Genomic DNA, 72,089 nt, shown 5'->3' on the forward strand with positions numbered 1-72,089 from the left:
TTGTTGAGCTTTCAGTAAGTCCTTGAGTTCGTGAACTTCATCTTTAATTTGAATGGTTGAGACCATTTGTATGGGAACTATGTCATAACCATCCTCATTGCAAAATTGAGTAGGCATACACGTATTCACACACACATCCATTGTTGCCAAAATTTGAGTCTATTCAAATGGCTTAAGCAAATGCTCCAGAAAGGGTTCATGTATATATGCATAATCTGTGCAATCTCTTTCTAAGATACATTCTTCTCGTTTAAACTCCCGTTTTTTGAAGCTCCACACATCCAAATAGGTGTGTCTTTGTTTAGCCAAGATAGAAGCTTTGATTGAGCTGAAGAGACTGAGTCAAATTCTTGAATGGGTGTTTTCATTACATCTCTATAAGTGTGATCTTTCAAATTAACCTTTGTGATTGATCCCACTTGCTTTAAGTACAAGTAATTGTTCCCCCAATCTTGAATGAGCTGTACTTGCCGCATGAATGGCCTTCCCAAGATTATTTCATAATTAAGTTTCTTTCCAAAGTCCACTATTGCAAAAGTATATTGATAATCAATTCCAAAGGAATTAACTATCACTTTTTTAAGCAGTCCTAGGGGTTTTTCTATGTGTCCATCAGCCAATTGTCATTTCATTCGAGTTTGTCTAATGGTTGGTTTTCCCCATAATTAGACTGATTTTTCCCATATTTCTCATATTGCTTTTGTGGCTATGGCTATGCCTACCCTATTGTCCAGTATTGCCATGGTTTCTACATCATTATATCTCACCGGAAGGGTTGTATTTCCTTCTTCACCGCCGTAGTATTCTCCAGCTTTGTTCACAGGGACGGATCTAATCTCCTTGTTATTCAATTCATGTTTCAATTTACCCAATTTTTTTGCAATTAGCCCTGTTATCCCCACTTTCTCTAGAGGTTTTTGTAAATCATTCCATAAAAATGGTCTAATTTTTAACAGTTCTCTCAAGGTAAGAGTACGTTGAATGGGTGTCGATATGATTGAATGGATGTTCTCTACCTCTAGATTTGTTTTGCTCTTTTTACCCTAGTGGTTTTGCACACTATGGACTCTTCTTCGTTGTCTCCTAAATAAGAGGCTAGTGTTTTTAGAGTCAATGACTTAGACATTCCTGATGCTTCAGAACCAAAATCCCTGTATAAGAATTGTATATCCATATCCATATCAGGAGGTGAATTGTCTAACCAAACTTCCTCTATAGAAGCTAATTTCAAAGTTATGCTCCCATCATTAACCTCTCTCGCTTTTTTCCATAAATGTCCTGGCTAGTTTGCTTCCACAAATGGAACTCCATCTAAAGTATCTTCATTGTCAGGCACTATGAGTTTTTGCTCTTTAGTTTCAAGGTGGGGTTCTACCACCACTTTGGATTTCTCTTTATTTGTTTCTACCACAAGCTCCTTTGGTTTTGATATACTCTCTAGCTTGGGTTTTCGTTTTTCCTGCATTTCTCGAGTAATTCTTACCAAATTTTGATAAGCTTCAAGCTTAGCTACTTCCATATGTGGAGAAGGATAGTTTTTCCATATTTTGGCATGCTTTAGGCTCGCCTTGGAAATCTCCCAAGGCTACATTGATTGGCTCAATAATTTTGTCTACCAAAATTGATCCTCCAGATTTTATTGGGGTTTCCTTGATTTCACTCTCAGTTTCTTCCACTTTTTCCTAGAATAGCATTTTGGCTTTTTCCTTAATTTCTTTCGTCTGTTCTGTTTTCTCATCTCATATCTTTGACGTCTTCTTTTCTTGATCTTTTGCGAGGAATTTTTAGTATTCTCTGATTCATCAAAGGAGTTATGTTCTTTTTCTTAGCTTGGGCTCTAGTGATTACCTTGACTGGAACAAAAGGTTCAATTTCCAGCTACTAGGTATCACTTGGAGTACATTCACCACTGATTTTCCTTTGTTTAACGGATTCTTTGGACATTCTTCAGAGAAGTGTCCACCCTTCTTACAACATTGTGTACAAAAATCTTCAAATGGCTTAATGTTCTTGTCAGGTTCTGTGCGTTCATTTTTTCAATGATCAACTACAACACAATTATGGCCATTTCTAGTCTTTGGCTTAATCATGGGTCTTACACTTAGAGGTCTAACACCTTGATTAGTTACAAAGTACATCGATGTAAGCTCTTGTTGCATAAGTTACAGGCTCTTCCAGTGAAGGTGGATGTGAATTATGTTATGGAGCCTGATTTATCCCTTGTAATTTTTTGTATTAAAACCGCACATTTGTAAGGCTTTCGTTATGAGAAGAAGCCATCGTGCATGAAGAAAAATCACTCGTAGGAAACCAAAATTCTCATGGCCATTCTCGAGTCACCGGAATATTATGGACGACGGTTGGAAAGTGGTCGAAAAATGTCCGGTGGTTTGGCCGGTTTGCCGATGGCTGGTAGTCGATGGTCGGTGGTCGGAAGTTAATCGCCGGTGGCCGATTTCAAAGGCGGACTTGTCTTCTCAAGGGGAGCCACACATGGATGGATTGGAGGGTCCGATTTGGACTTGTCTACACAAGGGCTGCTACACATGGTTGCCTCTCATGAGAGAGGGCAACCCTTTTGGCCTATAAAAGGAGACCATTTCTACACACATTTTAGTGTGTGAAGTTGACGAAACAAGGTGGGTGTGAGGTGGTGAGAGTGAAGCAAGGTGGGAGATCCAAAAGGGTATAATCCCTTTGTAATCTACTTCTTGTTTTAAAGTACTAAAGCCATTTCGTGGCTGCTTTCTCGTGGACGTAGCCCACATTGGGTGAACCACGTATATTGTGTGATCTCTCTCTCTCTCTCTAATCTAAAATCTCTTGTGTTAAAATTATCTCTCTCCATTAAGTAATCTACTCAATTATCTACTAAGCTACACCCTATTTCCTAACAACTGGTGAGAGCGGATTTTTTGAGATGGGGCTCAACTCAAGGCTCCCACCAGACAACCACTCCGTGAGACCCTACACACGCATATTTCTTAGGGGCACCACCCTCTTTTATGGAGAAAGAAGGAAACCAAAACAAACCATATACAACACACACACACACACACACTCACACCTTCCTTATGTGCTTCAACACAAAATGCCCTTCAACCATTCAACACACACTCCTTAAGCAATCCCTTTGAACACTGCACAAACTCACATGCAAAGATTGACCTTCACCATATTAGTGCTCATATACTTCTAAGAAAAGCAAGTACAAAACCTCAAAACTCAAAACACCATAATGCACAAATACTTGACAACTCCTTTCCTTTCCCAAAAGAAGAGACTACTTACACACATAAGGCGGCATGCATAGAGAGCTCTTCTCCATCTATACAGCCCCAAGACTTACTTACACACAACATAAGGAGAGAAGCCAAGCAAATAGACACCATGGTGCACAAAAACTCTCTCAACAAACAAGCAACCCAATGAGCACAAAATATGAGAAGCTGCCAAGATAGGCTTACCAATTTTACATGCGTTTAGAGCAAAAGTGTGACAACGACACCCCAATTGCAACAATTTGTTGATCAAACCATGAGATAGATCATTGAACTTGATATCCTTGCTCTCATATAGAATCTACAATCCTTATTTAGGGATGCGTATGATAAGAAAAATGTTTGCAAGAGAATGGTAGCAATAGCATATTGATGCTCTCTCTATGGTGCCGCTTATGATAGCGAGCTTAGGAAATGGATAGGGAGACAAGAGGAGAGAGAGATTAGGGCTTCCCTAACCTTAAAGGAGCTTATTTGCAGCAATGGAGTAGGTGTGTGTATTTTTGTGCTTGCCAAAGGGCTTTTTTATAGTTGTACAAGACCTTGGGTTAGGTTAAACTTGACTAGGGTAGGTAATTAACCATAGTTAGGTTCCCTTTTGACCATTCCTTCAATTATGCAAATAAGGGATTTAATTTTTTCATTAAAAATAGCCTTTTAGGTCGTGGAGGCTCCATAAGGGTTGATAATGTATGTGGGCCCCACCATGATGTCCCTCCAGTGGCTCCTGCAGAGTGTTCCCATCCTGTTTGTTGTGTCTCTGGAAGCATCTTGAGCCGACCCCTCCACATGCAAGTGGTTTTTAACTCTCCATTGGTATTTTAGAATGTTGGAGAAGTCAAGAAAACTTTTCACCTTTGTGGTTTACCTGATTGTAACTTTGACCTGCAGTAACAGTGTCCGCAGCACCTTGTTTTCACCATAACTTTCAGCCTGTAACTCAGAATTGGGTGCTGTAAAAGGCAAAGTTGACCTTCTCAAAGTGTTTAAGCTGATTTTGGAGTGTTTCTCAAGTGTACCCACGAGCTAAGGCGTTCAAGATGCATCCAAAACACCTTTTGAACCAAGTCTCCTTGTAGGGGGCCCTTTAGCATGCATCCAAGGTGTAGCATGCTTTTTCAAAAGAGAATCCACCTTAAACAAATGAGGTAGGCTCCAATAAAGTTTGATTTATTGGGGATATACATTATATTTAAGATTTGTTGACCAACACAAGTAAATGATCCAAAACTTGGGTCACATAGTGGTGGGGAAGGGAAGGCCTACAAGGTTAACCCTACCCTTGAGAGAAGATGGGTAAGATAAGTGCCCATAAATTATTTATTTACAAATTATGGAATGTAGATAGCTATTTAAATTAGTAAAGGTAATTAGTTAAAAGAATGTGCAGTAAAAAAACTAGGAGAGTAGAATTAAGTTTACTATTTACATTTAGCATGAAGAGAGAAATATGATGTAAATGCATAAAGATCTAAGAGGGGTAAGGTGTTTGTATGGAAAAAGGCTATTACGGAAAGAGAGAATGAACACTAGGTTAAAACTTTGATAAAAAATATATACATTTAAGTAGAAATGTAGTGCAAATGCAAGGTTACCATTTAACGCTACTCACTGGTATTAGAGAAAGGTTTGCTCGTAGCTAAAGTATCTCAAGGAAAGGATTCCTTGAATTGAGTGGGAGTAATGGCGGAGGAAGAAAATCTCAAGATCGTGAAGTTTAACGGCAAGAAATACCAACACTGGAAGATGCAGATTGAAGACTATCTCTACCAGAAGGACCTTTATTTTGCACTAGGCGGTCTTGCAAAGAAGCCTGCAACGATGGCAGATGAAGCATGGATTGTCCTTGACCAATTTGTCCTTGACCAAAAGACACTGGGAACAATTTTGTTAAGCTTGGTGTCAACGATGGCCTTCAATGTTTTGTAGATGAAGACCACGGAGGACTTGATGAAGTCACTTGACGGCCTGTACGAGAAACCATCAGCATCGAATAAGGTATTTCTCATGAAATGCTTGTTCAATCTAAAGATGGCAGAGAAGGATTCAGTTGCAGAACACTTAAATGACTTTAACACCAACATAAGTCAATTTTGATCGGTGAAAATCAATTTCGATGATGAAGTGCGAGCTCTCCTTATACTATCATCTCTACCGGATAGTTGGGACAACCTTGTGATGGCTGTAAGTAATTCTATCTCTGGCACAAATTCTCTTAAGTTTGATGATGTTGTGGGTGTTCTCCTAAGCGAGGAAATGCGAAGGAGAAGCACAAGTGACTCATGAAGTGATGCACTGTTAGTCGAAACAAGAGAAAGGCCTAAGGAGAGGTTCAAAAACCAAAAGGGTCGTGATCGCTCAAAGTGGAGCAAAGTCATGCACAAAATCAGTTCTTGAATGTTGGAACTGCAGCAAGAAGGGCCACGTGAAGAAGGATTGTTGGTCCAAGAAGAAGAAGGACTTGGAGTCTCAAGACAACAAGCCAACATCAGAGGCCAATGTGGCAGGTAAAGTAGAGCAAGATGCTCTAATTCTCTCATTAGACAATGTGTCTAATTCCTGGATAGTAGATTCTGGGGCTTCATTCCATGCAACACTACAAAGGTAATTTTGGGTATGTATACTTGGGAGATGATGAAGCTTGTGAAATTGTCGACAAAGGTACAATTTAATTGTGTCAAAACTACTAACAAAAATGAATGGAAGCTCAAAGATGTTAGGCATGTTCCTTCTCTTCGCAAAAATTTGATCTCTACAGGACAATTGGATGATGAAGGTCACAACATTGCATTCAGAAACAAATGGTGGGAGATCTCAAAGAAAGCTTTGGTGGTTGCCAAGGGAGAAAAATTTGGTACACTTTACTTGTGTATTATCAGCTCGCAATCTTCAGCTTGTGCAACAACTACAGAAGTCGACAGTGAGGTGTGGCACTACCGGTTTGGACATATGAGTGCCAAAGGAATGCAAATCCTTCAAACAAAGAAGCTTCTACCAGGTTAGAAAGAAGCGGACTTAGAGTTTTGTGAAGATTGTGTTTATGGTAAACAAAAGAGGGTAAAATTTCAAAATTCAGGAAATGAAAGAAAAAATAAAAGACTTGAGATGGTTCATTCTGATGTCTGGGGTCCTCCAAGTACACCATCACTTGGTGGCTCATTGTACTAGTAACATTCATAGACAATGGGACTAGGAAAACATGGGTTTATGTAATGAAGAATAAATCCGATGTGTTTTCTATATTTCAAAGGTGGAAAGCCTTTGTGGAGAATGAAGCAAGTACCAAGGTTAAATGCCTCAGATCCGACAATGGAGGTGAATATTGCAGCCAAAGATTTTGAAAGCTTTTGTGCTAGCAATGGAATTTGGAGGTAAAGGACAACCTCAAGGACACCTCAACAAAATGGGATTTTGGAATGGATGAACAAAACAATCATGGAGCAAGCACAAAGAATGCGGCTACATGCAAGCCTACCGCTTGAGCTTTGGACAGAAGCAGTAAGTACGTCTGTGTATTTGATCAACTGATCACCCTCAACGACATTGGATGGGGGAGTTCCAGAGGAGGCATGGACATGTAAACCGGTGAATTATTCATTTCTCAAAGTGTTTGGATGTGAGGATTTCATGCACATAGATAGAAGCCTAAGATCAAAGCTAGATGAAAAGTCCAAAAAGTGTTTCTTCATTGGCTATGGAGAAGGTGACTTTGGGTATCGCCTATGGAATCCTGAACATGGTAAAATCATTAGAAGTAGGGATGCAATTTTCAATGAACAAAATATGTACAAAGACTACTTGGAAAGAAAACTAACAAAATAAATAGATGACGAGTACATGGAGCTCAGAATGGTGAAGACTCAAGGAGTGCAAATGGTGACAACGTACAACAACATCAACCAAATGAGGAGCCTCAACCTATTCCTCGAAGATCTACAAGAGAAAGTAGACCTCCAAAAAGGTTTAATCCTTCCTTCAACCATCTCTTGGTCTCAGATTCTGGAGAGCCGAAATCATATGAGGAAGCTATGAAACATGAATCCAAAGAAGAATGGATAAAGAGCATGCAAATGGAGATGGACTCATTACATCGCAAACAAACATGGGAGTTGGTTGAGTTGCCCAAAGGTAAGCAGGTCATTTAGAATAAATGGGTGTATAAGCTGAAGGAAGAAGAAGGTGGGAAGAAAAGGTACAAGTCTAGGCTTGTGGTAAAAGGGTTTTCTGAAAAAAAAGGTATTGACTTCAATGAAATATTTTCTCCTGTTGTAAACATGAACTCGATTAGGGTTGTCTTAAGCCTTGTGGCTGCTCGTGATTTAAATATTTAGCAAATGGATGTAAATACGGCATTCCCTCATCACGGTGACTTAGAGGAGGAAATTTACATGATTCAACCAAAGAGGTATGAAGTAAAAGGTAAGGAGAAAATGGTTTGTAGATTAAAGAAGAACTTGTATGGTTTAAAGCAAGCATCAAGACAGTGGTACTTGAAGTTCGATCGATGGATATTGGATCATGGATTTACAAGATGCAACTCAAATCATTGCATCTACACAAAGAATTTGGGAGATGGGAAGTTCAGCATCCTAATGTTGTATGTTGATGACATGCTGATTGCAAGTGCTAACATGCAGGATATCAAAGACCTAAAAGAGGAGCTGTCTAAATATTTTTCAATGAAAGATTTAGGTGCTGCAAAGAGGATACTTGGTATGAAGATATCAAGGGACTGCATAACTTTGGGTAGTTGCAGTTGAAAAGGTGTTAAGTGGTTGGGGGAAGCAGAGGGAGAGAGAAAGAGAGAAAGAAAGAAATAAATGGGCTATCGACTACTTGCTAGCTGTCATGCGACCACATCTGAAACATTGCATGGAAGCTGATGGAGGAGAATGTGAGAACAAAAAAGAGAGAAGGTGAGAAGTTGGCATGTGGGTGGTCGAGACACTACGAGTACATGCAGGGCCTGCTCCAGAATTGGTGAAGTTCTTAGGCGACTCCAACCCTGCATGGAGAGTGGGTGGTTAGCAGGCGGTCGAGGGGTTGAGAGGGGTAGCTATGTAGAGAGAGAAAGAGAGTTGTAGGGTGGCCAACACAACTAACACACGGATTGGTTGTTGGCCCTGGTAAGAGAGAGATGTAGTGGACCTGGCGTCAGCAAAAGAGAGTTAGAGAGAGATCGAGGGCGGTTGGTCGCCAGAGAGAGACAGAGAAAGAGAGAGAAAAATTGGGTGGTTGTGGAGCCGCTACATGGGCATCAAGAGGGATACTAGAAGAGAAAGAGAGAGAGAATTGTGATTGTAGAGAGAGAAAGAGCGAAGGAGACTGTGTCGTGCCCAGCTCCGCTACACCGCACGCACCATGGGAGATTAATAGTGGATTGGAAATATGCATTCGTTGCAACCAGTGAGAATTGTTGAAGGCATCAACTACATTATTATTATATATAAACAATTATGTTTTATGCAATAGGTAGTTCTCACGAGGAAAAAACTCGGTACGCCTGCGATTTGTAATTTTGTGGGTGAGCGCAGTTTTGAGTGGGCTGATCCTTGCTCTGAAGACATCCTCTAAAGTTGAAGGTCGATGGATTGCTTTTAGTCACAGAATGGGACCCAGTGCAGAGCAGTGGGTAAATAAGAAAGTAAAAGAGCACGGCTCTTTTATTACTTCGATCCGCACTTCTTCAATACTATTAATCATCTAACTATGCACGTGAGCAAGTGTTAATGATATTAGCAGTTATAATTCTTCCTGATCACTTCATTAATCCTTTTTAATCCCTCTCTTCTATTTATTCTTTTGTAATATCCTATCTAAGGCCGTATGCTAATCCCTTCTTATTATTGAGTATTTGCATTAAGTTTAATTTGTTCAATTACGATGTTTAATTATCATAATTTCACTAGTAATAACTATATCATAACAATAAAGAGAAAATTATCTTTAATTTCAAAGATGACTAACTATATTACACAATCAACACTAATTACTACAAGTTGAAGCAACTAACAACACTTACAAGCATGAGAGAACAAAATACTTAGCTGATGCTTGTCGAAATCCTTAATCTTGGAGCGTAGCCTATGCTCTAATACCACAGTTGCAAACGGAGGTGCGGAAGGCCCTGCAAATACCAACAATAATGTACTACATACCATAAAATAGACTAATCAACATATCTGGCAATCCCATAAGCGCATAATCGCATGATACACAAATAGAGAGATAGAGAGCGAGATAGACCACGTGCAGGTGCACCCCCTAGAGCGGAGTGCTACGCTGGAACGTCAAGAGAGAAGAGAGGAAAGGAGAGTAAATATACATATCCCTTATCCATAACAGGTCTCACTAGGAGGCCTCACATGAATTTTCTCTTCTTGGACACTTGGTGAAACTTGAACTTGAAGGGCTTGAATTTGGTTTTGAACCTCCACTTGCAAAATAAGGTTTTCCATTGCTTCTTTTAACTTGTCAACAAGGAAGTTGCCAACTTTGCAACCATCATCAAATGAAATACCACGGGGAAAATCTAAGTTGTCAATATAAATTACATTTTCTTGATTATGTTGGGCCATGATTGAATTTCCTTGTATATGCTAGCTCTCTCCTTGGCACATCCAAATACTTTGGCTACTACTCCTCTTATCCCTAAAAAACGAGCACTCGAGTAACTACACCCGTGGTTTAGAATATTGTTAATTGAAAAGATTACTGGAGTGGGTTTAATAGTGCCAGGCTAAAATCAGTTCCTATCTGAGCGGCTAATAGCTCAATAATGGTTAAGCCATAGGCAAGTCCCAAAAAACTCCATTATTAAGACCATAGATCCCGATGGTGTTCCCTGTACCTTGTAAAAAAAGTATACCAAACAAGTTAATAAATCCAAGGACCTCTCCTCTTAGGGAAGAGAAGTGAAACCTCAACTTTGATACCAATGTCATAGAATCTAATACTTAATTTTAGATTCAATAAATTTAACCATGAAAGGAGAAAGTTTCCCTTAAGAGAAAGATATCAAGGAGATTATACGTTATGTCTAGCTGATTTTTTAACACAATTACACATTAAAAAAACTATAATCATGCACATAATACCCAATTAAGATTGAAAACTCAATGAGGACCGGATTTGCTTGGAGTCAATCTCCCCTTCGAAAGGACTTGTATTATAATCCTATTGAATGAGAGCTTTGTTACAATACATGTTTGTGCTCTTGCGGAGCCTTTCTAGAATCAAGAAGATGGTGTTCTTTAAGATTCCATGGTACAACTCTCCTTCCCACACCTTGAACACCCCAACAGGGAGAAAGGAACTGCGGGGAAAGATGAAGATGAGGGTGAAAAGAAGTATTTTTCAAGCAAGAGAATTGATACTCCATATTCGCTTACTCATGGGCAAGCTCTTAGTATAGCTTAGTAGTAAAACAATAGAGATGGAGAAGAAAAAACTTTCACTGGCTTGGATTTGTATCCATAACCAAGAGCTTGAGCATAGAGTTTGTCTCTAGAGCTCCCATATGAGAGAGAGAGAGAGAGAGAGAGAGAGAGAGAGAGAGAGAGAGAGAGAGAGCTTTTGAAACTTGGACACTAGAGCGAGTGTATGAGAGAAGCAAGAGGGAAACAATCTCAACAAGCCCCTCCTTATATACTTGTGCAAGTATGCAACTAGACTTCACTTAGAATGCTTAACACTTGGTCAAAAGGTGGGAACACCCCATAGTGAAACTCATGCTTATTCCACACTTTTCCTAGATTCTTTGCATGAACCCCCTCCCTCCCCCCTCCTTCTTGGGTCTCTTCTTGGCAAGTGGAGACACCACACACACTTGTTAAGTTTACACAAAGCAAGTGTGTGCTACTTTAGACATGTGACCTAGCCAAGCTTAGTAAACAAAGACTAGAATCAACTTACTAAATGAGGAAGGGCTAAAATAACCTTAGTCTTTAGCTTTTTGTTTTTATTTATTGAAAAACCATAAACCCGCTTGTTTATTAATTAGCTCAGGTGCAAGAGCTTTGCACAAACCTTGGAGGCTTATGAAGCTGACTCGGGGCTACATCCTACCTGCTAATTTAGGACCTACCAAATTATGATAAAATTTGTAAAAATAAAACTTACCCTTTTGGGTTTAAAACTTTCATCTCTTGTGCGAAACCTTAACGTAGTGCTTTGGAGGTGCTGCCAAGCTAACTACTCTCAAAACTTGCTAAATTTAGACAATTTGTGGCAAATTAGAATTTTACTCTAAGGCTTCCCACAATTCATACTTACAATGTAAAGAGTTATTCTAATGACTTGAGCTTAGCACAATCACTTTCTATTTTTATAATCTTATAATTGCTCATGGTCATAGATTTTGTCTTATACCTTTGATCAAGGTTGCTTCCGGATAAATTCATCCTTCCTTGACTTGTATCTATGACTGAGATAACTAGTTAGCAATTATCCTTGCTCTTTTATGGACTTTTCTCCTTTTGGTCCTAAGCCTTGATGTGTTGGTCCATTAGCACTTAATCAATTTCACTTGTTCTATTTTTATTTTTCCTAGAGTTCACTGGTCAATTTAAGTTGGAAAATACTTTTAGAAGATTAGAAATTAATATTCAAGACATGATCTATGTACCACAATGGTAGAATGTGATGAAACTTTACACATAGCTTACCCTTGGTGCCTTGACACTAGCTAATTGCTTTTGGTATGATTTGGACTTGTTTAGGTTAGTTAAAAGTAGAACCCTAGGTCTAACCTTGTGGTTTTTCACCTTGAAGTGTTTTTGGCCCTTTTGATGAGCTTTTTGGATTTTTTTTTTTACAGTCTTGCTTTGGAAAGTATTGTTTCTAACGGTCTCCTAATGGTCTCTACTACAGACTAGAGAAGTCTCTGTCCAAAATCTTAGATGAGGACAGGGATTGCGATCCATGTTCCATCACTTCTAGGCTTAAGATTTGGTGAGCTAATAGGTAAGAATACTTATAGCCTATCCCCAAAAAAAATAAATGAATTTGGATTAACTTTGGTAAGCCAAAAGTGAATCTGGCGTTTTTTGACTATCTTTTATGTTTGGCCTTTTTGCTTACTTTTTTCAACTCTTTTTACAAATGTATCTTTGTAAAATGTGTTTTATGACTCTCAACAACTCACCGTTCAATTTTCAACAAAGATGTCTAACGAGGTACATGGATCACGATCCATGTTCCACCTCCTTTTGACATGAAACTTTGTCAACTTATAGTCTCTTCTATTTAGAAGGTATTTCCAAACTCTTTTTGGATTTAAATCACAAAAAGTTGGAATCCTGTAAATTTTAGTTAGATAGACCAACTTTAGGTAATTTTTCATAATTTTCTTGATTTGAGTGTAATTTTGATTTCAATTTGATCCCAAACTTTGGTTTTAGCTGTTTGAAAGCAATATCTTTCATCTGGTCTCAATCTTGCTTCAAAATGTCTCTGGGAGACACGGATCATGATCCATTTTTCACCACAAGATCTGTTGAAACTTATCAATTTGCTTTTGGTGAATTTTGTGAGGCTCTTGGGCATCAACTTTTTGAGTTTGAATCAACTTTTAGGTCTCTACCATCAATTTTTAAGAATTTCAAAGTTATGGTCTTTTTTGTCCAAATATGGTTTTTAACTCTTTTTTCCCTTGTCATTTCAACCGAGTTTGATGAAGATGGTTTCTACTTATCCTACTCCTATGTGCTGAAAAGAAACTTGAAACAGAAAGGATCAAAACAATGCAAATTAAAATCATAAAGAAAAAAGCCATAGAGAAATTTGAAGAATGAAGTACTTTTTGTATCTCACTCTTTGCCCCTCAAGGATAGATATAGCTGATCCATCAATTCTAGGCTCTATCAAGCACTAAGCCCACATCTAGCTTCTTTACTACTAAATGGAATGGATGACGAATCTTTAAAAAGGAGCGCTCTAAATATGCACTAGGTCACTCACCACCTAAGGATCATTCCCCAACAATGACGCCAATATTAGCGGGTTGCTGCGACGAACGTCTGTATCATAGCTATCTAGCTCTAACATACTAATGTCAATACTCATGGAAGTGACTCGCATGGGGCACAAAGGCTCTTTGAGGTTGTCAGTCCTCAAGAAGTGAACAAATTAAATAAACATATCAACTCATCAAGTTAATCACCACTCCCAGATCAAAATTTCTACCTATGTCCTGTCACATCGCTCCAGGTCATCACGCCATTTTGATGACTAAACGAACTTGAATCGTCAAGAAACTTTAAGAGAAGCTATATTAGGCCTAAGGGGACAATTTTACAAAGTCTAGTGGCCATATGACGAGGTACCAAAATCATGATCTATCATGTACCAGGTCATAAAAAGTGCACGGAACTACATAAACAGGTCTCCCTAAGGTCTAATAACACTCTCCTACGGTCAAAATGAAAAAAATCAGTGATTTGCGCACTCAAAATTGAAGATGAGACTTGTAAATTTGTAGTCGCAAATCACAAAACAACTTGAAATGCTTACACTTAAATGAAAGAGCAAGAGACAAGGCGCACAATGCAATTCTCGGAATTGAATTTGGATAACCCAATCATGAGAAAAATGGATTACAATTTTGAGCAGAGAGGCCGCTTGCAAACCAAAGCTCTTCTTCTTTCCAAAAGATAAGTCAATAATGATGTTCAAACTAAGGATTTCTTATCTTTATACCTAGGGCTTTCAAAAATGACCAATGGCTGACTACTTGGGCATTGCATACATGATCAAATGTTACATCTCAAAGTTTTACAGCTTTTAGATCATAGTACATGGCTCATTTACATGGTCTCCCGAAAAAATAAGATACAACATATTAAAAATATGGCTTCGACAAGGTGTGTCCGACTAGGAGGGTGCACGTCAACTGCATCGGCTAAACAATCCTGTATATTTAGTTTAGATCACCACCCCCACATATCTGATTGTTGAAAATACTTGATCAAGAACATGTCTAGCCAAGTTTATTTCTTTTTTGAATGTTGTTGTGTAGCTCTTGATATAAAACCTATCATTGCGAGTTATTCTTCATGTGGATGAGGCAAAGAACTTATAGGTTGTCATAACATAGTATGATACATCTTAATATTTATAGTAGTGTCAATATTCAAGGTTCATGTCTAGGATTTTGCATCTTATACTTAAATTACTACAAGGTATATTTCACATGGGAAGGGCAAAGAACTTCTATATTGTTTTTGGGGGCCTCTCTCTAAATACTCGCTTGAGACTTGGAGGCATACAACACTATGCAAGATCCTCACACAAACAAATTGGCGTTATTTTTAAAAAGAAATTCCTTTGACTTGTCTACAATATGGCATGAATATCGTCATTAGCAATGGTCTTTCTCCAAAAATATAAGACATAGAATTCTAATTTCTTTCTTACATGAATAAACTTTTGGACATTCAAATGTGAAAAGTTATTAATACTCTTGCTACATTCGCTAACAGTGAGGCTATGTGAAAGGTTTCATAATTATGTTACTAACTACAATGAAGCACGCATGATCATGAGGTTAGTACAAACTATCACTTTGCCCTCATAAAATCAGCAAGCGATGAACGAACACACTAGAATAGTGCCCAACATGGGCATTGTAGAAAATTATGTTGAGTTTGGTAGTGCCCAACATGGGCATTGTGGAAAATGATGTTGAGCTTGGTATTGCTTTGGTCGACCTATATGCCAAATGTGGTAGTTTATTGAAAACACCAAAGGTGCTTGATGAAGTCCTTGACTTGAATGGCATTTCTTTGTGCATTGAGTGCGGGATATGCCCAACAAGAGCGAGGGTAGGAAGTTGTGGGCCCCTTCTCTCCTGATGCAATCACCTTCACTAGAACCTTGAATGGATTCCACATTATAGTAGAGTTGACGTTGGTGAAAATACTCATAATGAGATTTTTATTCAAAGGCTTTCAAAAGATGTAATCAATGATGTTTCTTTGGTTGACACGAAAAGCAAAAGTGTTGCCCTTGTAAAGGCAAACGATTTTCTTGAGAAGCCTCATGTCCTTACTAGAATGTACTGATTGTTTTGTATGCACAACGTGGGTAGCACTTTTAAGCTCATGAAAAGATAATTCCAAATTTAATCTATGGAATGGATTTTTTTGGGCGATATATGCATCAATGACAAATCATGCCAGGCAATGCTTAGGGCAACATGAATGCCAATTGTGGTGCATTTGTTGTGCGCAATGCGCTCTCTTGGAAATGCATGGATCATGGAATATTTTGTCGTGTTGGCAATGCTTTGGCCAACATATACATACAATGTAGTCTACTTTTGAAAGCATACAAAATTTCAAAATATCTTTCTATCTTTGATGTTTTTTCTTAAGCTACATCCATTGTAAGATATGGCTAAAAGAGTTCTCATTCGATGGGATCGGTGATAGTTTCATTTAGAATACATTTGTCTTTATGCAACAAGTTGGGCAAACAAAGTTATTACTTGATTATTAGTTTCTTTTGAGAGATGTCATAATGCTTAGCAATACTTTGATTAACAAACACCAAGTGTGATGTTCATGGTGTCTTTGCTCAAGGGAATGACATCATTGAAAAATATGCCAAGACATGCCCACACCACAACGTTTCGACGTTTGGTGAATATAAAGCAAGGGTTTCTTCTTAGGTCTAGCCTCTTCAACCACGCTTCTAGCGAAGAATGCCAAGCCCTAATAGTTGATCTTTTTGGGCATTCCATGTGAAGGCTACACATGATGGAAAGACAAGGGGCCTTACAAAGACAATTTAACAAAGCTAGAGTACAACATATTACAAGTGTGGTAGCTCATGTCCAAAGTGTTAGCAGAAAAATACACTTGCGATCAATGAGGAAAATTCTCTCTAAAATTTAAGGTAGTCACTTCTTATTGAATCCCTTGAATCCCAAAAAAGTGACCCTCTAATATTGGAGGAGTAGAATATGATGACCCTCCAATGTCGGAGGAGGAGCATATCATTGCCCTTCAACACTTGAGGAGAAAACAAGTATACATAAGAAGGACATGTTCCCTACGATTTATAAACATTGGTGAGGATGGTGTCACCTCATTGCCATATGTATGTTTGGGTTTTTTTTGAAAGCACACCAATGTGAGCACATAATGCATTTCTCATTATAGAAAGAAAACCTATACAAATTTTTATTGCTATCGATCTTTGCTAGCTCTTAATTTCTCCATTCTTGCAAGTTTTGGACAATAAAAAACGTTGTCAAAATGCTTGGGATAACCCTACAACACTTATTTATAGTAGCAACTCTTGCCAGTGATTACAACAATCTCGATTTCCTCACAACCTTCATGAGTAAGAAGAAGAAGAGAAGAGACAAAGAAGAAGAGAAGAAGATCAAATTCAACAAGGTATTCCCATCTGTCTTATTTTTCTTTAAAATTTCTTTTCTTAGTTAAAGTTCAAGGTGGTTTGATATATATTGAAATAGGCTTTGTTAGGCTACATCCTGCAACTTCTAAGGCTCTTTTTGCTTTTCATCTACATGATATAACAGTTTGAAAACTTGAAGTCCCATGTTTTCTTGTAAGCTATAATAGCACCATATTATTTATGGTTGCCAAGAATGTACTCTAGATAAGAGGAAATAAAAAAGGAGAAAGCAATCAACTGCTGGGCCATCCAGGAACACCACTTAGATGCCCATAGCAAGAGAAAGAAGGTGCTAGGAAAGAAATTAGTATTCTATGGAGAAGGAAGTAATGGTTTTAGTGGCATCCTCAGCATTGTGGACAGAGAATTGGAGCCAAAGTTGGTTCTTAACCACCCATCCGGCAGAATCCTAGGGATTAGAATCAAATGGGCAGGACATCCTTACACCATTGTGAATGTGTATGGCCCCTGCAATGCAAAAGATAGAGCCAAACTATGGATGCATCTTAGAGATACTCCTGTTGAAGGTGAGTGGTTGTTGGTTGGCGACTTCAATATGGTAGAAAAGAGCAGGGATAGAACAGGATCCTCCAGTATGCTGGCTGGCTCAAAAAGGTCTTAATGGAAAAGTTTGTGCAAAGAATGGGCGATGATCGACTTATGGGAAATCGGCCCATGGAACAGCACGCCTGGGTTCACCTACACAAGCCTCCAGTATGCCTGCACTGCCTTCAGGCTGGACATATGCTATTTCTCACACCAAGCTGACTGGATACCGTCATTGATGGAGATGAAGGTAGTCCCAACAAAAAGCCTTTCGGATCACATACCTCTGCACATACATTCTTTGAAGAATACAGGGGAGGAGCAGACCCAAAGAGGTGGAAAAAAAGTGTTAGTAACAGGGGCACACCTATTCAAAGACCCTCTTTTCAGGAATCTAACCAAGAAAGCACTAGGTAAGCTCAGAAAAGATGTCAACCTCAACAAACACAATGCGTGGGACCTCTTTGCTCAGAGCATCCAGAAAGCAATCAAAACCTCGGGCCCTCGAATCAAGAAAGTTAGGGAGGTACACCTTTTGCATCTTACAGCGGAGGTACAATTTCTTACCTCCAAAAAAGCCAATGGGCTTGCTACTACTGAGGATGAGCACAAATGATGGCTCGAAGCCAAATCTAACCTTGCTAATGAGAAGTTAGAAGATATAAAAAAGGCAAGGCTTCTCTCCAAGGAGACTACCCTTCAACCTGAAGCCTCTAATCAAGCTCATTTTTTTAGGGCTTTAAAAATCAAGAAGAGCCGAGGCCACGTCCGCTTGCTCGATGATGAGAAAGGGACATCAGTTCATAACCAGGATGAGATGGCTGGTCTGATGCTGAGCTATCTTAGTCAAATCATTGGACGGCCAGAGATCCAGTCCCAAGAAGTGGAAGAAGCCAAAGGGTCCTTACTTCAAAGTGTCAAGAAGAAGATCCCCCACTCAGAAGCTAATTTCTTGGAAAGGGAATTTTCTGAAGATGAAGGTTCACTAGCATTGCAAGCCCTTGGCAAGGAAAAGTCCCCTGGTTGGGATGGGATGACGGTGGAATTCTATAGAGAATTTTGGGATGATTTCAAGGTCCCAATCACAAGGTTGGCCAATAAAGCCATTGTCGAAGGGTCGTTGGAGATAAGTGTAAAGAGAGGGCTTATCAAATCCATCCCCAAATAGATTTGTTGTTATCAACCGAAACACTGGTGCCCTATAACGATGATGTCACTTGCCTACAAAATTATTACTAAAGTTGTTGCCCTCAGACTAGCCCCCTTACTAACCAAGATCATCTCTCCCTATCAACATGGGTTAATCAAAGGAAGGTCCATTTACGATAACATCTTGGCAGCAATGGTGGGCATCAAGTAAGCAACTGTCACAAAGCAAGAGTGTGTACTGCTACAGGACATGGATAAGGCTTATGACATAATAACATGTATATATATAGAAGCCGTCATGGAAGCTCTGGGATTTGGGCCACGCCTATGTCATCTGGTAAGTGTACTGGGAGTTGGAAGCCAGTCAGAGCTCCTATTCAACGATAGAATTGTGGGCTCTTTTGAGGTCAAAAGTTCTATTAAGCAGGGATGCCCTCTGCCCCCTTTCTTTTTGCCATAGGATCACATCCTTTAATCACGACGCTCGAAGCTAGTGTGGAACGAGGGGAGTGGCAAGGCTTGGCGTTGCCAAGAAATAGCCAACTCCTAGCAAAACTTTTTGCAGACGACTCTCTCTCTTCTTGAAGGTGTGCCCCTAGGTCATCAGGAAAGCTGTGGAGATTGTACAAATATTCTCAGTAGCTTCGGGGTCCCATTGTAATATAGAGAAGTCAAGGCTGATCTCCCTATCGGAAAATGACTCATTTGATCCTTTTGACTGGTTGGGGGAGATTGTCACAAAAGGGAATATTTTCAGACATCTGAGGGCCCCCTTGGGGGTGGACGTAACTCACAAGCAAAGATTTGAGTGGGTGCTTGAAAAAATCAAAACAAAAATAAGTAGGTGGGAGTATGCTCTTCTCCCATTCCCAAGTCGGATAAAAGTGATAAATGCCTTTATGATTCCTTATATTGCCTTCACTAGCCCACTTCTCAAGATGGCTAAGTGTCACTGGAAAGAGTTCTTAAAACCAGTGAAAAGGTTTTTATGGAAAAACAACACAAAATCCTCCAGGCCATGGCAATGGGCCTGTTGGGAATAAGTTGCTCGGCCAGGGAATCAAGGAGTACTTGGAATTCTGAACCCCGTGGCCCATGCAGAAGCTTGTTGCACCAAATTTGTTGTTTTCTTGGCTAAACAGGATCAAGTTTGGGCTGTCATGATCAAAGATATGATAGAAGAAGCTAAACTTGGCTCGAAATGTGGAAAGTGGAGAGGGGTGGAGGTTCATGACAAGTTGTTAGCCCCGACGTGGACTACCCTAAGATTGAGGGGCAGCTCAGGAGAATTGGTAAGAAAGTGCAATAGAGCAGCAGGAGTCTTAAAGTGGGGGGGAAAAACCAGATACTTCAAGAACTCCATCTTGCATTGGTCCCACTGGCTTTCCAAAGTTGTAAATACGCCACAAATTCCCTATTGGATAGAGACAGTCAGGAAGATGAATAATAAGGGTCTGAATTGATTGGGGGCACTTCTGGGACAGTGACAACAAGAGTTGGAAAACCGTTGACCTTCTGGTTACCCAGTACCAACTGAATAGCTTAGAGGTCTTGGTGGTCCACAAAGTGAGGAAAGAGCTTGACAATATAGTGATGCCTATCTGTGATTCGGAGTTTGACTGGAATGCCTCGAAATGTCCCGGAAGCAGTCTCTTATGGAAACCCCATCCTAAAGACATTTACCATACAATGATGCATAAGAAGAATTGGTCTAGCCCCCTTAACAAGATATGGAAAAAACAATGGCTGGAGGAAAGGTGGGAGCAAGTAATGGAGAAAATCTGGAAGCCAAAGGTTCCGCAACACATGAAGGTATTTTTATGGAAGGTAATTTGGGGTTCTCTACCGACGGGGGTGAAGATTCAGGAAAGAGGGATTGGGTCAGATCGATGCTTGGGGTGCAGGTTGGCTAGTGAAGATCTGGCCCACCTCTTCATGGAATGCCCAACTATCAAAGGCCTCGCAGGGAAAATATGCAAGTGGGTCCAAAGAACATGGAAAATTGGTTTTTACAAGACTAATCTATTCCTTGGAGGGAAGAATAGGTGGTCATGCCATCCTCATCATCACTCAAATCGTCAGGTACTTCTTCTTACATAATGTATGGCAGACAAGGAACTGCCATGTGTTTGAAGGAGGTCTTGAGGTGGCAAGCTTCGCAGAAATTATACAAGAAAGCAAAGTGCTAATGTGGACGCTCGGGCGCAAGCAACACTCGGAGGATTGGTCTAGGACTAACTGGTGCCTTGTTGTCAGCAGAGGGTATGCCTAAGACGGGGGAAAATCTTGGCTATCGGTAATTAAAAGATCTCAGAAGAACATGGTAATGGACCTTATGTATCAAGGATAAGGGGGCAAGTTGGTTGGGATGGTTGCCCTAATAGCCGATGTAATTATGGTCCCTGGATGATGTCAGGGCTCAACACGAGCATGACAAGACCTTGTAACTATTTGGGTTGATTAATATAATTCACTCACAACTGTGAGTTTTGATTTTTTTTTAAAAAGAGAGGAAACAACTAAAAAAAGTACTAAAGTTTGGATGTCATACAGACAACAATAATAATATAGTTCACGTGTTGATGATCAGTTACATTTGTAACCCTTCTTAAAGAATATTAATAACTTATGCGGTCCACGTCACTGTCTCTAAAGTAAATGTACTTCTCTCATTAACTTATCAGAGTTGCATAATGACTTTTAAGTACCAACATATGAGTAGATTTGTATAGGCAATTTTTACTCTAGATGCTCGTCAACAAATTTGGCGCATATAATTAAAATAGCATATGACATCTCCATGCATGAAAGCTACAGATGTTGGGAATGGGCTTCGTCCTATGATCCTAAACTTCTTTGTGAGCCTCTCCTTGGGAGCGTGATGAATTTCACCCATATGATGTACCTCTTGTCTATTAGGTAGTCTAGGTGGCAAAAACCATGTGATAGCATGAGAAAAGGGTGCCCTAGGGGTATATGGACCCATGAGGGGAACTTCTAGGTCATGAGCATTCCCCTAGAGATAGCATAGACCACCCAAAACCCTCTAAAAGTGTGGATATGAGTTTGCAACGTGTCTTGGTGGATTTGGAAGCTTTGTATGAAGTCATTATTGATGTTCGAGAAGATGCCTTGGCTAGCTCTATATAAAGAGCCCTCTTGTAGTTGTTTTGAAGCAAGCAATGAAGCAATCAAATAAGCATTTTGTGTCTATACTCCACTCCAACTCTATTGTGAAATCATTGTGTGCTTAAGTGTCAATTAGCATGCCATTACCATGAATGCTTCTCTCTCGTATCTTCCCTAATTCCATCAAGTGGTATCAGAGCCTATGATTACTCCTATGCCATTAGTAAATCAACACCTCCCATGCCTAATTAGTGATCCATTAGCTAGATTGAGCATGTTCTTGGGTTAGAGTCCTTTGAGCTACTACTCAATAGCTAATTGGATGCCTAGTTAACATCAAGGATAATTAGAATGCAATTTAGAACTTGCATTAGCACTTGGCCTTTCATAAGTAGTAATTAATTAATCACTGGCTTAACCTTTTAGCTTGCCTTTTTGTGTTTTAGTTGTTTGAATAATAGCCTCATTTTGATTGAGTGACTGGATGCTCTCATAGTCTCTCTTGCAAGCTTTTAATGAGCCTTTGATCTCGTTATTTGGAGTTCATTTGCCCTTTCAAATCTCTCCTCCAAAGTCGGGCCTGCAGACTGTGTGTGTAGCTCTGTTGGACTGAGCTTATGTTGGCTATTTTTTGGAGATTCCATGTGTAAGCCCTTTGGCTTTAGTGGTTAGCTCACTTATTGTAGTGTGCTGGCCCATGGAGTTTTGAGCTCCAATCCCATGCTCCTAGTTTAGAGTGTAGCTCACGGGAAGACTCCAAATTGTATTGCAATCGTCAGGCAGGTCCGCTACCGGCACACTTGTTTGCAGCATGACCAAATGCCAAAGCCACTAAATACCAATATTCAAGTTGTTGGCTCTGCAAGGGATCAGTCTCGAACTGCTCTTCGTTCGAGGCTCTCACCCAAGCTTTTCTTTCATTAGCGAGCCTTCCCATGCTAGAGGGAGCCTTGCCTTCAAGCTACAAGACTCCAAGCACACTCATAAGGGGCAGTTCCCACAAGGTAGAAGCTAAATCCCTTTTTTGTGCAAAGACCTTACAAAGAGCATTCATGGAAGAATTAAGCAAGCTCAAAATCACTTACGGTGAAGAGGTGCTTCACATAAGGAAATTCTCTCAAGCTTGCAAAAGGATTTTAAGGCTTCAAAATCTTCAAAAGCATTCAAGAAGATTTCACATGACGATGATGGAGACTGAGCATTGTGAGTGGAACTTCAATCACATACAAGAATTCATCGACAACTTGAAGGAGCATAATAGGGATAAGATAATGAAGACCATAAAGGCTATTGACATGAAGATAAGGAGAATGAAGACATCAACAACCATGAAGCTAACATGAAGATCAACCACGACAATGACTATGAAGATGACGGCAAAAGCACCTGTTCAAGGGGAGGATACAAAGATGAATTTTGTTTGACGGGAGGATACCAAAATGAAGATAATGTAGTAGAGGGATGAAGATGAACGATCCACTACTCTACCCCAACTCTATTGTGCAATCATTGTGTGCTTAAGTGTCAATTAGCATGTCATTAACATGAATGCTTCTCTCTTATCCTCCCTTATCCCATCAACAAATTTTTAGAAGGTAGGGGTAGAAGAGGGAGATTCCCAACTCTGCCAATTTTGGCAGACTGAGTGCAGCGTTTGCTTACTCAAGCGGGTGGGGCAAAAAACCCTACCCATGTGAAAGTGTTGTAGCATAGCTTGTATAGCATGAGTGTCTGTGACTTGAATTGAATCGAAGTTGTATATCATGTGTGTCTGTAACTTGAAGTGAATTGAACCGTTCCTCCATAGTAATGTAACAATCATACTACCTGGAACATGGGACTTGAGTTGCCTTGAGCGTTTGGATGATGTGGTGAGACACGATTCACTTAAAAAATGCTCTACATAGTTTGGACCCACCAACAAGAGGGGACGAAACGAGATCCATGTGCTTTGCATCGAAATTTGCAATGCACGTCGATCCTTCGACCTTGCATGGATAGCACCAATAGGGTAACTAGTTGGCTACGGAGCAGAAAAAAAGCGGGCAGGAGGGGGATGTGTGTGTCAAGGAATCTTTCAACTATTGGTTTTTCTTTTAAGTTGCCAGTATGATACAAAAGCACAGCCAAAGAAATGTAGACGATCGTGTCATATTGGAGACCAGCAGAGGAAATGGTGAGAAGCTATTTCTGTATTTATGAGGAGAGAGAGAGAGAGAGAGAGAGAGAGAGAGAGAGAGAGAGAGAGAGAGAGAGAGAGAGAGCCTCCCCCAATGCACCTGGGCCTTTGCACCTCTAGTCGACCAAAACAGTGCCAAGATGACATTAAAGCTCTCACCCTTGCCAACGCCTTGCATAGATAAGCGTGGGCAAAATGATCGGTGATGCTGACAGGATATTCATCAACCACAAAAATTGAGAAAGAGTATTAATGTGTGCCAGAAATTGAAAGAGAGAGAGAGAGAGAGAGAGAGAGAGAGAGAGAGAGAGAGAAGAAGAAGAAGAGAATTTTACGTCGTAGGAAGGTATCCACAGATAGAGAGAGAGAGAAGAAGAAGAAGAAGAAGAAGAAGAAGAAGATTGTTTTAACATCATAGGAAACTATCCCAAGAGACCTTGAGGATCTATCCAACGAGGAGAGTTGAACTCAAGACCTGTTATTCAAGAGGGAAATGACATAACCAATCTACCACTTGGGTGATAGAAAGGTTATACCATTTTCCTCTTTTTATTAGCACCCACACCCACACCCACACCCACACACACACACACACACCCGAGAAGAAGATTAATTGTTTTAATGTTGTAGGAAACTATCCCAAGAGACCTTGAAGATCTATCCGACGAGTAGAGTTGAAAGAGAGAGAGAGAGAGAGAGAGAGAGAGAGAATCTCCCTAGATTCTCCTTTTCCCACTTGATTTAGAATTACTCGCTGCTATTTGATATATGAATGTACAGCAAAGGATCGGTACTCTGATCAGTTGTCATCACCTACCCGTGACGTTCAGATTGGATGAAAAATTAATACCACCTTAGGACGGCAGGCCTCTTGTACTCTTCGCATGGCATGTCTCAACACAGAAGAAGGTGATGACACCCTCCTTCACAACAACACGTGCCTTACAGTCATGGCGAAACCCTTTCTCCGGCTCCTGCCATTCTGCTTTCTGCTCGTTTTGCCTGCCGAAACTACTTTTTCGTCCTTTTTCCACGAGCCTTCTTCAGCACCAGTACTGATCCCCTTGCAGGGTTTGGTATTCATGGCAGGTGCCGCAGCTGTAGAGGATATTGTGGTTGCCAAGGATGAGAAATCTTCCCTGCAGCATACAAACATGCACGCACATGAACGCCCATCTGAGGCATACTCCAGTTGTAAAGAGTGCGATGGCCGTCGACAAGCTGCGGAGTTGGACTCTTTGATCTCTGTGGAGGCTTCATCAGCTCATACCTTTCATAATGTGAAAACCTTAGCTATGGAGGAGGTGAAAGGAAGTGACCAACACCACCAACACCTGCACCCTCAGACTTTCTTTGAGGTAAGTGCTCCTCTTGACCCTCCTCCTCACTCTCCCTGTGCTTCTCTTCAGGTTTTTAGTCATTCTTTTGCAAGTAGCTATGGCCTGCCCCCTGCAATGGCAGACTATACCCCACCTTCGGAGCATGAATGCAACAATCCTTCTCACTGGAGCCTCATTGTTCTCACATGGAGTGGGTCGTCGGTTGGGCGGCAGTTCGATCGCATTGCTGCTGTTTGGTTCGGAGGCGTGGAGTTTTTGCGCACATGCACAGCAGAACCAACCAAGCAAGGTATTATCTGGGAAGTTAAGAAGGACGTGACAAAATATGCATCTGTTCTTGCTAAGCCGCAGACCATCAGTGTTGAACTAGACAATCTTGTGACCGACAAATTTACAGGTGTTTTCGACATCAAACTCACCCTCCATTTTTTTTCTGGACATTCAAAATCCAGAGACCCACCTGCAGATTTAGTGCTACCCATGTCGTCACCATCCCCTCTACCCAATGGCCACTGGTTCCACATCACAAATGACTCTTACTCACCCAGCAAAAGCTTTTCTGTACCGGCCAATGTGCACAAAGCGGTGCTAGAAGTTTATGTATCTTTTCATGGCGATGATGAATTTTGGTATACGAATCCATCCAATGAGTATATCAGGAGAAACAACCTTACTGGGGTTGCTGGAAATGGGCCTTTTCGAGAAGTCCAAGCTCATCTGGATGGCCATCTTGTTGCCGCTATTTGGCCTTTCCCTGTTGTGTACACAGGAGGAGTCATCAATCTGTATTGGCGCCCTGCAGCAGCAATTGGAGCTTTCAACTTGCCCACTTATGAGTTTGACCTGACCCCTTTTGTAGGATCCCTTGTGAATCGGGAACAGCACACTGTCGATTTTAGAGTGGAAAATGCAATAGGTGAATGGCTCATTGATGGGTCCCTTCATCTCTGGTTGGATGAAAATGCGACACAAACCAGCGGTAGGTTAGTCAGTTACTCGGCACCCTCTTACACAATTTCTTCAAGATCGGACTTTGCAGGGCTAAATGGGTCATTGTATACAACGGCCAGCAGAAGTCTTTCATACTCGGGTGTCGTGCTTTCCTCAGCTGGAAATCGTTCTGTGTCATCTTCATATGCTCTTGAGTACAAAAATATCCAAGTCTATTCGAATAGTTCAGCTTTGCAAACAACGAGCCAAACAATTGGTACGAAGGGCGAAATCAAGGTGGAAGCTCCATCGAAGATGGTCGTCCTTCACAATTCATTTTACACATTTCCCCTTGATTTGTCATGCCTCTATTATGAGGGAGCTAATAGCTCTTTGGTATTTAACTGCAACTTCAGTCATGCATTCAACAAGCAGATATCAATTTTTACCAATGCCGGCAGCTCTTTCTCCCTTCTGAATAACAGCCAGCAAGGTCAGGGTGAGATAGTTGTTGTAAACAGCACTGTTGTGGCAGGGCTTGGGGCATTGCAGCAACAATATCATGCTGAGGGCAGCTATGGATGCTACAAAAGAATTATAAGGACTCGAAATTCCACGCTCTTGTATGATGACTCTAGCAAGTTATGCTCTGTATAAGTCTAGCAGCTAAAAATTTCAATCTGTTCTATGTTAAGTTTGTGCAGCAGTGCCAAAGGCAGCCATAACTGACATGCCAATTCTTACAAGTCGTGGCCTGTCTCCTCATGGCCGACATGATGCACATAGGTTTTGGACCGCAAAGAGATTTTCTATCATGTTTCCGATTTGTGAAGAGTAATTTCCTATGTGAATTTTTGTTTCCAGATTTTGGAGAAGTTAACCGCTTACGTTCTGGTTTTTATTTTGATTTCAAGAAGTCAAAAAAAAATCAGCTTCGCTTTTGGGATTTGTAGCAATGGCGTGTTTTTAATCCTGGGCTTTTGCATCTGTGCTTCCTTTTGCGTCTTTGCCCTTCTTGATTACCCTGAATCCAACCTAGAATTTTAGTTTGTGGTTCTCAATGGCGGAATGGTTGCAGCCATGCTTCCATAGCCTATGAGGGTTGAGATTATCGTCATCATCACTATCATCATGATGTTCTTCTTCCTCCATGTTCATTTGCAGGCCTTGATCTACAATTCCTCTTGATTGTGGCTCCCATATGGTTTATCACTATTCCTGGTAAACATTTACCTCTGCTTTCTTTGCGGAGTGTACCGTCCTATGTCATAAGCTTGTTATCCATCTTCTTTCAATTTCACAGAGTTTGTAATGTGATCAATGTATTCGCCCCTCATATTGCTCAGATACATGCTTCATTTTCACAGGTGATTAAAGGTAGTATGAAGCAGCTCTATAGAATCTATGGTGGCAATTAGTCACAACTTTGCACCAAGTCATTTTGTTATGTCAAGTCAAGGCTCTCTCCTCTGTCAAATTGGCTCGTAAAGCATGGATCCTTTTGGTCGCTGTGATCGCAAAACTGGATAATTGGTTGCTATACATGACGAGAACGTGTTTTGAGCTAGTGGTAAGCAATCTAGTGTGAGACTCTTTACATTGTTCTACCCTTTGTATTTGACAAGCACTTTACTAACTAAGCTAATTGCACTTTTTAAAGCTAATTGAACAAAGGTGGATAGATTTATCCATCTCGCTTTTGTGCCTGAGAGAGTGACGGGTGCAGTGAAGATCGCGGTGGTGTAATTACCTGCAGATGGTTGACAAGTGGGAGGGACATATTGTTCCTGTTTATGGTAAGGAAGTTGCTGGTTAAGAGCTCCACAAATTTGAGAATTTCTATTACCAGCCTTTGATTTGCTATTCTTCGACCGTTTTTTACGTGATAACACTGGTAGGTACAGTGCTGTCGACTTTTGTAGACATTTTCAAAGCTTCTTTGATTTGTGTTTTATCATGTTATCTTTTCTCAACTGATGCATGCAATTGCTTTATTCAGCCATGACACCATTCAAGGTATTTCTGGGGTTCATTGTACAAGTAAAAGCCCGAAGGGTTGTTTGGTGAGGCTTTACATTTTATGAAGGTTTGACATTAGAGTAGTAGACTCAAGAACACAATTTTTTGCTGGTGACTGCAGTGTTAATCGAATGGATACAATCGTATCTAGCTTAAGATATGATGATTTTGAAGTTCTTCCAATCCAAAGCAACCTTTAAACAGAATTGCTCAAAGCTGCGTGAACTTTATAGGACGAGGACAGTCTTCACCTAGCTGATGAGTATGGGAAATGCTCTAATTTATGTGTATGCCTTTTAAGAAGCTTACGTTCTCTGCCACAATTAGAGTTCTGTGGAGAGCTTATATAGCTTTGTCAGCAGACGGTTTGAGCGCGCGCACACACACACACACACACACACACACACACACACACACACACACACACAGAGCTTTCATCGTCTCAGGTAGTGGCCATGAGACGCATAGTTATCAAGTACTTTTTGAAATAACTGTCTCATGAATGGTCACACCGTGCACTGGTTATTTGTCTTATATGCAACTATACAAGGTCTTTGATAACTATGCCTATTTTGGCATAGTTGCATCAGTAAGATTTTATTGTGATAACTATGCTGGAGTGACCTCATCCTTGATGATTCAAGTATGTGTGTAGTTATCAGCCATGGGAGAGATTATTGAGGGCTTTTCCAAGGAATACACTTAGCTATACTAGAAGGCTTTCATGATTGATACGCGTCGATGGATTCCCTATCATCCTTCATCTTCATACTTAAAACTCCTTGTATCGATCATTCTTAGCGTTGGCCTTCATTGTGAGGGTACGACTCTCGCTTTGGATTTGGCTTCATTCACGGTGCACATGCTCCATATTTCAAGGATTGGAGCTGTTTGATAGGTTGTGTGTTCTTTCAACACTTTTAATCGCTTTCCATAACTCATTTGGCCAGTGCTCTTCTACCTTTGGGATAGGTGCTATTGGATACAATCTGTTCTGATCTTTGGTATTTGCAACCACACGTTCGTCAATTTGAGTTTTCGATCCAATCGCGGTTTGTGGTTGTTCGCTAAGTTATATATTCAACTCGTTAATTTTTGTGGTTGAGTTTCTATCCCCATGTTTCTTTGTGGATCCGATTCCATTTCCGTTTTGAGGGGTTATTTCATAGGTTTTGTCCTTTGGCACTTCAAAATCAACTATTCGTCTTTTTATTCTATTGTGAGGGTTGGCATGACATCATTACGGCTTGCGTTGTTTCTATGAGATTTTTGCACATTTTCCACTTCTGTTCCTCAACTTTTGCACATGGATAAATCATCCATCTTTCCTCGTGTCTGGTTGGATTTGAGTTTAACCTCATAGAGCCTTTAGAATAGCATTTAATGGTTCGATGACTTTGTCTACAAGTATTGATTTTCTTGAGCTGATTAAAGGGGGTTTGTTTTGTTGTACTATGGAAGCTCTTTTTTTCTTATGTTCTTTGAGTTGCTCTCGAGCTTGAAAAAGCTTTGCTCCAATGATTTTTTGTTTGCGCTTTTGTTTGGCTTTCAACTCGTTCCTTTTAGCTCTCTAAAACTTATGCTGACTTCTAATGAATTTGGCATCAATTTTGAAACGCAGTTTGTCTCTCTTGATTACTCTTTTCATTCATGACTTCTTGAACTACTTGAGCTCTTGTTACCACGTTGATTGGAGCAACTTTTTTGGGTATTTGATCCACTTCAACTAAGTAGAATTTCTATCATGTTCATTGGTGTCATCCTCCCTCTATCAAGATTTATAGGGCAATCCTAAATGAGATGTGTCATGGAAAACTTTGGACAAAATCCAAACATTGTCATTGTTTTTTTAACGGACAATTTATAGGCCAATGATTACATGCACACAACTTGTTCCTTTTTGTTGCGGTTACGGTGGTGCTTGATTAGTTGGAGGTGGGTTATACGGCCACTCTTTGATATGGTCACGGTTGTTGTCACACTCATTTGTCTCATGGTTTATCGATTTTTGTATCTCAGTTATTGTGGCACATTTGTATTTAATGGATGTGGTTGACTATATCTAATATCAATTGTACTTTGATATGGGATGGAAGTTGGAGATAATATACCTGGTCATTGGTAATAAAAGAGGGTCCATAATATTTGCCACTTAACTTCTTATACCTCCCACCAATGGATAGTTGACCAAACTTTGGCTTCACTCAAAGAGATACCATATCTCCTTTCTGAGTCTCTAGCTCCAGTTCAAGCCTATGGAGCTCTTTTGTCGGTCTTGAGTTGCTTTGATGTTCAGGCCTATGAGAACAGTCTATTGTTGTATCTCTTCAAGAATCTCCTTTGGGGCTTAAAATCTGAAAGGGGGACATGAACTTAATGATTCTCACCCATAAATAGCTTAAAAAGTGGCATACCTATGGTGCATTGACGAGAGGCATTATATGCAAACTCCATGAAGCAAAGGTATTGTCTTGACTTGGAAGGTTGGTGCACGCAATACGTTTGTAAGATGTCCTCTATTACTTACGTAGTTAGTTCATCTAACCTTCCAATTGAGGGTAAAGCAGTGCTAAAAGACAAATTGATCCTAGTTGATATATGATCCATTGAAAATTAGGTATAAGTTTAGCATCACGATCTTCAATGATTTGTTGAGGTAAATTATGATACATGAAAACGTCTCTCATGAGAACATAGGCTTTATCTCTTGCCATGTAGGTTGTTTTTGGTGAGAATAGGTGACCAGCTTTTGTAAGCATGTTCATCTATTACCATATAAATAGAATCATGTCCAAGAGACGTCGATAGTGTAAAGCCTTGGGTGACTAGACCTTAGGATCTTCTTTCCAACCTCCCAACATAAAGGCAGGCTCCTAGCCTCTTGCCCTAGACGGATTCCCTTGTCCACATTGCTTAGTTTGGCCTCTGGCCCAGTCCGTGACTCCTTGGCCTTGCCCTTGTCCTAACATTACTCCTCCCTTAAGGAAGAGTTTTCGTCCTCGAAAACAAAAGTGGAAAACTTCTTCTTAAGAGCACTAATATTTCCCCAAGTGGCACCTTCCTCAGGACGATCGTTCCACTTGATTAAAGCTTGTCAATGTACCTGATGACGCATACGTAAATCATGATAGTCAAGAATTCGTTCAGGTTTATGCGGTAGGGTAGGAGGTTCAACGAAATCGACAAGAATCTGTTGGTCAATGACATGGTCGTCCCCATATAATCTCTTACGTAAACGACTTACATGAAACACCGGATGGATACGAGAATGTGTAGGTAACGATAGTTTATAGGCACAATCACCAACTCGTTTGAGCATTTTGAAAGGCCCACAATATCTTGGAGATAATTTAGGTGTTGGCCTAGTTTTCAGACTTTTTGAATGCTCTGGCACACGTAAAAATACTTCCTCCCCTTTCTCAAAGGTAACTTGCCGACGTTTCTCATCAGCGTACTTCTTATACCGATCCTGTGCTTGTTGGACGTTCTGACGAGCGAGTTTCAGCATATCCATATGGTCTTGGAAAAAATCCTTAGCCTGTTGGAGTTTTTCAGTTGCCAACCCCACCGTAACAGGTGACCTAGGTTAAAAACCATACATGAGCATGGAAGGACTAAATCTAGTCGTGACATGTTTAGCACTGTTGTAAGCAAACTCAAGAAGAGGTAGATATTCTTGCCTGACTGTTTGTTTCTTGCTAACGTATGCGCGTAGCATATCCTCTAACACTTGGTTAACTCGTTCAATTTGACCATTCGTCTCTAGATGATCGGCTGTACTGAGGTTGAGTTGTGTACCCAATCGTTTAAACACAGCCCTCCAAAAATGACTGTTAAACTTGGGATCACGATCACTCACAATGTTACTTGGCAAGTCATACAACTTGTATAGATTTTCCACAGATAACTAGGCTAATTTTGGAGTCTTAATCGTTGATTTGGTTGGAATAAACTTACATAGTTTAGTCAACCGGTCTACGACCACCCATACTGAATCATGACCTCGTACAGTGGTTGGTAAACCCACAATAAAATCCATAGAGATACTTTCCCATTTCTCATCGGGAATCTCCAAAGGATGTAAGTGTCCACCTACCTTCAGGCGCTCTGCTTTGTTAACTTGACATTTTTGGCAAAGCAAGACATAATCTTGAACAAAGCCATGTAAATGTGGCTAGTAAAACTGTCGTCGTACCAGAGCATAAGTCTTTTTAATACCCGGGTGTCCTGCACTTGGACTGTCATGACATTCATAAAGAATTTGGCGTCGAATTTCTGTGTCCGTCGGTACACAAACTCTCCCCTTATGGAGTAGGTACCCATTGCCGATGGTAAAATTCTTCCATCGCTGTAGTTCATCACTCGACAGAGGAGAACTGTGTGTGGAGGTTAAATGATACACTACCAACATTGGAGTGAGAAGGATCCCTCATTTGCACATGGCTCCACACTTTGGAATATGCATCATCCTGCTCATATTTGTCCTTTAGAGAATCCAAAAATTCACTGCGAAGTTCCGTGAACAAGAGAGAATTGATCTCAGGCATACGACTAAGAGCATCAGCCACCACATTGTATCGTCCTTTACGATACCGGAGCTTTGCGTCATATTCTTGAAGAATCTCAGTCCACCTGGCTTTTCGACCCTTTAAGTCAGTTTGTTGTGTAAACCATTTAATGCTTTCATGGTCAAACACAATCTCAAATTGAGCGCCATACAAATAATATCTCCATGTTTTCAAGGCAGACACTATGCATAGAGTTTGCGTTCATAAGCAGAATAATTATGTTGTGTTGAATCAAGCTTCTTGCTTTCAAATGCAATTGGTCGCCCTTCTTGTAGCAGGATTGCTCCAATAGCACGGTCACTAGCATCCGTTTCCAAAACGAATGGTTTCAAAGGATATACAATAGCTAGAATTGGAGCTGTAGCTAATGCATCCTTGAGCGTATCAAAACTATGCTGCTGAGCGGGTCCCCACTGAAAGGTCTTGCCTTTGCCTTTCAATTGGTCCGTCATGGAAACAACAATATTAGCATAGTTTTTAACGAACCTTCGATAAAAACCTGCAAATCATAAAAAAATATGTAACTCTTTCAGATTTTTAGGAGAAGGCCACTGCTGAATGGTATCCACTTTGGATTGATCCATGTGTAGCCCAATAGCTGAAATAACATGCCTAAGATAGTGAATTTCCTCCTTCAGAAAATCGCACTTGGATTCCTTGGCATATAATTGATTTGTTCGTAATAATTCGAACACTTGCCTCAGATGTTGCAAGTGTTTTTTCTCAAAAGCACTATATACTAAAATGTCATCGAGAAAAACGATGACAAATTTGTCCAAGTACGGTTTCATGACACTATTCATAAGTGTCATCAATGTTGCGGGCGCATTGGTTAACCCAAAAGGCATAACTAAAAACTCGTAGTGTCCAAACCTTGTCCGGAATGCAGTTTTGGGTATATCAGCAAGTCGAATATGTACTTGGTGATAACCCGATCGCAAGTCTATTTTCGTAAAAATACGAGCATGAGTGAGCTTGTCGAACAACTCATCCACACGTGGCAATGGGTATTTGTTCTTAATAGTAACCGCATTTAAGCCACGGTAGTCTACGCACATGCGCATACTATCATCTTTTTTCTTCACTAATAAGATAGGAGAAGTCCATAGTGAAGAACTGGGTTGGATAAACCCTCTGCTAAGATAGTTAGCAAGTTGACGTTTCACCTCAATAGCTTCAGAGTAACTCATGCGTTAAGGTGGTTTAATTATTGGTTTACTACCTGTAACCACATCGATGCTATGTTGCACCGATCGTGTTGGCGGTAATCCTGATGACAAATCATTAGAAAAAACATCGTGATTTTTTTTAAAAAATTTTGTAAAGCACTAGCAACCTTTGCTTGTTGAGAAGTAGCCGTTGGTGGGGGAGATGAGAGAGAAGCATGTGGCGTTGATGAATGTTCAAGAGATTCAATATTAAACAGAAAATGAGACAATGAGTAACACAAGAAAACTTGATCTATTTCATTATCAGAAATGAGCTGCAGAATCTCACTTGTACGTATCAATGGTGAGGAAGGCACATCCTTCTCTCCTAACAGCAACACATATGCGCCATGGGATTCAAACATCAAGCTGTTGTCCTCATAACTACGCTTCAGTGATGGTCCTAAGCTTTGCAACCATTTTCTACCAAGTATCACATCTTCCCTCTCTATGTTCATAACCTGAAAATCCAAAGATGTGGAATAACCTTGTATTTCCAGCGGTACAACTCGGACTTGAGTATCCCAGGTTTCGACATCATAATCATTCATCATTGCTACCTTGTAGCGGTGGGAACTCGGAATGTGAGGCAATTTGAGTTTTTTCACCAATGCATAATTAATGAAATGGTGAGGAGCACCGTCATCTACCAAGATGCGCACCTTGTGACCTTACAGAGATCCGTGCATACGCACTAACTCATGTGGACCGAAGGTCTGTTGCCACATGGAAGCTGTGAAACAACATTCATGCACCACCTTTGTGTGTGTTACTTTCACCGTAGAGAATCCTGAGGAAGACTCAAGAGGCAGTAGTTACACCATGTTCACTGCTTTCTCCTTGTCAAGAGCAGCAGATTTTCCTTTGGGACAATCCTTTTTGCCATGGCCATTTCCCAAGCATTGAAAACATAACTTCTCTTTTTTAGCCTTATCAAAGTCCTCAGGAGAGAGGACCACGGGACTCCTTGGGTTTTTTAGCTGCTTCAAAATTGGCTATTATAAATTTCCTTTTATTGTGCCCATACTGTGTACATGTATTACCATGTGTATTAGCAGACACGTGATTATTATGTGATTTCTTTTCATCTGGATCATCATGAATGTGTGCTTTCACTATGGCCTCCTCAAGTATTTAGGGTCCTGAGTCTTGACGTGCTTCTTAAGCTCTGGCGTCAGACCGCGGATAAACCCACGTACTTTGCTGAAAGATGTCTAGTCCTTCCAACTTGAGGATAACATCTCGATAGTGAGGGATATATTCAAGTAATGATGGGTGTTGGCGCATGGAACACGTGTCCGAAGACGTCCAATTTCGATTTGCTTCATTTGTAGGCAATTTTTTTTTCCGAAACATAGCCTCAAAGGCTGTCCAACTCTGTGGTATGATATTCTTCTCCTTGAGAGACATCCACCATTTGTAGGCCTTGCCCTCTAGAGTTAAACTTGTTTGCAGTGCTCTGACTGCATCCAGAGTACGCCGCAAGGTGTGAATTTCATCCCACTTGCTGAGAAAGATAATCACTGCATCCTTATTGCGATCTCGGTCTTCCCCCTTAAAAGTCGGTGGTTTGGTGTTTTTCAACAACTCATCCACCTCCTTTGCAGTGAGAGTGTGCAAAGAATCTGGAGATAAACCTTGTCCATGATCAGAAGGGCCTTGCCCTTGAGTAGGAGTGTGCTCATGCATGTGTATGTCAACAGGGCCCTTGGCCTGCTGCTGCATAAATTGTATCACTAACGTAGATATTTTAGTGACATTTTCATTTAAAGATGCAAAATTTCCTTCCATTACTGATGTGCCTTTCTGAAGTGCACGAAATTCTTGAATATCAAGCAATTCATAAGCGTCATCACCTCCCGTAGCGTCACGGGCACCCTCTGTGAGAGCAGCTGCGAGCCATCATGGGCAGGATGAGGTGTATGATGCTCGAAATCAAAGGTCATATTGATATCTGAATCCATGGCAACACCGTGCAGTGTAAGGAAGAGAAAGAAGACTACCTTGAATCGACAAATAATCCCGTAGTCGTAGTTTTCACCGCAGTCGGTAATTAGCCGTGCTAATTATGTTGGATACTTGTTTGGAAACTTAAAAGTGGTCGTCGATGAAGCTTGATGCAATGCTACAATTGTGCAATTTGAAAGAAATAATATCCTGTCGAAGAAGTTCTCGGCCCTTTGGCAAGGTTATGTTGCCCTTGACCGGGTACCAAATTGAGGTTCAAAGCCGAAATTATTGCCGTACAGCAATTAAGCAAAATTCTGCAACTCAATCACTCCTGGCTTGCTGAACGATATGCCGAGAATCGAGGACCGTGTCCTGCTTTGTATGCTTAGACCCGTTTGGGTTGTAAGGGTGTATGCCAGGGTGGGCATGCACCCCATGTTGAAAACTTTTGCCCAAAGTTTTTGGGCCTTAGGGCAACATGTGATAAACCATGCCAAAAACGATGATGGCGTTCTGCCTGTAGGCCGCCGAGAGGCAAGGAAGCTCCAAGCGCTACATGAAGTGCTCGATTGAGCCTGCCTCAGAAACGAGATACGCTCAACACGGGCTCGCACGCCGTTCAAGACCGAAAACGACAGAGTTGGAGCAGGTGATCCCGTCCCCTTCCTCCCTTGCAAGCGGGGTTGCCCACCCAAGAACTCTCGTCGAGTTTGCTGTGGAGAGAATTCACGCCTTCATGCACATGCAAGAAAAGCTCCAAAGAGGTGCGGCTCTCCACGCCTGTGTCCCAAAAAAATAACTTGCCCTTGATACCAGTGTAAAGCCTTGGGTGATTGGACCTTAGGATCCTCCTCCTAACCTCCCAATATAAAGGCAGGCTCCTAGCCTCTTGCCCTAGACGGATCCCCTTGTCCACACTGCCTAGCCTGGCCCCTGGCCCAGTCCATGACTCCCTGGCCTTTCCCTTGTCCTGACAGATAGTCGTGTTGAAATCCATTGATATGCACTCCAATTCATTTGTGGAGTGTCGATGGAATGAAGCCTAGCAAGGTAATAGATTCCCTGAACTTTGTTTCTTTGACATGCTAATCACAAAGTTATATGTCACTTGAGAACATCTCCCTTTAACCCATATTGGAATGTATTGTGGGGGTTGTGCAGTTGGTAAATCATGACCTCCAACGTAATTCTAATATTTAGTTTTGTATTGTGAGGAATGCATAAGCAAGAGTTAATCCTTTAATTTTTTTCGTGTTTCACTTTGAGACTTAAAATATAGAGGAGAGAAAAAATTAGTGAAGTACTAATCTGTTTGCATTAGCTAGTGTACCTCATTAATCAAGGCAGTAGAAAGGCAACAATAATACTCTTCTTAGTCCACAAGGGATTTGCCACTAGATTTTATCCACCCATTTTAAAAAAGAACTTAAAATCATAGTCTTATAGCAATTCCACCGATTTGCATTTGGCATAGATTCAACTCATGTCGAGCAAAAGCTAGCAATACAAGGTCATTAGTACAATATTATAACTCCTGTAAGTGCAACATCCGCTGTAAGCGCAACATCCGCTAGAAGTATAAGCAACATGTCTCTTTTCTTGTGTGGGGATGCCACATATTGCTTGATTGGTATAATCCATAAGCAAAGTGAAGGGTTTCGAGAAGTCTGAGAGTCCTAAGTACACGAGCATTGACATATGCTTCTTTCAAATTTTCAAAGTTTACTTGACCTTTGTTAGTCCTAGTGAATATCTTAGCCTTCTTGAATATTTGTAATTGGAGAGAATATGGCAGCATAACCCTTTTTGAAGGTGCAATGAGGCCAAGGAACCCACATACCTCATGATGGACTTAGGTTGAGGCCAAGAAAAAACCACCTCGATCTTTGTTGAGTCTTTGGAATCTCCCTCCTCTGTGACAAAAATCCTAGGTACTCTACTCTCTTAATGAAGAAGGTACATCTTTGAATTTTGGGATAAAGCTTGTGTTCTTGAAGTATGTCGATGATGCTTTATAGCATTCTTTGAGTACACTAGTATGTCATCAAAGAAGACCATTGAAAAATCATAAAGATATCTTCAAAGCGTTGAAAAAGCATGACAATGAACTCCTTTCTACCAGATTTGGTATTAAATACTCTTGAAGACGTATTCTTCCTTGTTGGGTTTCAAACCCTGGTCATCGGTCATCTAGCCCGTGGGAAACACTCTTATTGGTAGATGGATATACACTCCAGTCTTTGTGGAGTTTTGCATGGTAAAGGTGTGGCTATTATTAGCACACCCTATATATGTAAGTGGCTCTCAATTGATAGAATAACGTGATATTTCTCTTGCAATTTGCTCTGCTTCCTCTCTCATTGTTTCCCTTGCTCTGCACGCTCAACTCCATGGCTCCCCAATATCACCATCCTCCCTAGCTTTCCCTCCCAACAAGTGGTATCAAAGCCCAAGGGCTGTGGAGACCTAGGTGTGGTGGGACAACGTATTGAGACGATGAGGTTGGAGGCCTTGTCGGTGGCAACAACAAAAATTACGCAACCTAGCGTTCTAAAATGGTGCATCAGAACGTGGATGTAGGAATTGGTCAACAAAGGCTCTACACATGGTGTTCTAAAATTTTGCACCATGTTTTGCACCCACAAGAAGATTTAGAAATTTTCTCATGTAGGAAAACGGAGTCTATCTCAGTGTTTTTCATACAATGCATAACATCATGAGCTTTTGTTCGAAAGGCATCGCATACCTAGCTAGGTATGCGGTGCCTCTCTCACAGAAGCTCATGATGTTGAGGTAACTCACATGTGGGAATTATTGTGAGAATTTGTCCAAAACTTCTTGTGACCTAGACGGTATCGCATTGGCTGCCACAATGTATTGAAACGCTCAAATTGATAACGGAGGGTCCTCTATTGGTGAGATAAGCACACAATGCTACATATCACAACGTTGCTGCCAGTGTAGTGACCATCGAGGGTGCATCTTGAAAAATATCCCATGAGCGGCTGCAACGGAGGTCAAAGGGTAACGCCAGGCAAACTCCTTCCTTAGTTATTGCAAGGAGAAGGAAGTTATAGAGATGGTAAACTCATTCTTCAACGTGAAGGACAAAGATGTTTTAAATTAAATGGGCATGTTGCATGCCAATTTGAATGGACAACCATCAAATAAAAAGCTTTTCTCAGATGTATATTACATATGTGTTCATTTAGTGAGTTTCCTTATCACTCGAATTCGGTTGGTAATAAGGCACGTGTGCAGAACACAAAGATTTGCTTCAAGAACGTGGTACATGACGTCAAATAAATTTTTTTATCAGCAATAATTTTCTGTCACAGTTTTGTTTTCAGTTTGGCCTATTGTCAACATAATTATCTATTTTTGTCAAAGCGTTGTTTTGGTTTGTCAATTATCAGCTACTGTTGTGTCCGTGTGCCGTAATTGATCCTTGGGAAATTTAAGTAAGACCCAATCATTTTCTTTAAAGGCTTGGGCTCTTCTATGCTTATCAGCAGCAACCTTTTGCCTTTGCTGTGAGATAGAGATCGCATCCTTAATCTTTTGGAAAGATTCTTGTAGGTCTCGGCTATACTCATCTGTAGCGAAGATCTTCCCGTGTACTTTAAGTAGCAGGGGACTTGATCTTCCCTCAATTACCTCAAAATGTGCTTTTCCCGTGGAAGTATGTACAGTGTTATTATTAGCATACTCCACTAAGGGTAAGTACTTCTCCCATTGGGACCTTTGATCTACTTCCGTTACATAGGCTTTTAGTAGATCAAGGAATTGTTAGGTTAGCTATTTCACTTTGGCCATCCGTTTGCGGGTGATAGGCCAAAGAGAAATTTAGCCTTGTTCCTAAATTCTCAAAGAGACCCTTACAGAAATTATTGGTCATTCTAGGATCTCTATCCGACACTATGGACATCGGCAAGCCATGGTACTCGAAGATTTGTGATATGAAGAGGTTGACATTTGATGGGCTTTGATAGTCTTTTTAACTGTATAAAATGAGTTTGTCTGCTGAACTTGTCTACTATCGTCCATATTGCCGTATTTCCATGGATAGACTTAGGCAATCCAAAGATAAAATCCATGGATATGCTCTACCATGGTGAATTAGGGATTGGCACAGGTTGAAGCAATCTAGGTTGCTTCCTTCTATCAAACTTCGTCTTTTGGCATACCACACATTTAGAAACATACTCTTATATGTTTGCTTTCATGGTAGGCCAACAAAAATATGTTTCAATCCCTTTTATGGTAGACTGAATCCCTCTATGCCCTGCATAAGGAGGAGCATGAGATTCATACATTACTTTCTCACGTAGTGAGTTAGTAATGCATAGTCTATTGCCATAGAGAAGATAACCATCTTGTAAAGTAAATGGTTCCTCTTTCTTCCATAGGGCAAGGACTAAAATCACATCTCTAAAATCGGAATCAATAGCATACTCATTTATCATAGAAGATAGATCATTGTGAGTTGCTAGAAACCGCATTCACTCTTGGCCGTGTTGAGAGTGCATCGGCTACTTGATTATGCTTGCAAGCAATGTGAGCAATATGAAAATGAAATTGCGAAAGGAAATTTACCCACCTCATTTGTTTGTCGGAGAGCTTGGTCTGCGTCATGAAGTACTTAAGGCTTTGGTGATCCGTCCCCGCAGGATGAAAGGAGTCCCCAATAAATAGTGCTACCATGAGTCTAAGTCATGTAGAACTGCGAAGAGGGTGGAGCCTTCGACTTTCATAGGCTATGGCGTGCCCTTCTTGGAGCAAAACAACTCCAAGGCAATCACCACAAGCGTCACATTGGACCTCAAATGGCTTTGAGGGATCCGACAATGTAAGTACATGTTGAGAGATAAGCTTTTCTTTAAAATTTTCAAAAGCATTGTTCTCCTTGGAAGACCATGTATACATAGCGTTTTTCTTTGTTAGGTTATGTAATGGTCGCGCAATTTGTGATAACTTTTCTATGAAGCGTCTATAGTAGGCACACATACCTATAAAGCTTCTTAGTTCATGAAGATTCCTTGGTTTAGGCCATCTTTATTACCTCTAACTTTGATGGATCCATTTGGATGCCATCTTGAGAGATAATGTGACCTAAATACTGAATCTCTTGTAAGAAAAACTCACTTTTCTTTCGATTAACATAAAGTTTATTTCTCTTAAGACTTGAAATATTACCTTGAGGTGTTGCTTGTGTTTGTCTAGTGAATTAGAGTAGATGATGATATCATCAAAGAACTCTAGTAAAGGTTTGGTGAGGCATGAATAGCTTCTCCATCAAGCGGTTGAATGTGGCTGGTGCATTGGTCAAGCCAAAAGGCATCACAATGTATTTGTAAAGACCAAAAGTAGTGTGAAATGCGGTTTTTACAATGTCTTGATCAGCTATTCTTATTTGATGGTAGCCACTTTTTAGGTCAATTCTACTGAAGTAGGTCAATCCTTGTAGCTTATCAAATAGGTTTTCTACCCGTGGAATGGAAAACCTATTTTAGATAGTGATCCTTTTAGTGCTCTATAGTCAACACACATAAGATATGTGCCGTCTTTCTTTTGCACTAATAACACATGTGAGCAAAATGGAGATGAGCTAGGCCTAACCATGCCCTTCTCAATTAACTCATGCACTTGCCGCATAATCTCCTCTTGTTGAGCTTGAGAACTCTATAAGGAGGTTTATTAGGCGGTGAATTTCCTAGAAGAAGTTCAATTGCATGGTCATCATTGCCTCGTTTAGGAGGTAGTTCACAAGGTGTCGTCAATAAAAACATCTTGAAATCCCTTGAGAAAATTGGATAACTCTGATTTCTTGTGATAGTTTATATTTTCTTTTGCTAAAGCATTAGAATCTTTAACAAAAATCATGTACACGGAAATGGAGCTCTTTATTGACTTATTGAAAGCTTGCATATGTAAAAGGGGTATGGTGTTACCGAACCCCTTAGCATCTATATATATATATCTTTTTTCTGTACTTAAAGTAGAGTTTCCTTTCAGAGAATTTAACCTCGGCAGCCATGCGATCAAACCATGGTGCCCCTATGATTACATCCTCGTGCTTGAGAGGAGAGATAAAGAAGTCCTCTTTGTCCACATAGCTTTGGACATGGAGCCTCAATTTTCCAATTAAGGGGGTGACTGAAGCTTCTTGCCCCTTGAAAGCACCATCTGCGGGTAGGACATCTCCCATCTCATAGGCTTGGATGTCTAGCTTGGTGGCCAACTCTATGGATATGAAATTGTGAGTAGAGCCAAGGTCAAAGAGAATAAAATCATCATGTTCTCTTACCTTTCCCCAAACATGGCATAGAGGATATCCTTTGTGGTGAGCTTCCTCTTCTTGGATTTCGACCAAGGTAGCTTTAGGAGGCTCACAGTGGGTGTTGTTTTGGGGGACAAGCGTGGTACGCATGCCCTTGCTCGCCGCACTTAAAAAGCGGTTATCCTTGCGATAACGCTCAAGCTCTTCAGGAGAGAGTTTTTTTTTGCCTTTGTAAACTCCCTTCTCCTTAGCTTTGTTGTTATTGGAATTGCCCTTACGAGACTTTTGGACATTTTCCTTCCCCTTAGGCTCATTGGAACCCTTGTTTTTTGTGGGCTTAGGATTTCTCTTAGCCCCTGTTTGAAAATTGATTCGAGAAGCAACCATAGTATGGTGTATAACCGTAGATATGGTGCGTGGCCTTTGGGAGTTAACATACTCCACCATTTTTTCAGTTAAGCCCGCACAAAATTGTTGTTTTTGCTCTCCAAAATCCATAATTTTGAAGACAATGGCTTTGAGATGTAAGTCCCAAAACTTGTCTACATATTTGTTAATGGATTCAAAGGGAGAGAGCTTCAAGCTTCTCCATTTGATGAGTACTTTTTCTTTGGTATCGGTGGCCAAAAACTGCTTCATAATGGAAGCTCTTAAATCTTTCCATGTTCGTGGAGCTTCACCATTTGCCCGTAGGCTAGACCACCATTGCCTGACGGAATTTTGAAAATGCATAGCTACATGGGGTAGCTTAAAGGACTCCGTTAAGCCCTCATCTCCCAAAGCTGCATCGAATTGTTGGATGAAAGCCAAGACTTTGTCCGTAGCACCAAAGGTGCCATCGTAGGTAAGGAAAGAGATGCTCTTTCCTCCCTCTTTGAACTTCTTGAGCTTGGACGTCCTCTTCCGTGCGGCATAGGATTTCCTATGGTCTCTTCTTTTTGATGGTTCTAAAGTTGCACCATCACTTTCTTCAGAAGATGAAGAATTTGAGGAAGATGGAGAAGAGGGTGACCTCTTTCTCACCTTTTTCTTGCCTTAGTCCTATTTGTCTGCACCATCACTTTCTTCATAAGAGGAAGAGGATGAAAAAGATGGAGAAGAGGGTGACCTCTTTCTCGTCTTTTTCTTCTCTTGTTTTCTGTCACCCCTCATTGAATTATGGTGTGGAGAAGTGTGCGATGGTCTTCTCCATTTTGGAGGTGATGAAGAGCGTTTTGTCCGCCATCTTCGTGGAGCTATCTCCGTTGAAGTGGCAAGAGACTCACTTCTTTCTCGTTCCTTTGGTGGGGGCTCTTGAGTTTTCCTTTGGGAAGGAGATGCATCATCAAGAAGTAGACTTTTGAGCCCTTGGTATGGATCCTCTTCTTCTTCCCGAATTGAAGAGAGGCCTCTTTTGGAAGTCTCACAAGGAGGCTTCCTAGGTACTCTCTCTTCATGGTGGGGAGCTTGGAGAATCCCATGAGCATGTAGCTGCCATTGTACTTCACTTTGGAGGGATGGATTGCCCATGGCCTGTTGAAGCCTAGAAACAAGGTAGTTAACAAGCATAGGGGCATCATTAGTAGCCTGCTCATTAGCAAAATCAAAGCTATCAACATTAATTTCACTCTCTTTACTATGACAACCATTCTAACAACTTTTAGGTGTACTTTGGCACTTCAAGCCCTAGTTGCTACTCCTCTTTACCCCTTTAGAAAAGCACTCAAGCTACTGTACCCCTGGCTCGAATACCATTAATTGCAAGGAATGGAAGAGAGGGTCTTTCAACATGAAAATAACACCGGCTCCTGTCAAGCTTCTAATAGCTCAATAGTGGTTAAGCCGTAGGCAAGCCCCGTAGGACTGCACTATGAAGACCATAGCTCTCGACAGTGATGCCCCGTTATCTGCACGAAGGTAGGCGTACTGCAAGGCTGAAAAATCCCTATTCTACTTACTCAATTGCAATCAATAATAACAACCATTTATAGCTAGCTTGAGGACCTCCCTTCTTGATCTAGAAAAGAGAAACCTTGTGCTATGATACCAATGTAACATTTAATGGCCTAGAAACTTGTGTGCAGTGGAAAATAGCATGAACATAGTGAGCATTTCATTAGAATAGATTCCTAATGAGCATAACAAGAGTGCTTGGGTGGAGAGAGTAACAAAAAGCATAACACCTAGTTAGATAGGCATAAAAAATACTTCAAAAGAGAGAGAAATTAAGCTATTGACAACAGTTGAGGACTGGATTTAGTCCCCCCTCCAAAAGAATTTGTATTATAGGTTTCCCCCATCAAGGGAGACATTTCACAATACAATTATTTGTGTTCCTGCAATGAAGATGGGAGCTTCAAGCACTAAGCAAATACTTATAAAACACAACATTAATTCCCTCACGGTCTCAGACCCAAGACCTCACACACCTTCAAAGATGGTGAGAGCTAGCAGGGTATGAGAGTAGATTGAGAGGAGGAAGGAGTAGTCTTACGAGAAAGAAGTATATCTCCTCACATAATCACTCATAAAAGCTTAGCATAGCTTAGTAATTAGCATGGTAGAGGAGATGAGCATGCATTGAAGCTTGAATCTTGGTTGGATTTGCATCATAAAGCCAAGAGTTTTTGGTGTAGGCCTCCCTTCTCCAAGCTTGGAGTAGATGATGAGCTTTCCATTAAAGCTTGAGAAAGAGAGAGAGAGAGAGAGAGAGAGAGAGAGAGAGAGAGAGAGAGAGAGAGAGAGAGAGAGAGTCTTCTTGATTCACACATCCGAATTGTGTGAGTGTGTGTGTGATAATGCCTTCACAAATCAGCCCCCTCTCTCATCTTGGTCGACCCCTCTTGCTAATTCCTCCTGCTGGCTTCCCATTGGACCTTTCCAAGCTTAGCCAATAGGAATTAAGAGGCATAAGTGATAGCCTTGTGACATGTGTCCCCCTTTTCCCTTTTGTGAGATCTTTAGGTAATTAAATAATGCAACTAAACTCTCATTTGATCCCTTTGTCTTCTGGCCAATAGGAAGCAGGCAAGCAATTGTGCTGCTGAATGCTCATTGGACCCCTTGGGAGACTGTCCAATAGTCTTCTAGAGAGCTTAATTCTTATGGGTTCTTTTATCAAGTGTTTCTAAATGAATTAAACTAGATTTACTCTAGCCTAATTCTCATTGGTCCACCTCTATGGCCATCCAATAGGATTTGAGTGCACCTTGGGAGCAACTGGGCTAGGGAGCTGACATGTGTCCCTTATTCCCTTTGTGTAAAGGGGGTTGCATGAGTGTGTGTGTTTCTCTCTCATCCCCTACTAAAAGGGCTCGCCCCCATCAATCTAGGACCACTTTAAGACTTTTTGTACACTCACTAAGCATCCAATTCCAGTAAGCTTGACCATTTGACCTTTGAATTTTGGAACCTTAGCATTTTGGAAGTCTTAATGGGATGAACCCTAAGGTCTTTCGAGCCCATTGTTACACATTGCTCTTTTGTAGATAGCCACCCCTTTGGATCCCTATTTTCCGTCCTTTGGATCCCTACTGTGGTCGGTGTGCCAGCTTAACCAATATTCTAGCTTTTTCTCCCCTGGAACTTCTTCATATTAAATGATCAGTTTAACATGAGAAAATCAATTAGGAGAATTAGATATTAGTTATTATGACAGAGACTCAAAAAGATGGTCACTAGGAAGCTGATACTGATCATTATCGTAAACCGCAATCCAAACACCATCATTATACTTTGAAAGCCACAAATACTAGAGAAGCTACTGTTAATACCTCATTGAAAATCTCATTTCCAGTCTTCAAAGGAGGTAAGAAAGATGATTGAGATGTTCATATCCAAGATTTTGAACATTATGCTAAGTTGGCAAGTTGGGTAATGGCAATACCATTTTTTGGTAGTCACTTTCAGCATTTGGGGAAAATATTCTCCCCACTCATCCTCAATCGTCAATGTGCTTATGCTGAGCTGAGGCACATTGACGAGGATAAGTGGGGGGAATATTTTCCCCAAACGCTGAAAGTGACTGCCAAAAAATGGTATTGCCATTACTCAACTTGCCAACTCAAGTCATACAACAAATTACTAAAAGCTTTTAGACTAGAGTATTCAGACAATAGAGGGGATGAGGATATACTCTGTGAGCTGGATTTGATTAAACAAGAAAATTACCTGTCAGAAGCTATGTGGAGAAAATCAAGGAGTTGACCACACGATTGTAAGAACCTCCTTTTGAAAAGAGAATGAGAGCATGGTTCTTGAATGTCTTCTATAGTAAGAAACTCACAGAACAAGAAGTACCTGCACCAACAAAGAAATTCAATGACTTGGTGCAGAGGGCCCTCGAATTAGAGCAACTAGCCAAAAAAGAAAAAAAACACAAGAAGAGAAGATCCAGTAGGAGTGGTTCATCCAATGAGAATTTAGATCCAGTAATAGATCCAACATATTTGATAGCGATTCAAATGACAACAGCAAGGGTAAAGGACATAAAGGATCTTGGTCACGCTGTCGTGCCGCTTTGCGGACACGGGGTGAAAGATCCAAATTTGCATTCATTTTCAAGGAATGGAGTTGCTGCCTGCAAGCCAAGTTGTAAGTGATGTTGCCAAAATGTGATTTTATAAGAAAAATTTGTAGTGTTTGACGTGCTCTCCATGCTTGTCTTTACGACTGAACAATTGGAGCTACGGTAAAGAAGTTATGGAAGTTTGAAGGCGAGATGGTTTGCAGATCCATACCGGATTGGGAAGCTATGCTGATGAGGGGTCAAAGTTGATATGGATGCATGGGGATGAAGTAACCACTTTGTGGAGCACGTCGATATTTTTGTATCGACAATCAGAGTTTCAATTGTTGAGATATTGTTTGTTTAAGTTCCACCGGGGGCCAGTAAGTTCGTACTACTTTGGTCGCCTTGGTTAGTGTTCCATCTGCGAGTTTTGGGCTTCAACCAGGGAATGGTAGAAAAGGTTGTTGTGTTTGGAACTGCTTTAGTTGAAGAGTCACTTCCCTGAGTATTCACATTATGTTAGTGCCCGATAACTATGCTACAGATGTCCGTCGCGGCGCAACCTCTTCTTCATATGCATCCTCATCAGAAACCACCAGACTATGCATTACCATGTCAGCATTTTCTGGCAAAGGTATATCTACTGAGAATGATTGCAAAAACAAAAAATCACCACTACTACAGTCACACACAACTGTCTGAAGGACACTCTCACCTCAAACGTATCAGATGTATCATAGAATAATGCATCGATCTCTTGCTCAACTAATGTCACCTCAACATATGACTGATCAAGTTATGCATCCCCATAGTTACCACTGTCTGTGTGAACGTCACCACAAGACAAATGCACAACCTGCTCTCCATACCGCACATCCGCAAAAGAGACACGCCTCGTCTCTTGCTCCAAACATGCCTGCAAATACAAAGATACTAAACCGCCTCGTGTGTCAAAAATATGCAAAGGATATACCAGAACACTTCTAGCATCTCTGGCTATCACTAGCGATCCCCTATGCATCTTAAATGACCTCTCTCCAAGCAGTACACAATGTCCACTACTCTACAACTAACGCATTGAAATGAGTCTCTGACTGAGTCCTGGTACATAACGTACATCTCATAGCATAAGCAATGCACCACTGGGTAAAGACATGCATACATCTCCAGCACCCTCTATGTCATATGCTGAATCATCAACAAACTGCACACAACCAAGTATCCCACTAGAGAAAGAGCAAAACAAATCACGACGTGATATCACATGAATAACTACATGCTCGTATAGTAGAAAACGCATAGGCAATGTGCTATCCCAAGACAAAAACTAGTTTGAAGGCAAGCTAGACTCAAACGTGACATGCCCATCAGATGCATACTCTCTAGCATATGTCCTCATAGTAGCACCATGCATCATATGTCTGAAGCAACGATGTCTAATATATCCATCGATGTCACGGATTTCATTAACGTAATTACGATCGAGTGATTACGTAAATAACTCTTTGCATTCTGGCTACTCGTTCAATTGTGGCCCATCTAAATTACTGAAAGAACATGGTTATAAAGTTGAGTTAGGGTCTTCGTGTAAATTTGCATCTATACAAACTCTTTATAGCTTTCATCCCTCAACAAATGAACTATAATCACAAAACAAGCAATTGATACAAAGTAGTGTTAGTTCTTGCATGTATCTTTGTAGCTATTGACTCACAAGTTTGAGGACAGACTCTTTTTGAAATCCATGATTTTGAAACACAAAAACTTCCTCTTATTTTTCCTTTTCTCACTTCTCTCCTCTCCCCCACCCCTAAATATGATACCTCCCTCCCTTATTTTTAAGCTTGGGAGATAAATTCTTGGGGGCCTGCCCCTAACTTATACGCTTATGTAACTTGTAAACCCCCCCCCCCTGTACTTACATGGTGCGGTAAGTTTTCCATGGTGAATCCCCCGGGGTGAACCTTAACAAGCAAACACAAAAAATCTACAAGAAAACCAACACTCAATGATCAGCCTATGTCCTTTCTCACAGCTCTAGGTCATCACGCCATTTTGGCACTCGAATGGACTCAAAATGCAACAAAACTTTAGGAGGAGGTCTAGGACATTTAGGGGCACTATCCTACCAAGTATGGTTGCAACCCAACAAGGTACCAAAATCAAAATCCATCATGAAAAAGGTTTTGGAAATTGCAACAGAACTATCCAAAAAGGTCGCCCTATAGTCTAGGAACACTCTCCTATGATCAAAATGATTAAAAACAATGATTTAAGCACTCAAATCTGAAGATTAGGATCACACACACTGGTACAACCAAAGTGTATCGATTCTAGAAGATCATGGGCTGACAGGCAACAACGGAAATATATGACTGATGCGGTTTATAAGCCAAGGAAGGTTCCATGAGGGGCTAATTTGGGGAGAAGATGAAGGAGGTGCAAAGTGTAGCTTTTGAGTCCAAGAATGAAGAGCTTGAAGTGTTGAAGGAGTAGGTCCAAACGCCTCATCAAATTGAGCTACAGAGCTCAAGTTGATGAAGATTGAAGGTTAAGTGTGTTGCAGATTCTTGTCAGAAAGGGCAACTGGGGACAGTTGGTCTTAGTGGGAGTCAGGGTGTAGACATGTAGTGCTTGACCTATGGAGCCTACCTGTCTTTTCAGATTGCGGATCAGAGCCACGGTTTGCATTTTATGGCCAGTTGAAGTTTTGTCGGGGGCTAGGTCGGTGCCCACCTGACTACATGGGAAATCGTGCCATCTGGCGTCTTTTGAGCCCCGACAAAGTTCTACAATAGGGTATGCATCATACGGGGTTAGCAAAAATTGACTGCACGTCAAACGGAGTCCAAAACGGAGAGATACTGAAGTCAAAAGATGGGGTGCACTTATCCGGAGTTGATTGCAGATGATTTGATCAGTTTTTGCGGCCTCAGTTTGAGGGCTTGGAGAATTGTGAAAGGCGATGAGATTGGATGGGTTTGAAGTCCATCGACAACATGAGGTTATGCCGGGTTTTGCGGCTTGATGATCGGGTCGTAAGTGATCAGTCGGCAAGTAGTGCAAAAGGTTGGAGTTTTATTCCATCAAATGGGATGTTTTTTGGGGAAAACAAAGGGCACTTATACTTTTTAAAAGCCTTAAGGGGCCTTGTGGTGCTACCATGTGGCATAAGACAGTCCCACATGCGTAGATGGGAAACAAAGAGGCATTGCATATATGCCAGAGCGTGGGTATCCATCTAGCATCACAAAGGGGGTGCAAGCTTGTTGAGTGCGTGGCGATGGTGGTCATGCATGGTGGCGTGGTGGTGGCTCTGCGCGGTGGTGCTGGGGGGCTGAAGCCCAATTGTTTTTCTCGTGCGGGTGGCAACATTTGATGGTTCGGGCTTGCGCCTGTTGGGCGACGCTGTTCGCTCAGTGATGACGCGGTGAACAGTAAGGGCCAGTGTCCACGCCCGCTAAGGGCCCATACTTTTGAAGTTAAAGGGGTACACCCCCCCGCAATAGCGACATCACTATTGCCCATGGAGGGGAGGGAGTGTGTCCCACGACAGAGAGAGGGGATGCAAGCTCGAGAAGGTTCAAGGGGCTTAGCCCGCCACAAAGAGCAGTGAAAACAAGATAGAGAGAGAGAGCCTATCCAAGAGGTATCCAAAATTGCAAATACAAGGTTGGCAAATTGAGCGTACAAAGCATAGAGGCACCATGCAGATACCAAACACCAAAGTGCCAAGTGGTGGCCATGCAAGGAAATTTCTAAAGGAAGCTCCAATTAATTGTACGAGCTAGATAGATCTTGTTTTTTTCTTTGTAGACGTAGCCAAGCCTTATAAAAGAGGATAGAAGTGTTTTTTTGAGGACTTTTTTTACCAGAGAGACTTATTGGAGTCTTTAAGCCTGTGTATTGCAAGCTTGCCATTGGAGTTGCATACTTGATTGTACTATCTCTCTATGCAATAATACCAAACATTAGCCCCTATTTCTTGTGTTGCTTCTCCCCATCCCCTTCCCTTTCTCTCGCTCTTTGTGTACTTGCCGGTGCTTGTAGAGGGGTTGCCTGCAGCTTGAAAGGTGTCACCAAGAGGGCAAAATTGGGGTGTCTTGTGAGCCGGAAAGGGTGAGTTGAGCAGTGTGGGTGTGTTTGTGTTGAAAGGTGTTTTTTTGCAAGGTGTGAGGCGGTTGTTCGGTATGCTAAAGTGGAATTGTTAGTGCAAATTAGCCAATTTGAAGGTGTTATTAGAGAGGTTAGGGGTCCTGTGGAATCCCTGGGCTATAGAGAGGCAAACATTTTGTGTGCTGGGTGTGTTCCCTATTCCCCCTCTCCATCTTCTGGTGCCCCCATTGGAGTAGCTGGTTTCTCGTCGGTGTTGATCGAAGACGGTTGTTTCCATCAAGGAGAGATGGTAGCGCATAGTTATGGACCTGTTTTCCCCCGGAGAAGAAGATCAGAAAGAGTGGATGGTAGATTTCGAGTTGTATATGCTATTACTACATATGCCAAATGAAGATAGCAAAATGCAAACGATTCCGATGTTGATGCGGGGAAGAGCAAAGACATGGTTCTATGCTTTGGAAGGAGAGCCAAGACTTATGTGGCCGGCATTGCGGGCCCATTTTCTTCATGATTTTTTGTTGGACGGATACGCCGCGATGGACGTCAGCATAGCGAGAACTCACCTAACATATAATGTCAGCTAAGGAAGAAGCTTGACCCGCAAGCGCATGGAAGCAAGCATAAGGTGTCAACTTACACTCGACCGACTCCTAACTAATTCCTACAGAGATCTCTACCAATTTTCTAAGTCACAGCCTTCAAGAGTGCATAAGAGGAAACTTCCTACAACGCTTTCTAGAGCCGAACACCCATCAAACAATCTCGAAACACCATAGAACTTGAAGGAGACCCTACTAACACCAATAGGTCGCTCTCCCTAAGGTCTATGAACAAAAACCCCAACCCAAAACACCCGGTGCAAAATCACGTAGGATGGCTGGCCGAAATCTGCAGGTCTTCGTTTCCGACATCAACAGTGCTTAATGTGTAGTTCTACTCAATGTGAATGTGTGGATATGTTGCAATGCAAAATCGGACAACGTATGCTCATCCAATCACAAGATGAAGCTCGTAGAAGGAGCTTGCAAAACCGAACCGTACGCGCGCAATGTAGGTATCGACGCGTAGCTCTCGTCGGGGGCAACACACTGCACTTCTTCGCACTCAATTTCGACCACCGGTGCACACATAGCGTCAAGATAAAGCTCACACTCTCTCTCGTACACAATACGCTCACTCACAGACTTCAAAACTTGTTTTTTTAAAATGACAAAAGGTCTTTCATTAAGGTCAAAAAGTGGTATACATACCCTATAATTCTCAAACCCTAAAGTTCCAAAATCAACCAAATACTCCATCTATCTATCAAAACTGGGATACAATCTGGAAACTTTTGTGAATCCCAATATTTACAAGGTGAAAAATTAGGTTTCCTCAATAAATGAATAATTAAAATAATAATATTTCGAGTAGTTAGTTGCGTTGGGGTGTGTCCAGCTTCTAACACTCCCCCCCTCCTTGCTCATGTCATCCCTGACATGGCCGCTGATCTGCTTCTTCATCGTATGGTTTCAGGCATCTTGATCAGTGATTCGTATCTTGCATGCAGGTTCATCATTGTTGGGCCGAAAATATCAGTGTTTATTGTGAAGAAGCCTGTGTAGAACGCTTCTTCAAAGGCCTAGAGGTGATAGGATGGTAGAAACATTATCCTTTGATACAGCGCATGTATCACCTCCTTGGAAGGCTGACCAGACAGATCATAAGCGCATCTGTAAGTATCTTGGAAGAAGAAGATATTGTCTATTACCTGGCCTGGCTTGAATGTCTCAAATATTGCTAAGAGGGTTTTGCAAATTTTCTTCATCATGATGCGCGTAAGGTCAGGTGAGCCAGTGAAAAATTTGATGGCGCCCGTTAGGGTTTTCACCATGTATTGGACACTTATTCTCTCACCTACCTTCAAGCCCGAAAGCTTAGGGTAATTCAGCCAAGTGGGTTGGCTCCTTTGCAAGATCTCCTGGGCTTTCCACGTCCTGATCCTTGGTAGAGGACAAAAGATGAGGTTGTCTCTGATGTTTTTCGGTGCCTCTACCAAGTGGATTAGGTATTGTGGGTACTTTGTGAGCCAGGCCTTCCTCCATTTTGGCTGAGAGTCAGCAATTAGCCTGGCCCCTTCTGGTTGGGAGGTATCTGCATTGTAGAGTGGTACGGTCGGCTCTTCTCTTATCCGCTTATTGATGGTGGCTGCTTCATATTTCAGCAATGGGTATGGGAGAGAGGGTTGAATCCATTCGCGCTTGAGGTTGCTGGCGTCGATCTTTTGGATGGTCATGGACTTGAAAACCCTCTGCTCCCACTCCAAGGCTTCCTTTGTTGTCTCTCTGATTTCCACCTCTATTGCCTTCCTTAGCTTCTCTTCCTCCTCCTATGTTAGATCTTGTGGCTCTTGAGAGGACCCTTCTAGGATTTCTTCTTGCATAGGTGTGTCCACCGGATCTGCCACATTTTCTAAATCGATGCCCTCATTGGTTGCTGGCCCTGTGCCCTCTTGCTCTCCTGCTTGCTGTCCTCTCAGCTCCTCTATCTGCTTTAGTAGTTTCTTTTTTGCTGATTCAGCTTCTTCGCCCATATTCACGAGGAGGTCATTTAATTCGGCGTTTATCCTCTCCGCCTCCTTGAGCTTTTTTTTTATACTTTCTACTTCCTCTTACAGGGCTTTTTGGTCTTCTTCCATTCTTGTTTGCATGACAATAGACCCTTCTGCCATCATCAATCTTTGCTTTTTCTCTAGAGTCAGCTCCTTCTGAAGTTCTTGCATCTGTTCTTCATAGAGTTGACTTTTCGCAGTGATGTGAGTCGAGCTAGTAGCTCTGACTCTGGTAGGGGATGCGTGCAACCGCTGGATGGTTTGATCTTTCACTTTGAGTTGGTCCTTGAGCTCAAGGACCTCATCCTGGCTGGCTTCTTGATCTATCTCCGCCTTTTCTTTGGCGTTTCTCATGGCTTCAACTTCTTTTGATTCCTCAGCCAGCTGTAGGGTCAGGTTATCCCTTTCCCTCTTGGCATCTATCAGTGATTTGCTGAGTTGTTGACATTCCTCTTCAACTCTTTGCATTCTTTGTGCTGCTGCCTGATTTTCTTCCTCCATTGCCTGGCATCTTTGCAATGCCCTTGCTAGACTGGCTTGTATCTCCGCTTCTCTCTCTTTCTGCCTATGACTCTGTCTTTGCAAAGTGTCTACTTCCATCTTAATCTTCACTTCAGTGGCTTTTGAGAGCTGCCATCTCATTTTCTGAAGCCATGGACTGCGCTCTCAACCCGGTTAGCTTCGTCATCAGCACATCCCGGTCGTTGAAGGGTGGGTGCAAATCCATTGTATCTATGGAAATTTCTTTTAGTTCCACTAGCCTGATGCCTTGCATTTGTTCTTTAGGCCCTGTGCTTGCCAAGTCGAATGCAACTGTGGCAGCCTCTTCTTTTGTGTACCCTGCAACTAGCAGGTCCAAAAATGTGTTATATTCTTCGTTTGGCTTTGTCTCCTCACTCTTGGGTTTAAACTCTTCCCTTTCCTGGCTTTGGTCTCTCTTGGGCTCCTCTTGGCCTTTGTGTTTGTCTTCCTCCTCTTTGTCTTCTTGTGGAGGGCTGTGAGGAGGTGGTGAGGGTGGTGGGCTGGGTTTAGGGCTGACTGGTAGAGATGTAGGGTTTCCCTTTAAATCTCTGTCGGTTTTAGTTTTTCATTCTCTCTCTTGGCTCTCTTGCTCATCTAGCAGTTTCTGCCGTATTTGCTCCGCTTCCTCCTCTGTGAAAGGTACGTGCGGTATATTCTCTGATGCGGCATCAAGAATCTCAAATTTTTTGATATAATCCTCGAATCTGACCCTTTGCACTCTTCGGGATGATCCCGACATTGACTCTAGAGATGGCTTCCAAAGTTCACTCAGATCACCTTTAAGGGCTCTCTCTGCTCTGAAGCTCTCCATCAACCTCTCTAATCTTGCCGCTTTTTGTGACTTTGTTTCTTTCACCAACACTTGGGCAAACTCTTTCTTTCCTTTCTTTTGCTCTAGCTGCTTCTCTTGAACAGGTTCTAGCCGTCTTTTCAGTCTTGTAGCAACCCTTGGTGCTCTTTGTGGCTCGTCCTCTTTGTCTTCTTTTAGCTGCAGCCAGTCATTCTGAGACGGGGGGGTCAGGCCATCTTCCTTTTGCGTGCAGTGCCCCATAAATCACCTTAGTGATTCGTTCTCTTGGCACAATATATGTTGGCTTCTTGTTACCCATCTTTACTAGGTTGTCATGTATATACGCTGCATAAGTGATTATCTTTGGGGTTCCTTTCGTCATTGCCCAAGTGAATGTCGTGGCAATTGCACCTGGCGGCATTCTGTACCTCTGTGGCCTTTTCATACACATGTGGAAGTATTGGTTGTACAACTAGATCATGATTGCCACTCTTGGGTTGGCAATATCTTCAAAAGTGTAGTTTCCTTTCTTCTCATTGTACACCTTGACATCATCCCTTCTTTTCATTACACTATCCCCCTTGTTGAAGAGGTCTAGTGCATATGCTACAACCTGCTCAGTGATGATTATTTTTGTTTCTGGCCTGCCTTGTAGATCTGTTACTTTGGCCACTCCATCTTCTTTGATGGTTGTCACAAACTCCCAGACTCTCTTTATGTCCACCCCTGCAAGTACTGCTTCAAATTAGTTGTGGAGATCAATCTTCTCCAAGTACCCGGCCATCTTGCTTCTTACGAACTCATTGAGTTCTCGCGGCAGCATTGGTAGCTCGATCACATTCCCTTCAGTGTCTTTGAACACTCCTTGGTAGATCTTTAGGTCGTTGGACTCTAACAGATCTTCTTGGATCCAAGGGCTGGTGGGCTTCAGTGTTCCTTCTGGTATGACGAAGGGTTCCACTTCTTCTAGGTAATCCTTGATGGTCATTCTTTTCTTCTTTGCCGGTGACTTCACGGCTGCCATAGATCCTGTTGCACTCAGTAGTCCGAAGTTAGCGTTTTTTTCATATTAGCTGAGAAACTGAGTTTTAACTATCCAAATGACTTGGAAATTGAAAATAAAGCTTAAAAGGAACTTGTGAAACTGTGCATGTGCTCACAGTGCAAATCTGGCCAAAAATTTCCATTTAGACATCCTACGCGTAGGATGTCTTTTTCATTAGAATTGGTTGATACTTGACATGTTGGTAGTTCATGGCTTGTGGAACATGGCTATGTGCTTGGATATGGATTTGGGCATCAAAAAGTGGTTTTTTTTTTGGCTGATTCAGGCTTTAGGTCACAAATTGGGTAGAAATTCCATAACAGGTAGCAAATGATGTCCAAATGGGTTGAAAATTGGTATATGGGCTCATTGCACCATGGTATTGGCTCCCATGATGTCACTCTTTGCACAGAAGGTCCAAATTATGTTGGAGACATCCTACGTGTAGGATGTCTTTTTCATCAAAATGACATGAGATTTGTTCTGTGGGTAGTCCTTGGCCTCTAGAACATGGATATGCTCTTGGATTTGGATTTGGACAAGGATTGATGCTTGTAAGAGCCTGTGTAGTATTTTTGGGCTCAAAAAGTGTATCTTGAAGGTGTTGGGGGTAAAAAATGATTAGAATGGCTTCAAAATTGATATGAGCTCTTGATGATGAGGTGATTGGATCTGGAATGAACAACCATCCTCTGAAGGCCAAAAATGTCAAATAGACATCCTACGCGTAGGATGTCTACTTCACCAATTTTTGCTTCTGACCACACAAATTGGTTGTTGATGTGTTGGTGAATGTGTTGTGCAAGTTTCATGTGATTTGGACAAGATTTGGTAGGTCTATGGCCCATTATTGCCTCTATGCCCTAACTTTGCATTTCTTCATGCATATGAGGTCAATTTTGGTCCAAATGTGATGAGACTTGATGGATAGTATGTAAAAGTCATTTAGAAAATGTGTATGATGAAAAATGTTGGGATGTGTGCCCATAAATACCCTTGAGACATCCTACGCGTAGGATGTCTCCTGATGTTTTTTTCATGGATTGTGCTCCTAGTGCCTGCCCTTGGTCCCCCTGAGTCCCTTTTAAGCCTAATTTCAACAAAAAAGTCAAATGGATAGAGAGTAACTCCTTGTGTGGACTTCAGAGCCTCCGAGCCGTTTTCTGACTTTTGGAGTGCTTTTTGGAGATGAAATTTCTTGATGTTGGTCTCCATAGCTTCCCGATCCCCTTGGGATCCTTGCCGTATGGTTTTTGTCGACTTTGGCTTCACCGGAGCTCCATTTGGCAATTTGTCGCTCTAGAAGCACCCGTGGTTGCGTTTACATATCTTCGATGATTTGTGGTGGTCTACCACCATAGGACTTGGTTGTTGATGGTCTAGGAAAGCCGCTCGTGAAGTTTGGTGGCAAACGAGCATGCGGTTTGGCTGCGAGAGCAATTTGACGCTTTGTGTGTTTGATGCCGTTTCTGAAGTTTAGTGCCGCTTCGGGTCATTTTTTGGTCATGCGGGTCACATAGACTTGTCGAGCATGTCGAGATGCTCCTACCCATGAATTTTGGTAGCATTTGGTTGTCTTTTCGCCGATTTCCCATTTGGTGGCCTCTTGCGGGATTCTAGGAATTAGGGTTTTTCCCGATGGTTTTCTACTGCCTTTGGACATCCAGGACTGGTCTCCTATGCTAGGGTAAGCTGCCGATGAAGTCTTGTTGCTTTTGGGTTAGCCATTAGGTCGACGCCTCTACTTGTAGTTCTCTACTGCCCGCTTTGTGTGTGAACCCTACGCTAGTTTTCGCGACAAAACGACAAATATGCGCGAAAAGCTCAAGGTGGTGAGCCTACCTCTCATGTATGAAGCTCATTGGGTAGTCGTGCGCATCGTAGAAGCTGCTGGAAGGTCCGTTCGCTCTAGGTGACAGAAGCTCTCTCCACAAAGTCAATAGTGAAAATGAGCTAAAAATGAGGTGAAAATTTCTTATAATGGAGGTCCCCGAACCACTTTTCATGAAATTTGACATGTGATCCTATCTTCTGGCGAGATGCGGTTTAGGCTCAAAAATTTCTTGACTTGGACTCCATTTGCTCTGTTTAATTGTATTTTTTACCACATGCAATTTCTTTGCCGCTACTGTTGATATAGCCGTAGTTGTTTCTATGGAGAGGATTGGCTTGGCCGGAATGGCCTTGGACCGTATTTCCTTTGCTTTCCATTGGTATATTGGCTGTCGTTTTTCAAATGCAGCTGTCTAACTTCCGTTGTTGCTTGTACTGAAGGGAGTTTCTTTTGCTTTTGTTTTGGTATCCAAATGCGAGTAACATTTGGGTTATTGCTGAGCATCTTCTTTGGGATCCATATTTGTTTTATGCCCTTGCTGTTTGTTTGAACTATCTGCTTGGGTTGAATTCTTTCTTTGCATTGTTGCTTGTCTGCCATGTCATTTCTATCCTTCCGCATCCATACTTGTTTCCCTTGTTTTGGTAACCTAGAACTTTGCACTGCGGCCGGTGACTTCGTATGTATGTAGGTAGCATGGTTTGCTTTTACCTGTTTGTTGGCATTTGGTATCATGTTGTTCTTTGGTGGCATTCTTGCTTTTGGCTCTTTTTCCAATGATTGCATTGCTTGCAACTGATTATTCCGGTATTGCTGAGCAAAGGCTATCACTTGTTGTTCTTGTGCATGCTGAATTTTGACTGCCTTTGCATCCCAATCTATCTGCACATTGTACTCTTTTTGCCAAGGTTGTCCCAACATCATTGGGTGTTGTGTGTTTTCAACCTCTACCACATAGAATTTGTGTGGGTAAATATATTGATGTATTTGTACATGCAATATAGTCCATCCCAATGTTTTCAATGGGTGTGATGTACTACTTTCCATCACTTGAGGAGTAGGATGAAGTTGACCTGTGGATTTAAGCTGTTGGTATAATCCGTAAGAGATCAAATTTGCTTGAGCTCCAGAATCAAGCAATATCGTCGATTCAACTTGATTGCTGCCCACTTTGACTGCAATTATTGGCTCCACTGTGTCTTTATCCAACTTCGTCAGTCGAATGGCATTGATTCGCAATGGTGCTCCACTTTGTTGTTGTTGTCGTAGAAGTCTTCTTTTTGCAATGCTTTCTTGTGCTTCTGCTTGAGCTTCCTCTCGTACTCTCAGTTTTTCATTCATTCGTTGTTTTCCTTGATGAATTTGTTGAAGCATATCCTGTGTGAGTGGTAGATGATATTTCTTCAGTCGACATCCACTAATCCAGTTCGGCATTTCTTCACCTGCTAATGTAGCAAGCTTGACAGCTCCACTTTGTGATAGATCACTAATCACAAAGGGTCCATCCCTCGCTTTTTAAGTTTCTTGGCATGTTGCTTCAAAGTATAAACAAGTACACAATCACCTGTTTTGAACTCTTTAGTGCGTACATGCTTGTCAAAAAACTCTTTTTGTCTTCTCTTTTTAGCATAGATTGAAGCTACAGCTCTCAAGCGGAGTTCATCTAGATTTTCAAGATCATCTATTCTTCAAGAGAGCTCATGCCCTATCCATTCTAAGAATTTCGCTACTCGTAGAGTTGGAATTAAAAACTCTATGGGTAGTATAGCATTTAGGCCAAACACCATGTTGTACGGTGTTGTTCCTATCGATGTTTTGTAAGCTACCCTGTATGTCCATAGTGTTGAGTGTAGCTATTGATCCCAATCTGTTCTTGACTCTGACACTATTTTAGTAAGAACCGTGCAATAGTGTTTTATTTGTGGCCTCAACTTGTCCATTTGCCTGTGGATGGTATGGAGCAGATTTCCTATGTATGACCATGAATTCCTCTAGCAGATGTTCAATGACTTCATTGAGAAAATGTGTCCCACGGTCACTGACAATTTTTATAGGTAACTCGTACCGTACAAAAACATTCTCATACAAAAATTGTGCAGTGGTCCGTGCATCTGCTTTTTGCGTTGCCTTATTGGATTCGATCCATTTTGTGAGATATTCCGTAGCCACAATGATATATTGGGTATGGGTGCGATATGCAGGTGGTGAGATAGGTCTTACAAAATCAATGCCCCATTTTGCAAATGCTCTTGCTCCCATCATTGGCCGTAGTGGCATATCATCTCTCTTTATCGGCACCTTGGTGCGTTGACATACGTCACAACGCTTTACAAACTCTTCGGCATCCGTGTGCAATGTAGGCCACCATATTCCTGCGGTTAAGACAATTTTTGCCGTCTTATCGCCCGAAAAATGGCCTCCACTTATTCTGCTATGTGCATGCTCTAGAATCAACAGGTATTCGCTTTCACTTGCACAGATTCTAAGTTGATTGTCCTTTCCTCGCTTATAGAGTTGGTTCCCAATTAACCGAAAGTCACGGGCTTCCAGCTCTATAGATTTTTTCCGAGCTCTTGTTATGTTCTCAGGAAACGTCATGGTGGTTAAGAAATCAAGGATATATTGACTCCATGCAGGTGCAATATTTACCTGAAACAATGTTGCGTGATCCACTGGTCGTTTGGCACTACATATATTACAATTGGTAACATAAGAATGTGTGTCCGCATACATAGTTGGCCAATAAATCTCTAACTGTTTCAGTCTCTGGTGTGTTTTCACTGTTGAACAATGAAATAAACAATCCTGGACATGTTATTCTTCAAGGTAGCACTCGAATTCTTCCGGATTTATACATAATCGTAGGATTTGGTCCAATCCTAGATTGTTGAATTGTTTGTTGAATTTTTTGTTGTTTGGATCTGTACTCCGTATTATCAAATCTACTTACAAAGGAAAGAATGCTAACAATTTTCTGAGACCATTTGGGTACCATTTCAACATTGAAAAAATAAGCATTTGGTATGTCATCATCTACTCCTTCAAGAGCTTCCCCATTGTGTATCCTTGAAAGATGATCCGTCCGTAGATGAGTTTTACCCTTTTTGACCACCACTGTGAAATCAAACTCTAGCAATATAATAAACCAGCATACAATTCTCCCAGTATTGCATGGTTTATTTACCAGATACAAAAGAGCTTGATGATGTGTGAAGAACACAAATTTGTTTGAGAGCAAATAATGCCGAAATTTCTTTACAGCATAAATCATTTCTAACCCTTCTCGTTTGGTGATTGTGTAGTTCTTTTCCGCACTGTTTAACTGTCGGCTTGCATAACATACTGGAAAATCCATTGTTTCGTCTCCAGGTTGAGCGAGAAGCTCATGCATCGTTATTGGATTAAAGTAAGTAGAGATTGGAGTAACCTTATATGTATATCTCTCTAGGTCAATTGGATCGACAAGTTTAAACACTCTTCCATACTTATCTACCATCAAAACTTGCACTCCGTGGGAATCTGTATACGTGAACGCATAGAGATTCTTATGGAATGGCATCTCTCCGGCATAGGATTCTACACACTCGTAGAAGATATATGGATCCCCATTTGTGAACCTATACAAGCCCTCATGAGCATAATTTGTAAGAACTCTCATGGCTTCATTTGTTCTGATGAATATCACATTCGGTTTGTTGATCAAAGGAAGCCTCTCCTCTATGTATTCTCATAATCCCCCTATTGTCCGCATTGCAGCGTTTTTCATGTCTCTAAATGGAGTAGAGAATCCTAGTGGTGGATGATTTGTCATGGTCAAGGCTCACTCAAAACTCTCAAGATAGTCCTTGACAAGACCACTTTGGCTTAGTAAAACTTATCCCTTTTTGCCATTGATTGGGTCTCTCTGAAGTCAGGAATTTGTGACTCTTTTGGTTTTTGAAACTATTTTTGGGTACCCTAAAAGTTTGGATTTAGGAAAAATGGGAAAATTCAGCTCTAAAACTACATTAAGAAAAATATGAACCCCAAAAGGGCCCTTTAGCTTAAGGGGTGATTAAGCATGGACCAATAGAAAGAGGGTGGTGGCCATAGCAATAGCCTCAAAAAAGTAGGATAGGAGGGGGCATGGGGGCCTATTTGTTCCCCTCATTATAGCTTTGTCCCCTAGAAAGAGAGAGAAAAAGGGGCCGGGGGGGGTGGGGTGAATGGTTCTCCCTCCATTTTCATGGGCGGTCAATAAAGTAACCCTAAAATTTAAAAATTTTAAAAAAATCGCTAAATCTCATTTTTTCACTCCCCAAAAGCTCCCCCAACCAAATACATGGTTAAATATCTATTTTCTTTTACCAAAATCTGCATTTCTCAGCCATTACCCTCCATTCTACCTCCTCCTCCTCCTCCTCCTCCTCTCTCTCTCTCTCTCTAAGATTTCCATAGCTATAACACATATGGAAGATTTCCATAGCTGCAACACATATAAAAACTTTCCATAGCTTCTCACAATCTAAACACACACTCTCTCTCTACGCGCTTTCCCGTTTTCATCTACACCTCCACTGTCCTCTCTCCCCAAGATCTCCATGGTTGCATCACTTGTGGAGACTTTGAGCCCATCATCTACAAGATATCCATGGCTATGGTTGCAACACATATGGAAGCTTTCCATAGCTCTTCACGATCTAAACACACACTCTCTCTCTACGTGCTTTCCCATTTTCATCTACACCTTCATTGTCCTCTCTCCGCAAGATCTCCATGGTTGCAGCCCTTGTGGAGACTGTACCAAGCACCTCTTCTACCTTTCTTCTACCACTTTATAGCCCATCATCTACAAGCTCTCCATGTCTATGGCTGCAGCATTGGGGTAAACTTCTCCAACCCTATTTTACCCTTTCATATACACCTTCTTAGCTCATCATCTCCAAGCTTCACATGGCTGGAGCACCTACAAAAACTCTATCAACCACCTCTTTGCTCCTTGCTATGGCCGCAATATTGCACTCTAAGGTTCTCCATTAAAGTTTTAATCCTCTGTATCTCCCTCTCTTTAAAGAAAATTACTTATTTCTCCTCCATCTCTAGCTCATTCAAAACCACCATCAAACCCTCTTATTGTAGCCCCTTCCTCTTTGTAGCAATGTCAAACTCTACTACTCACTAAAAGCCAAAAGATGAGGTAGAAAGGGTTGTCTTATACAACACTAGAGATTCTAATGGGGACTCGGGAGTGGGTGCCTCAAGTGTTCGGCAAAGGTGCTTGGGTCTTCATGCAAACCTAAAGCCATCGGGCCTCATCGTGTTCGAGATTGTGGAAACTTGGATCAACATTGGAAATGGAGGCTACTTGGGTTCAAAGATCATAGGATCAATTGGACGGTGGTTGTTGTTTAGCATGTGTATTCATTGCCTAATATGCATTTGGGGCACACTAATCCAAGACTTTTCCACCTAACTGTAAGTTGCTTCTCTTTGTTGTTGCAATAGACATATGCATTGAGTTGACCTATGTGTTCAAGTATGCTAGTAAGTAGCTTGTGGGCCATTTGATGTCTATGTATATATATGTCCATCAAACTTGGTGAGCAACAACAACTAAGAAGTCTCTCTAAAACCTTTCAAGATTTTCATGTTGACATTGGTGCCATGATGCTTCCTAGTGTGCAATCATTGATGCTATTGCAAAAAGAAGAATCTTCTTCTACACACACACACACACACACACACACACACACACACACACACACACACACACACACACACACACAATACTGCATACCGTTGAGAATTGTTATGGTAAGATTAGCGAATTGACATGCGATCCCTTCTTAGCATGGAGTGGCTATAGCCTGATGATTGTCATCCATTTTATCCATAAAGGAGAAGATGGTTTTTGACATTCTTTCCTCGTTGAAGTTTGAGAAGGATTTTAGGTTTGTAGGTCTAAGTCAATGTTGTCTAATGCATGTTTTTGTGCATTTATTTAAGGCCCTGCCATTCAATGTCACACCCACTATATTTATATACAAGAATATATCTTTTGAAGCATTACAACCCTTATTAGAAGAGAATTGGGGATTTAAAGAGGGTATGCATCAAGGAGATAGATATTGATGCAAGCTAGGGGCTTCAAGTATTGTGATACACTACTTAAAAGTTTGCACAACTTTGTATATACTCTTCCACTTAAAGTTGTGGATGTGTAAGACTAGGAAATGGATACCTCTACAAAGCCTTGAAGAGAATCTTGTGACATTTGACATTCATATTACAATGCCAAATGATGTCTCTGAAACTGTGCAAGTTAGTGATTGCTCAAGCTAGAGGCTTTGGATACGGTACTTAAAAGTTTTCACAACTTTGTATATATGCTTCCACTACGAGTGGTGGATGTGTAAGATTGGAAAATGGATACCTCTACAAAGCCTTGAAGGTAATCTTGTGACATTTGACATTCATATTACAATGCCAAATGATGTCCCTAAAACTATGCAAGTTAGTGATCGCAGTGTTGGAGCTCTAGCTAGGAAGCCATGGTGGTGCAGAGCAAGAAGAGGGACGATATATATATATATATATATATATATATATATATATATATTTAGAGAGAGAGAGAGAGAGAGGAAGTCGACACAGTAAAAACAAAACCACGCTACTCTCTTTAATTCTATTAACAAAAGGTCCTTACATAGCTTTTTCAAGGTGATATCAAACACACCTTTTTCCTCATGCAAACTCAACTAATCTGATGGTCTATAGCTGCATGCCTTGAGTCTTGTTCTCACGGGTTGACTGACAAGGGCTTGAACCCAACAATCCCCCCCTCAAGCCCGAACTGGACAAGCAACTCATGATACCTGGAGTTTTTGGTGTACTCGTCAACAATGAGTTTTAGGTTTTCTCACAACCAAGGATTTCTGGTGTATCCATAACCTGGTGCTAGATCAGTAACTCCCCCTTGAACAGATAGGGTGTAGGTCAAAAAAGTTAGCTACCAAAAATGGAGTTTTTGGTTCACTGTCAAACCTTGGGTTTAAGGTGTACCCAAAAACCTCATGAGAGTGCAACAAAAATGGGCTGAGAACTGATAAAAATTGGGCGGTCTTACTGCTTATCTTTGTGGCAGTGTCTATAACCCATACAATTTATTTTGACTAAACAACATGAAAAGAGTTGATCTAATAAATTTCCTCGTCAACAGAATATATTGGAGATTCAGTGTCTCCCTCAACCACATGAATTTGAGTTTTACCCTTTTGAAAGAATTTATTTGACGGATGATTTGTTTTACCACAGTGAACACAAGGATTCTTCTTGAAACAGTCTTTCGCCTGATGATTGTTGCGCCCACAAATGGAACAAGTTTTGGTTCCATTGAATCGTCGAGATGAAGCTGCTGTAGCAGCACATTTAGTGACTGCATATGCACTGGAAGTATCAGAAGAACTGGTGGGGGATACGGCATTCAAGACTGTATATGCACTGGGAATAATAGTAGAATTGGTACTAGGTACCCTGCGTTCTTCTTCCTGCAATGAATTGATGATACCATCCAAGGAGGGTAGCGGATCTTTTTCTTTTAAAACAATAACAATTTGATGAAATTTGTTAGTCAAAATTTTTAATAAAATGGCTATGAGATCTTGTTTTGGTACTGAAGCTTCGACATAAACAAGTTGAGTTTTAATACTCTTCAGTCTATTGGCTAAAGCTGCAATGTTTTCATCTTCACGCATGCAGATGGAATACAATTCCATTTTTAAACTCATTTTTGGATACTTAGCTTTGGCACCGAAAAGCTTCTCTAACTCTATCCAGGCAGCACTTGAAGAATCAACGTCGTCCAAATAATGAATAAAATCGTCTTCTAAGGAGGTTAGGATAATACCAAAATATTGTTCATCTTTCCTTTGTAGCTCAACAGATAATGCCCTTGTAACTGCAACAGATGTTCCAGATTCGTCCACTACGAGAGGCTTGACCACGTTCCATAAGTTTTTCTGCATCAAATAGCCTTTAACTTTGATCTGCCAAGTATGGAAGCCGGATCCATTGAACTTGTCGACTTTTGATGCCATGTTGAGATCTTTAAAATAAAAGAAGGTGAAGGTTCGGTCAGATTTAACTTGTAGCAGAAATTCCAATCAACTTTCAAAATTCCGAAGCAAAGGTGTCAAAGCTTTAAAATATGACTAATACTGTATGTCAATTTACTGTTTTGAGGTCGTCGCCAACATGATCGAATATTGAGCGCACCATAACTGAACACCGAGTACAACTTGCAAGCAGTGTAGCAAAACGGATTTTGCAAGGGTGGGAATCCCGGTTATGTAAGCCCTTAGGACCAAATTAAGTGGTCACTATAATGTGAATGAATATATTGTGAAAATCTCAATTAAAAAAAAGTCAATTTTTTCTGCAGAAGAAGAACACAGCGATGGCGTGTGGATGCTTATTGCTCGTAGCAGGTGGAGAAGGCCAAACCAGAGAGCGCCTATGTGTCACAAAATCATCACAAGGCCAGGGAGAATCTATTGCAACTGATTGTGGACGAAATCATGCTCGTCGACATGCGCCTCTACCCACTCTGTAGGCGGCTGTACTCACGAGGCTTCGAGTCGAGCCGAGACCGGGGGCAAGCTCTTATGGATCTGATACCAGTTGTTGGAGCTCTAGCTAGGAAGCCATGGTGGTGCAGAGCAAGAAGAGGGATGAGAGAGAGAGAGAGAGAGAGAGAGAGAGAGAGAGAGAGAGAGAGAGAGAGAGAGAGAGAGAGAGAGAGAGAGAGAGAGAGGAAGTCAACACTGTAAAAACAAAACCACGCTACTCTCTTTAATTCTATTAACAAAAGTTCCTTACATAGCTTTTGCAAGGTGATCTAGGTGGATGCATGAATAGGTGGCCCGGTTTTAACTGGTTGAAAGGTGCTTTTGGAGGCTTAAAATTTAGGGGGTATGAAACTGGTGTTATGGGCAAGAATTGTTTGAATTAAATAATCGTGTGGAGGATACAAAATCTTAAAAATCATGTGGAGGATTCAAAAACATGTGTGGAGCCCACGTCAAAACAAATGTTCAGTCGAATGTTTTCATGACTATGACTTCTCTGTATCTCTGTGCCTTTCTCTTTCTGCGCCTTTCTCAGCTCACTCTACAGCCCCGTGTGCACGCTGCTTATCCTTCTCTATGGATAGAAACCTAAGAAAGAGCCCAAGGAATGTATCTCGACAGTTCTCCCCCATAAAGACCCGACATTCTCCCACAAAGGTATGTCACCTCTCTGTGTCTCTGTCTGTGTTGTGTACAGCGGGCATGTATGTGTAGTAGAGTACTGAGGTGTGGATACATTGAGTAATGAATATGGATTTATTCCTTTCACAGACAGAACTTACAGCCTCCTCCCAAAATCAACCGCTTTGTTCACCCCAAGGATGTGGAGGTGCCATTAAAGGCATTCTGCACGACAAAGGAGGATTTTCACAAGGAATATCGGTTAAGTCTTGAGGGGAAAGATGTTAGGAAGTTGACAGATGTGCCCATATCCAACTGGATGAAAGTTTTCATGTGTCTTTCAGTGAAGGAGAAAAAAGTGCCGATAAAAACAGCAAGGCCGGATCACTACAAGGCACTCTACCAGCTCTACAAGCAGGTGTACCAATCCAAACCACCAAACTATCTGCTGGGAGTCAAGTTTGCATGCGGATATGTTTATTTCGTTTGCACAAGTCCGATAAAGTGGGCTGAGTTTGCATCTGAGGTGGTGAAGAATGTGACCAATGAAGGTCACTTAGATAGGAAAAGAGAACAATGGAAGTTAGAGACTTCCCAAGTATCCACAGGAACCCCAAGTGGTTCTGCCATCTTCTTAGTAAATACCCCATCCGGAAGTACACCAGTCGGAAGTGGGCTTTTTGCGACTACTCAGTCTGCGTTTAGTGTTGAAGTATCCACTTCCTTGCAAGAACTTCTTGTTGCGGTTAGAAAATCTCATGACAATGTTTCAGCCGAGTGTCCTTGACACCATCCGAACGCACTTCCCTGAGGATGCCAATGTACCAACAGGCTTGCTTGACAGCCTCAAGGAAAAATTTGACCAAGCAAAAGCCACCTTACAACAGGCAGAGGTATGCTTTTAACTCCATCTGATTGTAGTATAATACCTACAAAGTACCATACGGTATGATTTTTCATACCAGTAGGATTATATCATATTCGGTAAGGGTAGATGACAATACCGGTAGGATTTTATCATACCGGTAGGATTATACCCTACCGGTATGATTACATCCCACCGGTATGATTATATCCTACCGGTATGATAACATCTTACCGGTAGGATTTAGGATATAATCCTACCGGTATGATAACATTCTACCGGTATGGTTACATCCGACCGGTATGGTTAGATCCAACCGGTATGATAAAATCCAACCGGTTTGATGTTATTCTTCCGTTATAATGTTATCCTACCGGTATGATGTTACCGGATGTTATCCTACCGGTATGATGTTATAATATCCAGTATAATAACATTATACCGGTGGGATAACATCATACCGGCAGGATGTAATCATACCGGTATGATAACATCATTATACCGATTTTATACCTGTTTGACATTGTCTGATAACAGAGGTCTCTTGCCTACAGGAAGAATTATCCAAATGCTTGGAGCGTGAGGAAACCTTTGGTCTCTATGTCACGTTTGTGACAGACATGATTAGTCAACCAATGCTACTTGAAACCATAGTCTTGCCTGCACGAGTTTCAGCTCTTGGACATAGTGTTGTTCTCATTGATGTGTGCAATGCTTGTGGTGTAAAAATTCATGATCACAATCGTTCAAGCCATGTTGTTCTATTGCCTTGTTCACATGCATACCATGCATTCTGCTATGCTCACTTGGTTGAGAAAGGAAAGTGCATGCTTAAGGATTGCCCCGGAGTTATTTCTGCAGAAGACCAATCCCTTCTAAAGAAGAAGCCAGTTGAACCATGCCCAAAACAGGTGAGAAAATTGTTTCAATGGGTAATCAGGTTGTTGATTTTTGTCTTCTTTGATGTTTTTTCAAGGTCAAGCTGCTTCAGAACTACTGCCGGTAAAGACACAGGGAACGATGCAGTGATGCCTGCATACAAGACACCTGTGGAGGTATTTCTTGATGAAAATGTCCTTGGTAATGCTGAGAAACCTGTTTCAGAAACAACAAAAGAAGAACAAAACTTTGAGGTAAAGGAGTAGAGTACGACTGGTGCTGAAGGGAAAACCCAGAATGAGGAAGACGATGTGTTGCTAGACACTAGCGTGCGGGTGAGAAGATCAAAGACGAGGCCAATGTGGCAAGAGTAAGTTTTTTCATTGATTATGGCTCTAATAAGTGATCTTTTGCTGCACAGCTTTCTAAAGCTGATGGTCGTGTAGATGTCAGGCTGGAGGGAAGTCCCGAGGAGACCCTTGCTCAGCATATAAGAAAGGCAAAAAGAAAAAAAAATCGAGAAGACTGGAGATGAAAAGCCTGAAATGGAGCAAAAAAGCAAGGAAGAGGAAGAGACCTAGGGGCATCCAGAAGAGGAGATGGACATAGAAGACACTAAGGAGATGCAGAATACCGGCACAAGTTCTGACCCTAAACCCAGAGCCTGCAAAAGATTATAGTTTGTCCCCCCTATGTTTCTTTTTATGTAAACACTTCTGAAATTAATATAACTTTCTCTCCCATTCGACGTCTCTTTCATCTTGTGCCTAATTTTTGAACATTGTGTATTTTTATTGTATGATTTCTATCTATAGATATGTCCTACTTGCATATTTAAATTTGAGTCTTGTGTAATTTTGCAACTGCAGATATGTTTTCAGTTGAAGAATGGCGCCTTGCAGATAGGTTCAGGGCTGACAAGCAGAATGGCAGGGCTGACATTCGTGCAATATGGAATTGCGTGTTGTCTCCTGCAGTGATCGTGTTTCCTCTATGGTTTAGACTGAGAGCTATGGCAGTAAGAAAACACTTCAATGGTTGTAGCCATGGAACTATCTAGGTGGGGTGTTGTGTAAGTTGTCTCTGTTGCATAGAGAGAGAGAGAGAGAGAGAGAGAGAGAGAGAGAGAGAGAGAGAGAGAGAGAGCAAGAGAGAGAGGGACTTGTATAATACCGGTATCATACTGAGGAGTGACTGGTATGATACTGTGAAGTGACTAATATGATAATGGTATGATGCTGAGAAGTGAATGGTATGATACTGAGAAGTGAGAGAGAGAGAGAGAGAGAGAGAGAGAGAGAGAGAGAGAGAGAGAGAGGTAATGTATGATATTGGTATGATACTGGGAAAATACTGGTATGATACCGGTATCATACCGGTATGATACTGGGAATTGACTGGTATGATACCGGTATGATACTGAGAAGTGACTGGTATGATACCAAAATGATATTGAGAAGTGACAAACAGAGAGAGAGAGAGAGAGAGAGAGAGAGAGAGAGAGAGAGAGAGAGAGAGAGAGAGAGAGAGAGAGAGAGAGGGAATGTATGATATTGGGAAAATACTGGTATGATACCGGTATCATACCGTTATGATACTGGGAATTGACTGGTATGATACCGGTATGATACTGAGAAGTGACTGGTATGATACCAAAATGATATTGAGAAGTGACAAACACACACACACACACACACACACACACACACACACACACACACACACACACACACACACACACACACACACACACACACACACACAGAGAGAGAGAGAGAGAGAGAGAGAGAGGGAGACAGTTCAGTTTACAGTTAAAGGCAGATATACACAAAATTATGCATTATGCATTTCTTAAGATGGTTACAGCTCAAAAGGCATACTATTGTAGATAGACTCAGTGACATCAAGTGATATTGTATATAGTTTTGAGTTGCTGGGATGGGGTATCATGGGGATTTTGATTTCCCGAACAAGATGTGAATATATGAACACCTCTGGATTTTTGTCCAAAAGCTCGTAGGTCTGCTCATTTATCATACGATAGTAAAACCCTTTGATAGCATAGGATTCTCGCCCAATGATATTGCCCCAGTCATCTTCAGCGTCTGAATGAAACTCCTGAATAGCTGCAGTGCATTTCACTATATAGAAATCCACTTTTTCTTCATTGTCATTTGGTGCGGGAACAACAAAATTATCACCAACAATAAGAGCTTGAAAGTACTTGGTAGTTCTGGGCTTTTGGTCTAGTTTTTTTTTATATCCAAATTCACTTTTGAAAAGACCGCTAGACTCCTTGTGATGTCCTCTAGCTATGTTGCAAGTTTAGTATCAGTTTGTGGCAGAGGAACATGGATCACGATCCATGTACCTATGTGTCAGAAGGTACTAAAACTTGGCACATAGCTTTCCCTTGGTCTGGTGATCCCTGCTATATGATTTTTGTGTGATTTTGACTTTTCTAGGTCAGACAAAAGTCAATCCTTGGGTTTGTTTTAGGGTTTTCACCTTGAACTCCTTTTGGCTCTTTTCACCCACTTTTTGAACTTTTTGAAAAAAAATTCTTTGGGGAGTTTTGTTCTCAATGGTCTTTGCTATAGGCTAGAAAAGTTTCTGTCCAAAAATTTATCAAGAGGTACATGGATCGCGATCCATGTTCCACTACTTTTGGACTTGATATTTCGTGTGCTGATAGCTTATGATCTTTGTGGCTTGCTCCACAAAGAATTTTTAGATTTGGATCAGTTTTGCCCAACCAAAACTGACTTCTATAGTCTGCTATGACAGTTTTGACAACGAACTATTTTTGGCTCTTTTGACCAATTTCTACACATTTTTGGCAAATGGTTCTTTTAGGAAAAGTGTTTGTCTATGTGTCAGCTACCCATTGCTCAAATATTAGCCAAAAATATTGATGAGGTACATGGATAGCGATCCATGTTCAATTAGATCTGGACACCAAATTTGGCCTGATGATTACCTGTAGTGTCGGTAGTCTATTCCACCACTTCTATTTGAATTTGGACAATTTCCTCCCAATCAAAAGTGAATTTTTTAATTTGCGGTTTTTGACTTTTTTTGTGACAATTTTGACCATTTTTTTCAATTTTTTGCTATGGTCCCTTTTGGAAAAGTTGTGCCACTAGTTATCGGGGATGTAGTTGTTAAATATCAACCCCAAATGTCAAAAGGTACATGGATCGCGATCCATGTTTGACAACATTTTTTCATGATTTTTTTCTTGCAGGTTTCTCTCATTTAATGTTACCATATACATGTGGTAGTGATGTGTGTGAACACATTAGGACCGCCGGGGCATTTTTTCCCTCTTTAGGAGGTTTTTTCCCCCGTGCATTATATATACGCCCATCACTCTAGGGCTATCTATCTTTCCATTGCACACTAAGTAATACACTCTCTATTGAGTGCCTTGAGCTTCCTTCGTCTTCTCTAAGCTGTGTGTGTTTCTCTGCAACCCTAATTCCAACAATTGGTATCAGAGCAGGTTGCGTCCTCCCGGGCTTAGTCGCCAGCTGCTCTAGTACTCGCCTGCTCACTTTCTCCGATTTTAGTGAGCTTTGGCGAGTGTTTGCAGGTCGATAAATACTTTGGATGAGCTGATTGAGCTCGGTCTGCTCAGATTTTCATTTTGGGCTCATTTCGGCCTTTGTTTCCACTACAGGCAGTACTGCACAGGCTATTTCGTCATTTTGTGTAGAATTTCTGTG

At 41.3% G+C, this 72,089-nt stretch overlaps 2 protein-coding genes across 3 annotated transcripts; both read left to right on the forward strand.

Annotated features, from left to right (window-relative positions):
- Positions 1 to 24,480: 24,480 nt before the first annotated feature.
- Positions 24,481 to 26,842, forward strand: LOC147442122 (peptide-N4-(N-acetyl-beta-glucosaminyl)asparagine amidase A-like). Of its 2 annotated transcripts, none has more exons than XM_086528414.1 (2): positions 24,481 to 24,618; positions 24,780 to 26,842. In XM_086528414.1, exon 2 carries the CDS (start codon positions 24,792 to 24,794, stop codon positions 26,634 to 26,636), a length of 1,845 nt encoding a protein of 614 aa, XP_086384540.1. In that variant the 5' UTR covers positions 24,481 to 24,618; positions 24,780 to 24,791; the 3' UTR covers positions 26,637 to 26,842. The 2 variants fall into 2 exon arrangements, with proteins under 2 accessions (XP_086384540.1, XP_086384539.1); XM_086528413.1 differs by having other exon boundaries at positions 24,514 to 25,338; positions 25,447 to 26,842.
- LOC147442123 (uncharacterized) lies at positions 24,931 to 28,888 on the forward strand. Its single transcript, XM_086528415.1, has 6 exons — positions 24,931 to 25,067; positions 27,144 to 27,200; positions 27,347 to 27,549; positions 27,640 to 27,775; positions 27,979 to 28,042; positions 28,120 to 28,888. The coding sequence occupies exons 4-6, from the start codon at positions 27,736 to 27,738 to the stop codon at positions 28,196 to 28,198; spliced, it is 183 nt and encodes a 60-aa protein (XP_086384541.1). The 5' UTR covers positions 24,931 to 25,067; positions 27,144 to 27,200; positions 27,347 to 27,549; positions 27,640 to 27,735; the 3' UTR covers positions 28,199 to 28,888.
- Positions 28,889 to 72,089: the final 43,201 nt, after the last annotated feature.

Source organism: Adiantum capillus-veneris, chromosome 14 (assembly GCF_014529385.1).
Source record: "Adiantum capillus-veneris isolate H3 chromosome 14, ASM1452938v2, whole genome shotgun sequence".
NCBI classification, from domain to species: domain Eukaryota; kingdom Viridiplantae; phylum Streptophyta; class Polypodiopsida; order Polypodiales; family Pteridaceae; genus Adiantum; species Adiantum capillus-veneris.

Bases quoted from the DNA above. Each gene is read 5' to 3' on its own strand.
- LOC147442123 (XM_086528415.1), top strand. From the start codon at position 27,736: ATGGTTGACAAGTGGGAGGGACATATTGTTCCTGTTTATG. The intron at 27,776-27,978 runs GTAAGGAAGTTG...TGCTTTATTCAG, and splicing joins ACATATTGTTCCTGTTTATG to CCATGACACCATTCAAGGTA. The intron at 28,043-28,119 runs GTGAGGCTTTAC...TGGTGACTGCAG, and splicing joins AAAGCCCGAAGGGTTGTTTG to TGTTAATCGAATGGATACAA.
- LOC147442122 (XM_086528413.1), top strand. From the start codon at position 24,594: ATGGCATGTCTCAACACAGAAGAAGGTGATGACACCCTCCTTCACAAC. The intron at 25,339-25,446 runs GTATTATCTGGG...ACAAATTTACAG, and splicing joins AGCAGAACCAACCAAGCAAG to GTGTTTTCGACATCAAACTC.